The sequence below is a fragment of the Alosa alosa genome, chromosome 10, assembly GCF_017589495.1.
Source record: "Alosa alosa isolate M-15738 ecotype Scorff River chromosome 10, AALO_Geno_1.1, whole genome shotgun sequence".
Taxonomy (NCBI): Eukaryota; Metazoa; Chordata; class Actinopteri; order Clupeiformes; family Clupeidae; genus Alosa; species Alosa alosa.
The window spans coordinates 11772442-11844530 of NC_063198.1; the positions used below are offsets into that span (position 1 = coordinate 11772442).

General features: G+C 39.3%; 3 protein-coding genes, 2 long non-coding RNA genes and 2 pseudogenes across 6 annotated transcripts; 6 read left to right on the forward strand and 1 right to left on the reverse strand.

The window, feature by feature from the left end:
* Positions 1–15745: 15745 nt before the first annotated feature.
* LOC125302125 lies at positions 15746–40229 on the reverse strand. 2 transcript variants are annotated; one of them, XR_007194847.1, is made up of 7 exons: positions 40106–40229; positions 25269–25399; positions 21202–21335; positions 20676–20804; positions 18032–18108; positions 17113–17166; positions 15746–16633 (listed from the first exon to the last, which is right to left on the reverse strand). It is a non-coding gene; the product is annotated as an uncharacterized LOC125302125 (long non-coding RNA). The 2 variants fall into 2 exon arrangements; XR_007194846.1 differs by having other exon boundaries at positions 17113–18108.
* On the forward strand, positions 19365–21963 carry LOC125302119 (red-sensitive opsin-1-like). The gene is made up of 6 exons (XM_048255140.1): positions 19365–19582; positions 19759–20055; positions 20312–20480; positions 20597–20762; positions 20861–21100; positions 21209–21963. Exons 1-6 carry the CDS (start codon positions 19480–19482, stop codon positions 21305–21307), a joined length of 1074 nt encoding a protein of 357 aa, XP_048111097.1. The 5' UTR covers positions 19365–19479; the 3' UTR covers positions 21308–21963.
* LOC125302120 lies at positions 22800–26087 on the forward strand (annotated as a pseudogene).
* On the forward strand, positions 29761–41144 carry LOC125302126. The gene is made up of 3 exons (XR_007194848.1): positions 29761–29793; positions 29926–30037; positions 41092–41144. It is a non-coding gene; the product is annotated as an uncharacterized LOC125302126 (long non-coding RNA).
* Positions 41145–41447: 303 nt separating this feature from the next.
* On the forward strand, positions 41448–44042 carry LOC125302123 (red-sensitive opsin-1-like). Its single transcript, XM_048255142.1, has 6 exons — positions 41448–41661; positions 41844–42140; positions 42392–42560; positions 42677–42842; positions 42941–43180; positions 43289–44042. Exons 1-6 carry the CDS (start codon positions 41562–41564, stop codon positions 43385–43387), a joined length of 1071 nt encoding a protein of 356 aa, XP_048111099.1. The 5' UTR covers positions 41448–41561; the 3' UTR covers positions 43388–44042.
* An 845-nt stretch (positions 44043–44887) lies between these two features.
* On the forward strand, positions 44888–47628 carry LOC125302121 (red-sensitive opsin-1). The gene is made up of 6 exons (XM_048255141.1): positions 44888–45102; positions 45280–45576; positions 46474–46642; positions 46759–46924; positions 47023–47262; positions 47365–47628. Exons 1-6 carry the CDS (start codon positions 45000–45002, stop codon positions 47461–47463), a joined length of 1074 nt encoding a protein of 357 aa, XP_048111098.1. The 5' UTR covers positions 44888–44999; the 3' UTR covers positions 47464–47628.
* A 20270-nt stretch (positions 47629–67898) lies between these two features.
* Positions 67899–72089, forward strand: part of LOC125302124 — a 6811-nt pseudogene continuing 2620 nt past the window's right edge.

Genomic DNA, 72089 nt, shown 5'->3' on the forward strand with positions numbered 1-72089 from the left:
ACAATGCACTGAATTTTTTAAACCCATTTTTTCTTTAATATGTTCCTATTCTTTTATGACATTAAAGGGGAACTTTTTCAACGTAATACACCTGTTTCATTTGGATGGTTAAATGACCTGTTCCGGTGAAAATGGTGACTTTCCCCGCAGCGCCTAGCGTCCCCAGGCGGAAAACCAACCTTGCAACATTGAGACTATTGTCCCGGAAAGAGAAGTGAGAAACAAGAAACTCGTTTGAAATCGTGTTTCTTACCTTGTAACATCCACATAGTTCTGCCAAACTTATGCTAACCGTTCGCTAGCTTGTAAACAAATCCATGTGCTTATTCGTTACTTTTTTCCACAGTTTGAAATAGCATAATGCACAATTTCTCCAGCAGAGGGAAATCCTGCCAAGTCCCTTTAATTTTCCTATTTCTTTCCCAAATCACATGGAGACAAAGCAGTGATCTCCATATTGATGCTCTTTGTCTGTGTCTCACAGAGGACTGCATGCCATGCATATATAAACTTTGCCTAACCAGCTGGCTAGTAAAGTATTCATATTAGGCACTGATAGGTTGAAGCTGGTGTAGAAAATTCGTTACAAAGATGGCAATTATGTAAAATCCTCTTGCTGCATATGATGACCAGTCAGTCTTATGTGTGTATAATTTACTTGATCAGTTTATTTTCTCTAAACAAGATTTATTTATGTAGTTTATGGTGTTCATGTTGCAATAATTATTTGGAGCAATTCAACTATGAACCATAAACTGTGTGTTTAGATTGGATATGTGCAGCAAACAAGTGACTCTCTTACTATTAGTATATATAGGCCTACTTATACTTATTACATTGTAAAAGAGGACCACATGTGGTGCAAAGTGGTACTGCACATCCAGTACAAATTCAGGATTTATAGACAACATTTTTCAAAAATCTTATCTCAATAAAGAAACTCAGCAACAAGCCCAAATTTTGGACAGATGATCCTATTAACTGTCCACGTGGTGAAATTAGAAGATGAAAACAGGTTTTTTGAAAATCAAGCCCGATTAATGATATTGATATGATAATGATAACAACCAAAGTTAATGCATGGACATGACCTTATAATCCATATATAAGTGGAAAAAAATCTGATGAATTTGTGTCACATACTTTTTGAATGAGAAGCCCTCAAAGGTGATTATGTCTTTTCACATAATGAATTTATAACCATTTTCAGAGCTTTGCAGAGGGGAAATTACACAAGATACGTCTGATCCAATTGGATTTTTTAATTCAACAGGACAATGTACTTCTATTCGCATAGTTTCACTAACGTGTGTGAAATACCAAAAGAGCCAATAATGTTGGAATTTGAACAAATACCACAATGCTTAACATGACTTGAAGCTTCAAAGGGCTGTAGTTTTGGAACCATTAGTGATACAGATATACTATTTAAAGGAACCGTATGTAAGAAATGTATTTCAATTAATCATAAAATGGCCCTGATATGCATCACTAGACATTAAGAAATCATGTTCACTTCAAATACTTATATCACTGACAACAGTAGTCCGGCCAGGATATTGAAGTTGCAGCCCTCAACTGATGTTGATGTTGTGTTTTGGCCTGATGCGCCACCCTCTACCTATCTACTAATCACAAAGTCAGTCGTGTTTCGGCATCCAGGTTGGCAACCTCGAGTCAGGGGGGAGGGGATACACCGCTCTACAGTATTTTGAAAGTGATTGCAGTACCAGTTTTGGCCTCAATCTTACATATGGTTCCTTTAAGTGTATAAATATAGTATAGTATAAGTATATATACTCTTTTGATCCCGTGAGGGAAAGTGGTCTCTGCATTTATCCCAATCTGTGAATTAGTGAAACACACTCGGCACACAGACACAGTGAGGTGAAGCACACACTAATACCGGCGCAGTGAGCTGCCTGCAACACCAGCGGCACACGGGGAGCAGTGAGGGGTTTGGTGCCTTGCTCAAGGGCACTTCAGCCGTGCCTACTGGTCGGGGTTCGAACCGGCAACCACGGGTGCCCCTCGGCCACGGCTGCCCCTCATTTAGTTTTTCTCAGTCACTTTGGTGCTTTTCTCACATCACTATTAACATTTGCATAGCAGTTAGTGCATTTCTTAAAACAATTAGTGCAAACTGCAAAACCTAGTGGATAACCTGCAAAAGCACGTCACTTGCTGAAAGTAAAATGGATAGTCCATTCCTCAAAAGCAAGTATTTATGTCAATGAAACTGCCAGTGTCATCAAAATGAGAAGTCTTGACACCATCGTTTATGAACAAGATAGTCAAATGGCTTTGTCATGTTTTCAGTTTACTGTATGCTCTCAGTGTTTTCCCATGCAAAAAAAGGTCAGAACTCGGTGACACTACCTGGAAATACTGAAAACTACAATAAGTACAAATTACTGTAGTTAGGGGAGTAAGTGAGTACAAGACACTGAATGTACGTTTCACAGTTTTACTGTATCTTTGCAATTCTACAGCATTGTGACAGAATTTGATAACTAGTTCACCAATTTTGTATGTAATGACTCAAGCAATGAAATGAAGACTATTAGTTTTGTTGGGAATGACTATTCAGCATCCATAAGTATAGTTCATTTGACTGACATGACAAAACTGGTACATGTTCAAAAGCATTTGCAATTTGTTCAGAGCAAGGAGAAATTGCTACTATGATGTGCACAAATGACTAAATGTTGTAGAGGTTGAACTAATAGTTATGAGAATTTTCATTCTGATCTGAGAAAAGCACAAAAGCGACTGAGAAAAACTGTAAGATTTATGCATTGGTCTACGAACACCTGTGATTTTTTTCTGATTTTTTTGGAGAGGATGACCTGTCAGCCACTGGGTGATTTGACACGGAATGACTCATGGGGTATTCTGTTTTTTATTCCATTATGCACCTAATTTGACAAATCTGGACTGCAGACAGGCCATTTAGCATCTGGACTCATCGTCTATTGAGTAATACTGTTTAAATATGTGCCTGGAAGGCAGTATATGTTGCTCAAAACCTGTATACATAATTCAGAATTTATTGTGCTTTGCCAAATGTGCAAGATACCTATGCTGTAGACACTAATGCTCCTCCACACCATCATAGATGTTGGGTTTTGAACTGAGCACTAAAACAAGTTGGATAGGTTGGATACTTGTATAGGCCCTCTCCTCTTTAATTTTGATTGGTCTAACCTGATGGGAATTATTTTATATGACATTTTCTTGCCCCAGACTAGATGGAGGCTTAGCCACATTTACATCGAAAGTGTATTCTCTCTCTCTTCCTTTGATCTATTCAATGCAGATGTAGGTGTGAAATGCTCCCCATTGGCTGGCACCATTTGCTACCATCTGTCCACAAACTCCTTTGTTCCGTCTTTGGTTAGACAAAGACCTTGGTTAAACTTTAGCTGAATTATATGTTTGTGTAATTAACTGTAAATATATTCATGTTTGGTATCATTTGTATAGTCTCAGTACAAGGAGTACAATGATTTAAGTGTAAGAATGTTTAGAACATCCTGTATAACATTTCTACCTGAGGAGCCTGCCTAATATGTTAATAGCAAGTAGGTGTGTTTAGGTGTGTCTGGGTGTGGCTGACTGGAACGGCGGGAAGAGAAAGCCAATCACAGGACGTTGTACCTATGACCACCACCACTTGAACCACACCTTTGCAAATTGAGCATAAAAGGCCAGCCTCTTCCAGTAGTCTTTAGAATTGTAGTTGACTCTTCCGAGCTGAAAGCTGTTCTCCCTTGACGCGCATTATTGTAAAGTAAAGCCTGAATCTTGGATATCTGGAATCCTGCAGAAGTCTGCTGTGTTTTTGTCAAGTAATTATATCCACTACAATTACTTTCAAACCACAGGACCTTTTTCCATGTTACCTCAGTCCATTTTAAACAAGCTTAGGCCCAGAGAAGACGTGGTATATATTTTCTGTATCATGTCTCAATACAATTTTGGCTGTTTTGGCTGCAGTTGTTGAATTGAGTATCAAACTGTGCATATACTGTGCATATAGACAATGGTTATCAGAGGTTTCCCTGAGCCTATATAATGACAGGTCTGGAAACAGGTCTGGTGTTGATGCAGTGCAATCTGAGGTCCAAAAGACCACGACCATCCAATGTTTTTTTCAGCTCTTTCCCTTGTTTGCAAATATTTCTCTGAATGTTTTGATAATATTATGTCCTGTAGATGATGAACTCCCCAAATACTTCACAATTTCATCTTAAGAAACATTAAAATTACATTGTTTCATCATTTGCCCACCGGTTTACACAGAGTAATGAATACCCCTAAATCTTTACTTCTAAGAGACCCTGCCTCTCTGGGATGCTCTTTTTCATACTCAATCGTGTTGCCAGTTACTCTAATTAACTGGGGCAGCCGTGGCCTACAGGTTAGCGCTTCGGACTTGTAACCGGAGGGTTGCCGGTTCGAATCCAGACCAGTAGGCACGGCTTGAGCAAAGCACCTAGCACCTAACCCCTCACTGCTCCCCGAGCGGCGCAGTTGTTGCAGGCAGCTCAATGTGCCGGGATTAGTGTGTGCTTCATCTCACTGTGTGTTTCACTAATTCACGGATTGGGATAAATGCAGAGACCAAATTTCCCTCACGGGATCAAAAGAGTATATATACTAATTAGTTGTGAAATTTTCCTCCTTTTGTTTTTTTTTATCATTATACAACTTTTCCAGCATTTTGTTACCCCCGTCCCAACTTTTTTTGAAACATGTTGCTGGTATCAAATTAAAAATTAACATATATATTTCCATGAAATAGTAAACTTTGTCATTTTCAACATTTGATATGTTGTCTGTGTCCTTTTTGCAACTAAATATGACCTTAAGAGATTTGCAGATTATTACATTCTGTTATTCACATTTTACACAACGTCCCAACTTTTTCTGTTTTGGGGTTGTAGTACTGGATAAATATGGACATCAATTATGTCATTATGAGGCTTTATGAACATTTAATTAGGTAATATGAATTCAATGGATGCTGGCTTTAGTGTTTAATAATATCTCTGAAATATTTTGGCACAACATACAATGTAGGCCTATATAGGATCAGCTTGCCACATTCAGTTTACGTAAGTGCAATGCTAAACCACAAAGACAACTCATTTTGCATAATTTTAAAACCGTTACAGATTACAGGGAAGAAAGTATGGAAAGTGCTGTTTGTGTGTCAGAGTTCAAGAAAACACTAAGCTTCCTCTTGCCATGTTATTCCACTCCACTTACACCCTAATTGATCCGGAAGTCTCATCCAGAAAACGTACAAGCTTGAGTGCAGCATCCTACCACAATCTGGGCTTGACCTTGCCGCTTTCCGCTTTCTGCTCCACTATCCCTTACACAACCCATGTTTACTACAACTCTCACTTAAATAAGGTCATCGGATTTACCATGTGGAAGCAATTTGTTCACACCCACAGCAGTAAAAATGTACAAACCTGTCAAATGCAATTGCAATTGATAGATGAGAAATTCTAAATGCATAGTTATTCAGATAAACCATGTGATCTGAAACAGATACAGAATACTGGGTACTGAAATAGAATGAACTAATAATAATAATAATAATAATAATAATAACAATAATAATAATAATACATTTTATTTGTAATACATCTCAGAATCTCAGAGTGCTACAGAATAAAAAACAATGCCAATACAGTTTTTTTCAACTACACACTAAATCTTTGCTTGTCACACAATTTTCTAAACATGTCTTTCAAACACCATAACCCCACACCAAATCCATAAAACCATATACTAATTCTCAGTGTTTGACACAGTTTTCAATTTCCAAAAACACATTTTGCAAAACACCACACACAATTCTCTACTTAACAACAGGAAGTAGCTTGATTTATTTTTTCAAACAAAACCTCAAACCTCACTCTCAGTCTTCAATGTACAAACACTCAGTACTTTACTTGAACACCATCCGATCATTGCCTTGGTATAGGCCTATGAATAAATATAGATATATAGTTGTAAAAAACTGTAAAAGAAAGATAATCACATAGATAAGTTAAAAGGCAGCAGCCATCCGGGTTTAAACCAGCAGCTAGTCAGGTTAATTAAAAATCATATACTCTGCTAAAAACAAATGTTTTAAGACCATGTTTAAAACATTCTGTTATTTTAAATAAGGAGAATACATAAAACAATAACAATAACCATTCACTTTTATGTATCATTACTTTTATGAAAAAGTCAGTTTCATTAATGAAATAAATTCCGTGCTTATATGTGTCTCTCTCTCACACACACACAAACAGACAGAGCAGGTCATTAGGTCAGTGATCAGTGAGTGACGCATTCCGAGGCGATCTCACCTCCCGTACCCCTTTTAGCTGCTTCCTGGTGTCCTAGAGATGCTCAGAGCTTTATCCCTGCTCTGCACATGAGCCCTGAGCTGCTAAAGAGATAACCTTAAAGGAACTGGAGGGACCTGAAGATTATGGTAGGAACAGATGCTTGCAGGTGCATCCGGGTGTATTTCGGAAATATAACCATGTGATCTAAAAATGGTCTTTGTGACAAAAGATATGAACATTGAGTACTGACTTACCATTTTTAACAACTGTTTACACACATTTTCAAAACTCTGTGTCTGTGTCAAAACTCTACATACAAAACCCACTATTGCTCACACAAAATGCCAAATGCCTCAAATCTCCATAAAAATGACACACAACTTTCAAAATGGCATAAGCACATCCCTAAAGCAAATATTTGCCTCACATTAAACACTTTTGTCATAATTTGTTATAATTTGGATACATGTACACACTGTTTCTCAAAACCTAAAGCTCTTCTGTCTTTCATGGGTTGTATATTGTATAAGAGTGAAAGTCATCTACACACTTGCTTTGTGTGATTTCTTTTTGTGTACATCGATTGCACATGTCCAGAATTAGTCTAGCATTTCTCTTTTGGTTTACTAAATTAATTAATGCCATGGTTACTCAATTTGATCAAGTAATTCCAATGAAATTGTTTAAATGTAGTTTACATGAATTATTCATATATATATATATATATATATATATATATATATATATATATATATATATATATATATATATATATATATATATTGTGTGTATACAGGTGGACTGTGTACGGAGAGTAGGCATTCAGATGTACTTAGTATTGCAAGATATTGGAAGATAACTGATATTAAAGACTTCAAGATGAAGTCTTAAATTGAAACATGCTGAATATGTTGTGCCACAGTATTCAGAAGCATTCATTGAGGTCAAAAACATGTGCTGTTAACCACTGATACCTTGTGCATGCTCAATGCACAACGCACTCATGGCGGGAACAAAGCATGGTTCATCTTAGAGCATAACATAAGATACAACTCGGCTCCAAATTCTACTGGTCTTTAAGCATAATCCTCTTTAAGAAAACTTATGTGAAAATGTTTGGCAACACTGTTAGCTGCGTGATTATCTTAGTGTTCTTGCAAAGGCTCATGAGAACACAATGAAATGGTGACACCAAGGCATCCCATGTGTTCATATGCCTTACTGGTTCAATACTTAGGTGCTTCACATTAATCTTACATGATTCAGTTGGATAAATTCATTGCTGTGGCAAAATATGTCAATATGTCAAACCTGTACATCTCTTTCTCCTGCTTCCGTTACACTTTTGCGGGGGCCAATCACAAACTGGCTTATCCACCTGGTGCGCTATTGGCAGATTTAAAACGATGACGATAGCAGGAGAGCCTGGAGTTTTCGCGTCGCTCTGCAAACGTCACCCGGTTAGTTGGTCAGATTGGTGAATGACTATCCAATTGCGTACAGAGTCATTTGAACTATGCCTGTTGATCACGCCTCTTGTGCAGTAGAAAATACACAGCGGACTCCCCAGACTAATGTTCAATCTTAAAAGATTGAGCTTGGTCTGGTGAAAGCCAGACTATCAAAACTAGACTGTTTTATGTAATTGTGACATAATATAGTTTGATAAATTGAACAGCCCTGACTTTTCCTTTTTTACAGTGCAGAAATTCACAGTATTATTGTATTGAAGTATTGGGTATTTGAAAAGGTATATATATAGTATATCTATTCAGAGATCTATACGGCAATGATCAGATGGTGTTCAGTATAGGTTGTGTTTGAAATAAAATGAAATCAAGGTTTCCGGTTAGATTTTTGTGTTTGGTAGAAAATTGTGTGTGGTATTTTGCAAAATGTGTTTTACGAAATTGAAAACTGAGGCAAACACTGAGAATAAGTGTATGGTTTTAGATTTCATGTGCGGTTATGGTGTTTGAAAGACATGTTTAGAAAATGTGTGACAAGCAAAGATTTAGTACCCTGGAAATCCAGAATTAGTGTATGGCTTTGCAGATTTGGTGTGCGGTTATGGTGTTTGAAAGACATGTTTAGAAAATTGTGTGACAAGCAAAGATTTTGTACCCTGGAAATCCAGAGTTCTCGTGGGAGCACAATTTGAATTTGCTCAGCGAGTCACTCTGGCTATTGTTACGACCCTCTGCTCCCCCTGCTGTCTGTGTAGAGGCCTATGCATCAACTTGGAGTGGGCGTGGTCTATATAAGCCTGAAGATCAGCCTCACTGTGGCTGGGACTTTTTCCGGCATTCTGACTCTTGCACTCACACACACACCGAGACTTTCATTCACCACATCCAGACACTCAAAATCCACTCATTTGCACACACACTTTTCTCTTTCCCATGTGCTCACACATCCATTCTTTCAAACTCTACTCCGTCATTGCCGGCATTTTCATCTTTGCAACTGCAACCAGTAGCCCTATCATATCCCCTAGATACAGTTTATCTGTTAGTAAATAAACTTAAGTATTGAAATTACATTTGGTGTTGGCCTCCATTTCATGTTTGCTGCAAACACGAGCCTAGGCCGTAACACTATGAGTAATGATGCTCATTACTTATTCCCTTGTAGCGAGGTGCACCAATCACATCTGTGTATCTGATATAGGCAGGCCAGAGGCAAGCAAAACAGATGACGACAGCGCTGCAACGTTGAAGTCCGGAATCCATGGAGGTATGCCGGAATCAGTCAGTAAACATTGACATTGGTCGTAGTGTTATCCAATTGCGTGCAGTGAGATTTTCAAATGCATGCTTGGTGCCGCCCCTCGAGTTGGCCCATTAGTCATGGCCTATTTTTTTTAGATTTCCAGGGTCTGGATTTCCAGGCTAAAGATTTAGTCTAAGATGAAAAAAACTGTAACTTGTTTTAAATTTAAACAACATACCCATTCCTACTTTTATGAAACAGCCAAAGTTTCATTTTATGGAAAAAAAAGTTTATTTCCTGTCATGCACATATGTCTCACACAAACACAGAGAGACTCAGACCATACAGAGCAGGTCATTAGGTCAGTGATCAGTGAGTGACACCAAAGTCCTTTTAGGCAAGTCCCTCCACTCGGCGGCCATTTGACAACGCTTTTTGGGCACTCGTCGGGCATCCATTTCGGCAGAAATGCGCATGCGCAAGGCTTCACGACACCAATCTTGCTCCAGCGGCGAGATCACAACACATGATTGGCACGATGTCTTCACAACACACCATATTATTGGCTCAATGTATTCACATCACACCACATGATTGGCTCAACGTATTCACATGTCAACGTTTTGCCGAGGAAGGGGTGGGATATGTGTAGATAACGGCCATATTGGCGTGACAAACTAGCCCTATGCATTTCTATGGAGTATTTTTTGAGTGCTGTGTCTTCACATTAGAAAGTCTCTGGTGACACATACAGAGGTGACCTCACCTTCCATACCCTTTTAGCGGCTTCCTGGTATCTGAGTGTCACCTCCATGGATCACCATGGTAGTCTGGCTGGAGGGATCTGAAGATTATAGTAGGAAAAGATGCTTGCACGTGCATCTGGGTGTATTTGTGTGTGTGTGTCCCTTAGACTTCATATGACACTATTAAATACACACAATACAATTTTGTTTATGGTTATGGTTATTGTATTTAGCAGATGCTTTTGTCCAAAGTGACTTACAGAATATGAACATTACAATAGCTAAAATTCGCTAGTAAACAGTTTTAAGAAGTCGGTGAGCCTACATTAACTCATTGAATGCCAAGCTGTTTTCGGGAGCTTTGTCCTGGAGTGCCCGCAATCTAGACCATTGTTGACCATTTTTGTACAGCCACAGCATATTCTGTGTTATAGCTATGAACACATTGGGTGCAAACCGTGTATTTCTACACGCCTCTGTTCCTGAGAAATCCCAAGCTAAACAGTGGCTAGTTTTCATCAAAATCTTTTTTTTTTTTCTAGAAATGGAGATATAAAGTCTTTCATGAAATATGAAGTGTTGCCTGTTACTTACTTGTGTAAACTTTCCAGGAAGTGATCAGCGAGACCTGGCGAGACTGCCACCTAGTGATAGAGCCACGAAAATGGCCTGGTTTTGACCTGACGTGCATGCGTCACTGATTCGACCCAAAGCGGCAACCAAGTTATGATAGAATGTCCAGATTGTGCGTTTTCACGAGTTTCACGATCGTAATATATTTCATTTCCATTTATCACAGAGTTCCCAAAATCACATATAAGATGTGTTAGAGTGTCTAGTTTCGTAATTAAAAAAAAAGCTAAAAACGTAATATTACGTTTTTGGCACTCAACGCATGGGAAGGAAAAACTTAATATTACGTTTTTGGCACTCAATGAGTTAAGCAAAATAGTAATAAAAACAATAATATCAATATAATATCAAATATCAATAATGAAAATAAATAAAAAACATAAATACGCAAACCATTTTAACTCTAAGAATGCATTAAGTGTAAGTCTTTAGATCCTTTTTAAAATACTAAAAAAAAACATCGCAGAACCATAGGCGACTCATTCCACCAACAAGGAATCACCGATGAAAAGTCTTGAATTTTACCTCCTAGTGTAAATGGCTGGACACAGCAGACACTCATCATAGGACCGTAGTAGGGATTGGGGATGTACAGTTGGATCATGGAATTCAAATAGCAGGGAGCAGAGTGTCAGAGTGAGGGACAGTGTTGCCAGATTGGGTTGAGTGATTTCCGTCCAATCACATTCAAAAACCCGCCCTCTTCAGGAAAACAAACGCCCCAACAACGATTTTGTCATAGAAAAAACATTTAATTCAAATTTTATATGCCCGTCTAAGGCTTATTTTCCCCCACCCGACAAAGTCAAAAGAACCCGTCCAATCTGGCAACACTGGTGAAGGATTTGAATTTTATTCTGGCTGTTATAGGAAGCCAATAGTGAGTAACTAAGAGGAGTTACTGTACACGTGTCCTCTTTGGCTAATTAGTGGTGTGTTGCAGTGTTGCAGTAATTTCACCCTAGGGTCCTTTGCACCATGACCCCGAGCCAAACACTCTCCCAGAACCTTTTTTCCCTTGGTCGAACCCTGGTCGAGTAGCGCTGTCAGAAACTAATGACGTTCTGCAGTTGTGATGGAACCAACTTTTATCTCGTAAATTACCCCACTAATAATGCCCTGAATGGTACGAAACTTCTGCAGTAGTACAACTATGACCTTTAGTCCAATAACGAGGCATTAGAAAGTTTGTAAGTGCACCAGGAGTTTATTTACGGGCTTTTCCCGGAAGAAATCACGGAAGAAACGTCGACACAGCGGTATAGTAGCAGATAATCAGGTCTTATTTAAATAAACTCCTGGTGCACTTACAAACTTTCTAATGCCTCGTTATTGGACTAAAGGTCATAGTTGTACTACTGCAGAAGTTTCGTACCATTTGTCCACTTTTCATCACATTATTATGACCATTAAATGTAGGCTATAGGCCTACTATTTTGCACGCTTTAAAATCTGATTCATCAGGTAAACACAATAAAGAATGGGAACATAAGTTGGATTATGAAATTGTTCTTCCTAAAGATTCTAAATTGTAATTCCTCTGTTTGTCCTGTTGGTGACCTCAGTGAGAAGTAGCCTACTGTTAAGACGCTCTTAGCCGGTAACATTCCTCAAATTATTTCAGTAACATTTATTTTAACATAGTTTAAGTTATCAGTGAAATATAAACTATTAACTAAATTATGAAATTGTCAGTAGGCTAATATGTTGTGACGGGTAGACTAACCGGGTAGGCCTATCCCTCGAATCATCCACCCTCCTTATCCCGTTGTGCCACTTGTGCCGCTTCTTGACATGGGTTTAACGACTTCTAAAAATTATGTAATACACTTTTATATTAATGATGATGGTAACTACAATTAGAATTGATTGGCAAGCAGCTGCAGTTACTTCTGTTTAATGCGGTATTGATTGCCATTGGTTAATGTTTTCCATAATAAGCAACCTATCTACAATGAACAGAGAAGGCTAGATACAGTATGGTGGGGAAACAACGTAAAAAAAAGGGCACCAAGCTTCTCGTCAAAAGAACTTAAAGTTTTGCTGGACGAGGTGAGCTTGCACAAGGTGACACTGTTTTCCAGCTTTCGGAATAACTTTCGGAATAACTTATTTCGGAATAACAAAAAAGAGCTATGGAGCGACATGGACTCACGGCTCCGCGGCAGGCGCCGTTTTTGATTCAATAGCTTACAAGGACACGTTGGATCGCTGCCATAGGCCTAGTTGGTCGCTTACTGGACACCACCATGCTTACCCATTTATAGATCTTAGCCATTTAGAGGCAAATTCTTTGCCAGCTTTTAATTATCAAAAGTGATTGCCAATTTGAACGCTTTAATGACATTATGAAATAACCTAGGCTAATTAGGGCCTATACCGCCATATTAGTTCTGATACCAAATAAAGTAAACTTCATAAATAGGCCTGCATCCATTGCTAACATATTTTATTATTAGTCTTAAAATGTCCATAACATAAAATCATCGTTGAGCCACAATATTGTCAACATATAATTTGACTTGTACTGCGCTGCGCTGATTTCTAAAGGCTGCTGCACAGTGGCGGCGACTAGCGTCGAGAGCTCAAACAACGCTAAGAGAGAGCTTACGAATGGTCCATGGGCCGGTTCCCCGATAACGCTCACTCTTAGCGCGCTAAGAAGACTCAAAAGATATATCTTACCAAAGTTGATTATGTTCCTAAGTGTGTTCCCCGAAGTGTCCTTTAGGACGCTTCTTAACACGCTGCCTCTTACGTTCAACGTTACAAAGGCGCTGTCCCAAGTGAAGGTGCTGAATTAGTTGGCATCGATTGCTCAGGAATCGATTTTCCACTTCACGCGAATTAGGTGCATGACGACGTTAAGAAATACAACACGTTCTATGCAAATGAAACATTCCTCAAATTATTCTAGTAACTTTTATTTTAACATAGGCTAGTTGTTTGGAAGTTTCAGCTCTGCTGCATTTGCAGAGTAATTGCCACGCCCCTTTTCCTTTGACACTCATTTCCCCATTCAGTTCACTGCAGGTCCAACCAATTAGCCCAATCAGCCACAGACTTTATCAGGCAACACCTGTGCCCATAACCCTTCCTTTTGTTCAAGCCACATGGAGGAATCCTTGTTCGTTGCTGCTGCGATTCCTGCTCCTATCCAGACAGTCATACACACACAACCATAACCATTCTGGATGTAGCATCAATAAAAAAGGAATTGTGGAATTACAAGAGACTGGACTGAACTGTTCTCACAGACACCTCCACTGGTATCAAGCCAGCCACCTACACCTCCCTCTCAAAACTCCTTTTAAATAGTTTAAGTTATCAGTAAAATAGATTATTAAATAAATTATCAAATTGTCAGTAATATGTTCACACGATATGTTGTGACTAGTAGGCCTACAGTAGACTAACCGGGTAGGCCTATCCCTCGCTAATCATCCACCCTCCTTATCCCATTGTGCCACTTGTGCCGCTTCTTGACATGGGTTTAACGATTTCAAAAAGTTATGTAATACACTTTTATATTAATGGTAAGGTACCTTACAATTACAATTGATTGGCAAGTATTTGCAGTTACTTCTGTTTGATGCGGTATTGATTGGTTAATGTTTTCAATAAAAAGCAACCTATCTACAATGAACAGAGAGAGTAGATACAGTATGGTGGGGAAGCAACGTAAAAAAATGGCACCAAGCTTCTCGTGAACTTGAAGTTTTGCTGGACAAGGTGAGCTTGCACAAGGTGACTTTGCTTTCCAGCTTTTGGAATAACTTGTGCAACAGCAACAAAAAAGAGCTATGGAGCGACATGGACTAAACGGCGCCGCGGCTGGCGCCGTCTTTGATTAAATACAAGGACACGTTGGATCGCTGCCATAGTTTGGTCGCTTACTGGACAACACCATGCTTACCCATTTATAGATCTTAGGCAAATTCTTTGCCAGCTTTTAATTATCAAAAGTGATTGCCAATTTTAACGATTTAATGGCATTACGAAATAGCCTACTAATTACTATAGTTATGATACCAAATCAAGTAAACTTCATAAATAGGCCTGTATCCATTGCCAACAGATTTTATTATTAGTCTTAAAATGTCCAAAAAATGAAATCATCATGTCAACATACTGTAGGCCTACCATAGTTTGTACTGCGCTGCGCTGATTTCTAAAGACTGCTGCACAGTGGCCGGCGACTAGTCTTGCGCTCAAACAACGCTAAGAAAGAGCTTACGAATGGTCCAGACCAACCTTACGAACGTGTGACTTACAGATTTGCAACGATGTGACTCAAACAGTTCAAGTGACATGCCACTCTGTCTGCCACTCGTTGTCTAGCTGTGTGGCATTCTGAAATGTCCTTAAATTCGGGATCATAGCCTGTCGCTCGTTTCAACCTGGGACCTTGAAGTCGGAATTGTTGTTTGTTTATAGTCCAAAGTAATTTGTGCTATTCAAAGTGTCAGTTTATTGTACATAATTTTTACGTAATTTTAAATAGCCACTGCATAGGCCTACCCATGTCTGTTGGCGTGTTACAAAATCCAATCCATGCAAGCAAACTGCATAAAGGGAGTCTTTATTGTTGATGTCACACATGATAATCATCCAAAACATCTTGCATCTTGACCCGTGCTGTGCTCCCTGATTCAGTGATACCAAAACTCCACTTACCCTCTCTGTCTCTGGACCTGCACTGTGCTATGTGAGCCGGGGAGTGGCTACAGTAGAGCAGAGAAAGCCAATGTGTGCTTATGTTACTGATATCTTATACATTTCTTATCCAAACAACGTCAAACTTGGCACTGCACTTACCTCTGCCCGTAGTAAGACACCTGCCACGTTTTAAGAGATATGTGAGATATTCGAGATATGTGAATAACACAAGACGAACAGACGTTCCAGCAATTTAAAGATAAAGTTGTCCCCACAAATCTATATTAGAATTCAACTTTATTGTCATTGTGCAGAGTACAAAGACTATAAAATGCAGTTTGCGTCTAAGTGCAATGTTATGCAAGGTGGTGCATAAGCAGTATGCTATATAGTGCAGTGTAGACAGTAGTACAGTTAAGAAGGTGGTATGGTTTACAGTAATATAAATTAAATATAAATATGTGCAGTGTAGCAGTAACCTTATAAGAGCATAATAGATATGGCTATAGTATGAACAACATGTACAGATATGTGCAGTATAGTAGCGTAATATTACATGATTAGGTAGGCTATGATTATTCAGATAGCGGATCATTTTATTTCAACATTTTGAAACAGATGAATAAAGTAGATATGTGAAAACATGAGCCTTTATTTTTGCAAAGTAATATCGGGTAGCAGTTTTCAAAACAGATTTGAATAACCCTTGAATTTTACATCAATCATTTTACATCAATATAATGTACTCATAACAACACTATAACATGGAACAGCAACGGGGAACATATAAACAGGGTACATTCTTCAAAGGAAATTCTTTGATGAAAATAAATATCCACTCTCTGACAACAGCGCCAACTGAACTTCTGTGGTGGCAATGATGTGTTTGTAAACCTGTTTTAGGTTTATGCCACAAGTTGAATCACCATTCTAAAACCATGTACTGGCAGACCCTTAAACTGTAACTCAAAACTGACAATAGTAAAAAAAAAGAATACAATAGTAGTAAAAAAGAATTCTTCAAATAGCTGCCCTTACAATTAATAGCTAACGAGACATACACATAACTGTCCAATGTCCAATGTACAATAATTAATTAATAGCTAATGAGAGACAAACACATAACTGTCCAATGTACAATAATTAATATCCACAATAGTAAGGTTATATTTAATAAGCATAAGCATGGCAAGTATTTGCCAGAATATAATACTAAATACTACTAAATAAACTTTAGTCACTTTAAGAATAGGTAAAGATTTGGCTTTAGGGATAAAGTTGCAGCCATTTTATGAATTAAAATAATTCAACAGAGATTACCATGGCATATAAATTGATCAAGGATGATCCTATCCCACTGTAAACACAACAGTAACATTGTTTGTGGTTACTTAAATCATTTGTAGACACTTGTAGCCTAGTTTCGGCGGTGCAATCTAATAACACTGCATGCTCTCAAAATGTACAAAATGATAGAAGGTTTGACATTACCAACAAGTAGCTCGACAAGGTTACTGGCATTGCCTAAAGAAAGCAGATTATTCGATTAATTAAATTAGACCTAAATATTGGAGGTTTGGTGTGTAAATTAAAGTCCAAAGGAGGCTAAAATGGATATACTGGCAAAAATGTTCCTCTAAACGAACAACAATAAAATGTATATTGTTGCATTAGAATGCAAATAGAGAACAATAAAATGCATACTGTTGTATTAGATATTAAGAATGCTCTCAGTCTAACTACTCATGCAATTGCTACAGGAAAAGTGACCTGCAAATCTCAGTATGACTGCGAGTATAACACTCTGTAATACACTCATGGTACATGACAGCCAGAAGAATTTGGCAACATGCGGTATGCTACTGGATTTGCTGCTCAAATACATTTAAAAATTAAATGACTAAATCACTATTTTGAAATAAAAATGCCCCACATGCATTGATGTTTATCTAATAGTGCATTCCCAAATTACACAAACACTCAAATTCAAAAGTATTACTTACCAATCCAGTGCAGCATATTTCTGAAGTGCAATTATTTTCCAGTACCTAAAACAACTGCATGAATAAAATAAATATTTAGTATCTTATAACAGTATCTTCATCATAACTGGATTCGTTAGTTAAACTCTAAGGGATTAAAACCATAAAACTGTGAGAAGAAAACAAGGTACTGATCACATACAAAAGCTGTCCTTGTTGTCTTCACACAAATGGCATGGTCTGAATTCCTTATGCATGGAGTCTTTTGAATGCATCAATTTAATGTTTATTTTTCAGTGTCAGAACATACCAGGTGTCCGGTGCCCCTTGGAGGGCAGTCTAAATAGCTGAGAGCCGGGTGCAAATCCGAGTTCTGCTAGTAGTGAACTTTTGCCAATCATGAATAGTTCAGAACTAGCGGAATTCCAGACATACTCCCGCAGAAAGGTCGGATGAGAGGGCGAGTTGGGAGTTCATTTGGAAACCCTCATCAACATCCGTTGATGTTCATCAATGGATGAACCATCAACATCTGTTTACATCAACATGGGGGGGAAAAGCCTGATTCATAGACACATGCATAGAAATGTAATATTTCCTTTGATAATAATGTCAGCGACTATATTACACATTTTTTGATACTTTTTACATTATTTTTTTTATGCTAAATTAATTATGACAGTCAGACACCCAGACACCCATTCATTTTCATACACAATAAAGTATGTCTAACACCCTTTACATAGAACAAGTTTTAACTCCTAACAAAACAAGACATACAGCACAGCATTTGAGTAGCTAAAGATCTTGGAGATTGTTAGTCTTAAACTTGTTATACTAAGCACATAACCACACAACACTCCAACAATAATACTGCACATTCCAAAGTTTCTTTCATAGTTAGTCAATCATAAATTCAATAATGGTAAAATGTACAGACTGTTATCAATGATGGCCAGGATTCCATCTTCAGGATGGTGTGGAGCCGTCGTCTCTTGGCAGTCGTGTCCTTTTGCTCTGCACAGTAGAAATGGAGGGGAGGATAAGAAGTTGGGGAAAAAACACAGTGGCAGTCTACACTGAAAGACTATTGTTGACCCCATCAAGGTTTTTGGATAAACCCTGCTTTTGAGGCCAACCGCATCATTGTCAATTTCAATTAGACTCTCATGGGTTAGGCATTTCGGGACCCCGGTTGTCCAAATAAGCTGCTTTGGTAAATTAACTTCTCTTACAATTAACTTTAAGCTTTAACTTTAAACAATTAACTTTAAGTGTGTGTGCCTATGTAACCCAAATATCAGAAGAGCACAACCAAGATCATGACATTACAAAAGTAGGCCAAAGACACTGATATACGGTATATGCATACAATGTTCAGGCATTGCTTTTGATAATACCTTGCAACATTGTCTGAAGACATCCTGCAGACTTGATATGTTCAGCGGAGGTGAATTTCTACATGATTATTTAAATAATCACCAACTGCTTCCTCTCCCAGACAGTCATCATACATTAATGTTTTCCAATGTGTATAAATGAATCGTCCTTTCAATATTTCAATGTAATAGCCTTTTGAGGCCTGCAAAGCGTACCAAGACCAGTGATCAAAATAAGTACACAGGATGTAAGAGTGTATTACCGTGCTCAATATTATCAAAAAAGGTGCGCAAAACATCATAGCTGCTAGTGATCTGAACAGGTCACCAGTAAAGGGCTCTGCTCCAACACAGAGATGGGTCATATCAAAGGGTCACAGCTCTTAAAAGAAAATGTTCTCTGAGAGGTTGTTTTGCAACATTTGTGACATGAGAGGTTTTGTGAGTTTCTATGCATTTACAACATTTAGAGGTATGATCATAAATTATTGTAAGTTGGCAAAAAAAAAAAAAAAAAACATTGGACAGGCTACAACAGATTGAGAAACTAGACGTAAGGCCTGTTATACGCACATTGTTATTCCCACAAAACAAAAGAAGTGATCCCATAATGGATTTGTGTGTCTGTAAAGGGATAGTGGAATTTCCAAGCACTGCATGCCAACTCTTAAAGTAGCTGTAGAAGCTAACGTATGTTAGCACTGAAAGTCCCCTGCAACCTGGTAAATCCAATTTATGGATCCATAATGGGGGCAATGGGAATGCGTTAAATGGCTTGAGAGAATAAAGAGATTAAACAGGTTCAAGAAATGTATTGTCTGGCTTAGCCGGAAAAAGCCACTTTGTGGTCTAAGTGACCATTGTATATAAAGGTAGAGACCCACACATCAGACAGGCCGCTCCAGCAACACAGTCTACAGAGAGAGGGCTGCTGGACTAATATAAACATATTAATTGTATTAAAAGCCAGAGACACGCACGGAATAACAACCCTTATCAACCCAACAACATGGCGCAGCAGTGGGAGGATGCAGTCTTTTCTGCGAGGAGAAGGGGAGATGACACTACAAGGGAATCAATGTTCACCTACACAAATGCAAATAATACTAGAGGTAAGTGCCACACAATTTATACCTTAAGGGATGTCTTTATGGCCTTTTTGCAACTTCGGCACAAGGGAATACTTTTGTAACACTTTGTGCCCGACAGTGGAAAAAAGGCAACAATGTAGAGTTCTGTGTTCTGATGTAGTGGTGTTCAGAGTGTTTACTATCTTCTGTTTCCATAGATCCATTTGAGGGACCCAACTACCAAATTGCCCCACGATGGGTCTACAACATCGCTACACTTTGGATGTTCTTTGTGGTTGTTGCGTCTGTTTTCACCAACGGCCTGGTGCTGGTGGCTACAGCAAAGTTCAAGAAGCTCCGTCACCCTCTCAACTGGATTTTGGTCAATCTGGCTATTGCTGATCTTGGGGAAACAGTCATAGCCAGCACCATCAGTGTGATTAACCAGATATTCGGCTACTTTGTCCTGGGACACACCTGTTGTATTATTGAAGGCTACACTGTGGCTACCTGCGGTAAAGGACAATATGTTTCACTCGCTGTCTATTTATGAATCCATAATTTCAATTTAAATCTTTTCACATTACAGTAGTCTCAATCTCATTGTTGAGTAGTCTTGAAATCTCATTGTTAAATACTGATTGGCTATATAGTATAATACACAGTTTGCTTTAATATAAATAACTGTTATAGAAATGATTTAGAGTATGCTGCATTTAGTTTCTTTTCTGTTTACTCTTTCATTTACTGTACCACTGGCTCCTCCAACAGGTATTGCTGCTCTGTGGTCCCTGACTGTCATCTCTTGGGAGAGATGGGTGGTTGTGTGCAAACCCTTTGGAAATGTCAAGTTTGATGGCAAATGGGCCGCTGGAGGAATTATCTTCACGTGGGTATGGGCAGCATTCTGGTGCGCACCTCCCGCCTTTGGCTGGAGCAGGTAGGTTTGCATTTCTGCTCTCCACACCTGGACCATACTTTAAGCATCATGTATCTCACTACCCTGAATTTTTGTGTATGAATATGCTCATGCTCTTTGTTTTTCTTTTTTGTTAGGTATTGGCCTCATGGCCTGAAGACGTCATGTGGACCTGATGTGTTCAGTGGACCCGAGGTCCCTGGGATCCAGTCTTACATGGTTGTCCTGATGGTCACCTGCTGCTTCCTTCCCCTGGGTATCATCATCCTCTGCTACATTGCTGTCTGGCTCGCCATCCGCGCTGTACGTTTGGTTGTTCTCTGTCCGAAACTGATATGGTTCAACCTTTTAAAGAAAGAGTGACTTTTATGTGAAATGGGATCTTTTTCTCTCGCTAACAGGTAGCAGCACAGCAGAAGGATTCTGAGTCAACACAGAAGGCTGAGAAGGAAGTGTCCAGGATGGTGGTTGTCATGATCGTTGCCTACTGCGTCTGCTGGGGACCATATACAGCCTTTGCCTGCTTCGGTGCAGCTAACCCAGGATATCCATTCCATCCTTTGCTTGCAGCCATGCCTGCCTACATGGCCAAGAGCGCCACCATCTACAACCCCATTATCTATGTCTTCATGAACCGACAGGTGAGTTGTGTTTAACCACAAGATGCTGATTCTATATTTCAAAGTTTTACTTTGTCTTGCCCAAATCCAAAATCTAAACTAAACAAATTTCTAACTTTTACCTTTCAGTTCCGTTCATGCATCATGCAGCTCTTTGGCAAGGCGGGTGATGATGGATCTGAAGTCTCCACATCCAAAACAGAAGTCTCGTCTGTGGCACCTGCATAAATTCCCCAACACATGCCATCGCTTGGAACTTGGAAAAGAGAAACAAATGGGACTTTTTGTACAGAATGTATTGTATATCTAACATATTTTTGTTTATTTTAATGAAATGCTTTCAGTTAAGAAGAATGGATAATCTTTAGTGTGTGTAAATGCACCATCCTCTCAAAACTACAGTCGATTCAATGGGACACCCTTTTTGAGACGTCAGTCATCTGCATAGTCTACCAAGGCCAGCAGTGAAGAGGAAAAACACACAGAGCATAAGTGTGTATTACTGTCATCAAATATCTGTAGAAAAAGTGCATAACACATTATAACTGTATATGTGACATGAACACGCAACCAGTAATGGGAGTTCCTGCTCCTTCACAGAGATGCGGGCTAAGATGGCCTCACAGCTCTAAAAAGAAAATGTTTGTCTAATATTCATTGAAAATCTTACTTTCAGCCTACTTACAACCTTTGCATTCTGAAAGGTTTTGTGAGTTGCTGTGCATTTGTAACTACTAGTGGAATGATCATACATCATTTGTAAATAGCTATCATGCAAGAAATAAAAATGCACAAAAAAAAACTGTTCCCTAGATGAGAATTTCTACAGTGAATGATTCTGTACTTTTCTTTTGATGGAAGTAAAGTCATGCAGCAAATTAAAACAACCTTGTCTTGTTTTCTGTCATCACATATTTCTAAACAGGGAATCCTCAACCCCTTATCAGAATCATATCTTACCATTGTTTCAGATTGTACACAACTGATTGTAAATAGGCCTCTAATGCCTTTTATACAAACATGGTTACATTTAACGAAGTCATAGTCCAAACTACTGAAATGTTACAAATATTAAAGTGGCTAAACGGCACTGTAAGAGCCAGAAACGGTGTATTTACTTTTACATATATTCTTTTGGCGGACGCATTTGTCCAAAGTGACTTACAGCAATGGAATAACATTTAGGCTATTAACATTTAAGCTTTTTTAGATTTAAGCTACAGAGCTACAGTATATACTGTACCATTTTAATATTTGTATCGCTGTCCACATAATTTTAACTTTTGTGAGCCTAAAGTCAAGAAGCCAGTAGAATCCTCCAACTGTTCAGGCTAATACTTCAAACTAATGAAGTCTGGAGAAATCTTATAGGGGCATCTTGGACTTTTATGATCACAAGAGCCATCATTTTTTGTATCTCTCTGCAAATTAAAGTTTGAGGACATGCCAGGAAAAGTAGCACAAGCAGCAGTAGGTCAGTACTGAAAATCCTCTCTCAGACTAAATCAAATAGATCGGATGTCATGAAATCCAAGCAATGTTACTCAAGATTATCTGGATGCAAAGGAGAAGCTTTTGGAAAAGCTTAGAGACTTAGAGATTAGATAGGTCTGACATTGGGCCAAGTTACTCCAATGACCTCGAAGCTACTTAATGATAGTGACGTCATACAAAATATAAAATCAGCATGTTGCACATCAGACATCTGCAGGCACCTCCAGCCACACGGTCCACTGAGAGCAGTTGACAGTAGAGGTCTGCTGGACTATTAAAAGCCAAACAAATCAATTTAAGTCACCAGAGACACGCACGGAATAACAACCCTTATCAACCCAACAACATGGCGCAGCAGTGGGAGGATGCAGTCTTTGCTGCGAGGAGAAGGGGAGATGAATCTACAAGGGAATCAATGTTCACCTACACAAATTCAAATAATACTAGAGGTAAGTGCCACACAATTTATACCTTAAGGGATGTCTTTATGGCCTTTTTGCAACTTCGGCACAAGGGAATACTTTTGTAACACTTTGTGCCTGACAGTGGAAAAAAAGGCAACAATGTAGAGTTCTGTGTTCTGATGTAGTGGTGTTCAGAGTGTTTACTATCTTCTTTTTCCATAGATCCATTTGAGGGACCCAACTACCAAATTGCCCCACGATGGATCTACAACATCGCTACACTTTGGATGTTCTTTGTGGTCATTGCCTCTGTTTTCACCAACGGCCTGGTGCTGGTGGCTACAGCAAAGTTCAAGAAGTCTACACCCTCTCAACTGGATTTTGGTCAATCTGGCTATTGCTGATCTTGGGGAAACAGTCATAGCCAGCACCATCAGTGTGATTAACCAGATATCCGGCTACTTTATCCTGGGACACACCTGTTGTATTCTTGAAGGCTACACTGTGGCTACCTGCGGTAAGGGACTATATGTTTCACTCGCTGTCTATTTACGCTGTCTTGAAATCTCATTGTTAAATGCTGATTGGGTATATAGTATAATTAACAGTTTGCTTTAATATAAATAACTGTTATAGCAATGATTTAGAGTATTGCAGAATTCTGGGGTATTCTCACTGTATTCTGATGTGTTCATTTGTTACTTCTGTGTGTAGTATACAACAGGGAGAGGTCCATACCATTGTATACAGTATAACTTTGTTTAATATCAAAAGCCTGACCAGATGTTGACACTAAGGGAGGCTTAGGCCTGTGTCTTTTTACCATCAAGAAGATCATACTGCCCTGGTGCTCAGGAACATCAGTGATAACATGGGCCAAAGGAGATAGCGTGTTGTTCTGTTCGGGCTAGTATTTCCATCTGGTCAGGGCCGGTTTTGTACACTGATTGGCACCTGCCACGTTGGCATGATTTACGTTTGTATGTTTTATTATAACAGGCTTTGTCTTAGGCTTGGACTCTGATACGGATCGAGGAAGCGACTCGGGGAGCACCTTTTGTCAGGACGCTCAAGCAGCCCGATGCTAATAACAACCACGACTGTTAGACTCTGTGCAGTTTTACTGTTCGACACTTAGCCTGTGTTCTGTTATTCATTGTTTTACCATCTACAATAAATCATCATCTAATTGCCGATCCTGATCCACCCGTCAAGCTTTATTGGCCATCTTCAATACAGACATTAGAACTAAAACACAACGCAACAACCAGGGAATCCAACAGTATGCTGCATTTAGTTTCTTTTCTGTTTACTCTTTTATTTACTGTACCACTGGCTCCTCCAACAGGTATTGCTGCTCTGTGGTCCCTGACTATCATCTCTTGGGAGAGATGGGTGGTTGTGTGCAAACCCTTTGGAAATGTCAAGTTTGATGCCAAATGGGCCAGTGGAGGAATTATCTTCTCATGGGTGTGGGCAGCATTCTGGTGTGCACCTCCCATCTTTGGGTGGAGCAGGTAGGCTTGCATTTCTGTTCTCCACACCTGGACCATTCTTTGAACATCATGTATCTCACTACCCTGAATGTTTATGTATGAATATGCTCATTCTCTTTGTTTTTCTTTTTTGTTAGGTATTGGCCTCATGGCCTGAAGACCTCATGTGGACCTGATGTGTTCAGTGGACCCGAGGTCCCTGGGATCCAGTCCTACATGGTTGTCCTGATGGTCACCTGCTGCTTCCTTCCCCTGGGTATCATCATCCTCTGCTACATTGCTGTCTGGCTCGCCATCCGCGCTGTACGTTTGGTTGTTCTCTGTCCGAAACTGAGATGGTTTAACCATTTAAACAAAGAGTGACTTTTATGTGAAATGGGATCTTTTTCTCTCGCTAACAGGTAGCAGCACAGCAGAAGGACTCTGAGTCAACACAGAAGGCTGAGAGGGAAGTGTCCAGGATGGTGGTTGTCATGATCGTTGCCTACTGCGTCTGCTGGGGACCATATACAGCCTTTGCCTGCTTCGGTGCAGCTAACCCAGGATATCCATTCCATCCTTTGCTTGCAGCCATGCCTGCCTACATGGCAAAGAGCGCCACCATCTATAACCCCATTATCTATGTCTTCATGAACCGACAGGTGAGTTGTGATTAACCACAAGATGCTGATTCTATATTTCAAAGTTTTACTTTGTCTTGCCCAAAAGTTGTATTTAACCACAAAATGCTTATTTTCTAAGTTTTACTTTGTCTAGCCCAAATCCAAAATCTAAACTAAACAAATTTCTAACTACCTTTCAGTTCCGTGTATGCATCATGGAGCTCTTTGGCAAAGCAGCTGATGATGGATCTGAAGTCTCCACATCCAAAACAGAAGTCTCGTCTGTGGCACCTGCATAATTTCCCCACATGCCATCGCTTGGAACTTGGAAAAGAGAAACAAATGGGACTTTTTGTACAGTATATATTATATATCTAACATATCTTTGTTATTTCAATGAAATGCTTTCCATTAAGAAGAATGGATGATGTTTAGTGTGTGTAAATGCACCACCCTCTCAAAACTACAGTCGATTCAATGGGACACCCTTTTTGAGACGTCAGTCATCTGCATAGTCTACCATGGCCTCTAATGCCTTCTTGAATTTCCTCTGGGGATCAATAAAGTATCTATCTATCTATCTAAGGCCAGCAGTGAAGAGGAAAAACACACAGAGCATAATTGTCTACTACGGTCATCAAATATCTGCAGAAAAAGGGCATAACACATTATAACTGTATACGTGACATGAACACGCAACCAGTAATGGGAGTTCCTGCTCCTTCACAGAGATCCGGGCTAAGACGGCCTCACAGCTCTAAAAAGAAAATGTTTGTCTAACATTCACTGAACATCTTACTTACAGCCTACTTACAACCTTTGCATTCTGAAAGGTGTTGTGAGTTGCAGTGCATTTGTAACTTCTAGTGGAATGATCATACATCATTTGTAAATAGCTATCTTGCAAGAAATAAAAATGCACAAAAAAAACTGTTCCCTAGATGAGAATTTCTACAGTGAATGATTCTGTACTTTTCTTTTGATGGAAGTAAAGTCATGCAGCAAATTAAAACAACCTTGTCTTGTTTTCTGTCATCACATATTTCTAAACAGGGAATCCTCAACCCCTTATCAGAATCATATCTTACCATTGTTTCAGATTGTACACAACTGATTGTAAATAGGCTTCTAATGCCTGTTATACATCAGAATATGTATAACTGAATAGCATACAACATAGCCTTTGGGGGGTAACTTTGCTATGACAAAGTACATTGCCTTTATAAGCCATTAACTTGGCTAACAAAGTGTTCCTACCCGAACAGCTATTTTACAAGCGATAAGACCTGCTCAGAGTGTGGCAGAAATGCTGTTCGCCCTATGAAGAGTCTATGTGCCATCAAAATTATTTTGGAAACATTAGTGTAGGGTAAGCAACTCTTTAGGGGGGCTTTAAAAAGTCCTGGATCCACTGTACTAGGATGCACACATATGAAGCTGGTAGTTCAAGGTGTTAATATATTCCACTCAGGATGGCATTGACAGCATCTTTCACACCCTGTTTCTCTCTTTAAGCAAACTGTAATATGTCCATATGTGCCTGAGTTTGTGTGTCGAAACGAGACACTCAAATCACTTAATAGCGACAGAGTTAAGTGCCACTGGTCTAAAATTGTTTAGATGCATGCTGGTCGAAAGATTCATATGCCTCTCTGTATTTTATAGTCATTGACGTTGTATGTATGTGTACGGCCAGGATCTTTTACAGTTAAGATAGCCAAATGGCCTCCTCCATTTCAAACAAAGAACATTCCTCACCACACAGGGGAGAAACTGGTTTGGTTGTCACTTCTAACATCTCTGTAAATATATGCTGTGAATATGACACATGTTTGATCTTGAATTAATATTTTTAACGGGGGCAGCAGTCTGATGGTTTCATTATAATTGAAAATATCTGTGCATAGTTGTAGACTAGGAACTACATTGTATTGTATTGTAGCCAACTGACTAATGATCTGCAGGCCAGTTGAAAGGGATAAAGCAGGGTTAAGATAAGTCTCTCTTTTTCTTCTGGTCTACCACTGGCGGGAGGTCACTCTTTCCTTTCTCTGACCTCCCGGGCTCTCTCTCTCTCCTTTCTTTGGGGTTTGTTTTATTTTCTTTATTAATGTATTGTTTTATCTGATGTATTTAACATCTAACTTGTTTTATAAATTGTTACATTTATGTTTAAGTTTGTTATTTGGTTAAGCTTACTTTGTTCAACTGGCATCCAACTTGTTATACTCTATATGCCTATCTGAATTTTACCTTACATTGAATTGAATGATATTGTTTTACAATTTAGTTTATGGTTTTTGGTGTTTCCTAAACAGCTATTTGTCAGGATCCCCACCAGGGGCCTATTGCACAAAAACAGAATTAAGACATCCGGGATAAGTTACTGAGCTGCGCTCAATGAATCCCAAACACGATCGTACAGGCTTAATTGGTTGCACAACGAGCAAGCCAGGATGAGCAGACACGGATTCATCAAGCCAGGTGAAACCTATCCTGGATAAGTCTTGCAGCTACACGGCTCCCTCAAATAGACCCCGCCACCGATCACAGATTCACTGATTCACCATGGCAACTAGAGCGGCTTCATTGCTTCTTCTACGGTGTGAAGTAGGTAGATAGCCTTCTCACAACAGCAACAAACAGCAACACCTCTGTTAAGGAGAATATTGCAACTAGTTCCGCGACCACCACGTGTGAAATGGTTAGGCACTCCCGTGACGTCACATTGTCGCATATACAGGTCGGGAATGGCGAGTATGTAAAAGTTGTTTAATGATCACAAACGTTTAAATAATGACAGTGGGTCTAGGTATATGTGATAACAATGTGTAGTGGGCAGTGGAAAAATTATTGGTTTCCGTTTGTGGTGACTGCTGACTGAGATAAGGGATGAGATTAAATAGATCCTGGAACTTAGCCTGGTCTGGAGCAGGCTAGCTCCACAGAATAAATCGCCATGGTAACTTATACCATAACATATCCTGCTGCCCCCTATCCCGCGTTTGTGCAACTGGATCACGGATAAATCGAGCCAGGATAACCAAGATATCCCGGGTTAATCCCTTATCCTAGTTTTGTGCAACGGGCCCGCGCACTTATCCGGGATAGGGATATCCAGGGGCCTATTGCACAAAAGCAGAATTAAGACATCCGGGATAAGTTACTGAGCTGCGCTCAATGAATCCAAATCAAGAGCGTACAGGCTTAATTGGTTGCACAACGAGCAAGCCAGGATGAGCAGACACGGATTCATCAAGCCAGGTGAAACCTATCCTGGATAAGTGCGCGCTCACGGCTCCCTCAAATAGACCCCTCAAATTAGAATAAATCGCCATGGTAACTTATACCATAACATATCCTGCTGCCCCTTATCCCGCTTTTGTGCAACAGGATCACAGATAAATTGAGCCAGGATAACCAAGATATCCCGGCTTAATCCCTTATCCTAGTTTTGTGCAATAGGCCCCTTATCTCACACAAGATTCCACACAACCTCTTGTACAGGCCATGGTTATCTCCAAGCTTGACTATTGTAATTCACTGTTAGCTGGTCTACCTGCTTGTGTAGTAAGATCGTTACAACTGATTCAGAATGCTGCAGCACGCCTGGTCTTCAATCAACCAAAGAGGACACATGTAACTCCTCTTCTATTTCCTCTCCACTGTCTCCCTATATTGTCCAGAATTAAATGTAAATCTCTCACTTTGGCCTATAGGACACTGACTGGATCTGCTCCCTACTATCTTAATTCAATGATCAAGTTGTATATCCCCCAACCGCCCACTTCTGATGACCGTCTGTTGTGTTGACCCATAAGCACTAGGTCAAATTCAAAACTCTTTTTTCAAGTGGTTCCATGTTGGTGGAATGAGTTGCCCAGAGCTCTTCGTTACTGTGATAGTTTTGGGTCTTTCAAGATGGGTCTAAAGGCATATCTGTTCAACATGAACTTAAGCGTTTCTTATGCGTTATGGTTTGTATAGTATAGTAGTTGTTTATTTTCATTAGACTATTGATTGAATTGACATTGTTGTTTATTATTACAATTCTCCTTAATGTAGTCTTACCTAACTTTTTAAATTGTTTACTGTTAAATTTAACTATTGTATTGTTGTTGTTGCTTTGGACAAAAGCATTTTCCAAATACCGTAACCATAACCATAAATAAATTGTTTAATTCACCACAATTTATATATATCTCCTTTATGCCATGCCTCTACTCTGCTACTACTTGGTAATTATTCAAGGTAAAGTTCTTAATTTATGAAGTCAGATTAATCATAGTTTCTCGTAATATTCACCACTGCTTCACGTTTTGTCCTGTTCAATACACAATAAACGTAACATTTTACATATGACAAAGGCGGAAGTTAATTAGGGCCAATCTGGATTTTTACAAAGAGAGACTGTATACTGGTTTATAAGGCTTACAAGGTGAATGTATTTCCATGAAAAATCCCACTAAAGGATTTGTACTCACAAAGAAGATTAACCTTAGTTTACAGGACTGACGTTATTGTATCTTGGCTTGTGTTTAATAGGGTGTGAGGTTGGGTTACATTAGCGCCACAATAACCTTTAGAATTTAGCTTCTGCCTTTGTCCAGCTGGCTGATGCACAAACAACATTACTGCCTTTAAAAGGCCATGGAAAACCACCAACCTCCCTCACAACAGAAACAGTAGTTTGGAGGACACAGGACAACCATAGACAGGTGAGTCTGAGTGAAATTCTGGTAGTTTGGACTTGAAGGTTATTTAGAGCAGCGAATATCAACTTTATAAAAATATTGGCAGAAACAACTAAAACAATCAGTGGGTGACTCTTAGTGACTCTCTCTCAATAGTTTGCAAAGGCACATCCTCAACATGGCAGAAGAGTGGAGTAATCCTTTTTTCACAGCAAAAGGACAACTAGGGAGTCTGCCTCTGCATACACCATCAGCAACAACACTAGAGGTTTGGAACTATTTCATTAACATCAGTTATTTAACCCTCTTGTTGTGTTTGTTTCATGATTACTACTTTTGTGTTCCCGGTCAAAAGTGACCGTTGCATTATTGCATCATAACTTGTTCTAAATCCATAGTAACACATATATTATCATCTAATGTTGTGATAGACTATAGATAGAACTTCAAAGTTCTATTGGACATTACCAGTTTTATTTGTAATAATAATAATAATAATAATAATAATAATAATAATAGCTTAAATTATATAGCGCCTTTCAGGATACCCAAGGTCGCTTAATAAACAAAGGGATTGGTAGTGAATGGGATGGGTAGGGAATGGGGGTCAGAGAACAAGTGTGTTTTTAGGTGTTGTTTGAACACGCCTAGGGAGGGGGCAGTGCGTAAATGGAGGGGTAGCTTGTTTCATAGACCGGGGGCTGCAGCACAGAAGGCTCTGTCCCTAAAGGTCCTGAGTCTGGTGCGGGGAATGGCAAGCTGATCGCAGGGACCGTGGTTGACTGGGGTGGAGGAGATCAGTAAGATACTGGGGTGCAAGTGCGTAGAGGGATTTGGAGGTGAGGAAGAGGATTTTATAAGTGATTTGAGACTTGACTGGCAGCCAGTGAAGCTGTATGAGGATGGGGGTGATATGCTGCCAGGGTTTTGTGCATGTTAAGACCCTGGCAGCTGAGTTCTGGACATATTGTAGCCTTGCTGGGCAGACCAGACAGGACACCATTGCAAATACTCCAGACGGGAGGGGGATGAAGGAGTCGATGAGAGTTTCAGTGAGTCCGAGAGTGAGAGTCGATGATCTTATGGAAAGTACGCCATGCCAATCTCTAGGTACTGTATAGTGAAGGGTATGTGATGATGTGGGGCTATTTTAATTCCAAAGGCCAAGGGAACTTTATCAGAATGCATAGCATCCTGGATCCATGAAATAACTGGCCTTTAAAAATCTGCCTGCCTCAGTGGCAATTTAACATAGGGGTGTGTATATTTATGCCTTCTGTATTTTATGGAAGAACATTATTTTTACGATACATTCACCAAGAAAAATTGGTGTCCTAAGGATATAACTAACTCGCTCATTTTCATATATAACATGATATTTGCCTTGAACAGATTATGTAAACAAAATAGCTATTAGCAGGGGTTATTCATTTTCCATTTGTATGTAGTGCTTTCACATAGGCAACTCCTATAATTTGTCTGATTAAAAAGTTTTACAGTAAAACAATATATATTCTTTTTGTCGTAGGTCTTTTTATGAAATACATTCAAGTATGATTTATTTTGTTACAGGCAAGCATCTGTTGAAAAGAAAACGGCATCAGTGAAAGACAGGCTGGCATGACATAGGGGAAAATAGCCTAATCCAGAGTAATCTAGAAACAGCTCCCCTTAAGAGCATCTCAAGAGCAGACTCTCACTTATACAGACAGTCAGTCACAACATACACAAATACAATAACACAGACAGTAAGTCACATACAATACAACCCCCAGATTCCTAGCCGCCCGCAAACTCTCACCTATGCGAACAGCCAGGCATCTACACAGACAGTACAGTAAAACATAGACAATAGAGTGTGTGTGTGTGCATGTGTGCGAGCGTGCGTTTCTTAGTGGTCACATCCCTGATTTACTTTCAGCCAATGTTTTACCTTACTGCTAAATGTTGTCAGTTCTGTTTGTGTTTTTAGTTCTATCGGTAAGTCATTCCAAAAGCAGGTTCCTATTACTGAAAAACATGACTGGCCGAAAGAAGTTTTGCGCCCCTCTACTGTGCAGTTACCACCCACTGCTCCTCTTGTGGCCGCGCTCCTTGCCTTTGTTTTCATGACAAATGGACAAAGTACAGAGGGCGCCAGATTATTTGCGCATTTAAAAATTATTTTAAGAAAAGAAAACTTGATGAAATTATCAAAACTTAATAACTTATATTTTTGTAGAATTAAACAGTGATGTGATGTTATTGGTTTCTGGTCCATTATTTTCAGTGCCTGTTTTATATAATGGTGTGACTGGTTTGACGGTTGTCTGGGAGGCTTGGCCCCATACGGTAATACAGTATGATAAGTGAGAGAGTATCATTGCATGAAATAACAATAAAGCTGCCTTGACGGGATGTGATGTCTTATCATTCTGAAGCAGTTCAGGTTTGTCCGGACAGTCTTGCAGAGTTTCTTAACATGTTTTTTGAAATTAAGTTGTGAGTCTAAAATAATACCTAAAAATGTAAATTCATCCACTTCCTCTATAGCCTGTTGGCCTATTTTAATGGTACATTTGGCTTTACCTATAGAGAAGCACATTGAAACAGTCTTTTTAATGTTAAGCGTCAGGTGATTGATTATCTTTGAGCCATTGAGATACTCCCTCCATTTCCTTGGTCAGGACCTCTGCTGCTGTAACTGGTGTTCTAGCTGGTGCATATAAGACTGTATTGTCAGCATACATTTGACAGTTTGCTGACTGACAGCATGTTGGTAGGTCGTTGATATACAGACTAAACAGCAGAGGCCCCAGGATTGATCCCTGTGGAACACCCATTGTTGACTGAAGTGGCATTGAGAGTCCTGTGTTTATTTTAACATGTTGCTCTCGATTGTCCAGGTATGAGGCAAACCAACCGATGGCATGTTCAGAGAAGTTGAAGTTGGTGAGCTTGTTCAAGAGTATGCTGTGGTTCACTGTGTCAAAGGCCTTTTTGAGGTCTATAAACACAGCTCCCACAACATTACCCTTGTCCAACTTATGTTCTTGGTTAGGTAGCAGTTGGTCATTTCTGTTGAATACCCTTGTCTGAAACCAAATTGTTTGGGGTTAATGAGACTGTTATTTTCAAGATGCCTAACTAGTTGTTCTGTTATGATTTTTTCTAAAATTTTTGAGAGGGCAGGTAATATTGAGATTGGCCTGCTTGGTCCTTTGCACCAGCCTTAAAGAGCTCCTCTTAAGAGGAGCTGTCCACGTTAATAGGTCTGAAATATCCTCTAATTTGATTGTGATGTCAGGTGACTGCACATCACAGCTAACTACACAAGCCAGCTAAACATAAAAACAGTGCAACAATACATAATTACTATTATTTAGGCATATGTCTGTGTGTTGTATAGCCTATTTGGCTTACATGCAGATGTCAAAGTGTTTCTATTTTCGTATTGAAGTGAATTAATGTGTAGGCTAGGCCAGATCCGAATCCTTTAAACGGTAGCTGTGACGTGCAGCCACCTGACATCATCAAATTAGAGGATAATATTTCAGAACAACGTGCACAGCTCCTCGTAAAAAAATATGCTCAATGTCATGCTTATAGAAATATGATTAAAGAGATTGTAAAGAGATTGTAAAGAGATTAGGAAACGGGACATTTTCAACCTGGGTATTCTATTACATTTTTAAAAAATTAAGCAGAGTAAGGAACGTGTGGCTTAGGCCTACCTACACGACCTGTGCTGCGTCAAAATCTGCCATAGTCTAAGCCTTATTTAGTCACATCTTCTTCAAATTTCTAGTTCAATGACACCCCGAAACACTCAGACAGCACAAACAGCATTGACCACACATTGTGGGACACCCATAAGTGGCAAAGAGCAGGCTTGTCAGACCTATTGGGTAGCCTCATAATAGGCTATGTTCATACATCAGGCAACAAACAAATAGCTGTGAAAACAGGGGAACGATGTAGGCTAATCTTAAATAATTCAGTAACTTTTAAAATAATAAATAAATCATAAATAATTGCTTGCGGAATGGTCAGTGTGCGGGATTCTTTCTACGCTCCTGATCTACGACCTTTGGTCAACATATTTCTATCTTTGTATTTATATCAATGTATGTCTGAAGTTCATAAGGCAGCAGTCACATGACATCACCTTTAGAACGGTTATCGTAGGCCTACAGCTCCTCCTTAAAACATATTAAGAAGTGCATGCGCGTTCACGCTACACTAGGCTATAAAATAATCTGTTTTTTCCATTTTAAATTCTCAATCCTACAATGAAAAACTAGGCTAATGTCCTAATGTCGGCTAGATCCTAGGCTATTGGATATGGGCATCAAATTTAGTAGCCTATAGGCTACATGTTCAGGTAATTTCAACATCGACAGCCCATTCCAATTACCCAGCTTAGTTTGTCTATTAACCTTACAGCTCATTTTTACCTTTGTATGTCTAAATCCATGAATCATTTCAAATTCTATCAATGATTCAATGAAGTCTGTCTGCATTTCAATGCACACAATGAATGATTATGCGGTGTCATTTTCAAGTTAGGCTAGCCTACTAGTTTGAAGTAGCCATTTGCAATGTGTGAAGATTAAATAGAGTTAGTATTCGGGTATAGCCTAGTCCTACTTTTACAACTATTGAATGTTTAACTTAGGTAGGCCTATTTGTGTGTGTGTTTCTGAAATTACAGGTGCAGCACACTACACAACCCTACTAATCTAGCCTACAAAGGTGATCATATTTATGTGCTCTCTGCTATTATTTTGTGTTCTCTCAATCACTTTTACACAGCGTTAACGGAGGATAATTAACTCCCGGTGCAGCGCCAGAGATTTTTAATTGCAGTAGCTTAACCGGCGGGACAGTTACCCCCCTCCCCCCAACATTCTAAAGCAATTGTATGCACCATATTGCTATGTAGCATAGTAATGTTATACACCATTTCAAAGCTTTGACTCTTGGGAATCCAAAAATGACAACATTTTTCATGTACAATCTGTATAGTGCTTTACATTCTCAGATTAATCTTATTATGTCTCAAGTAAATTTGATCCAAAATGCCCCCCTCCCCCCCTTCCGCTTTTGGTGCTACCCTGACTTCTGGCTGCAGTGTAGCTGCAGCACAATAAGTAGATGCAACATATTGGGTACTGAAATATTCACAAAAATCCATAGAAATTGAATCTTCATGTTGTGTTATCCAATATTAGTTGTACAGATGTATAGTCTATCTTATACACACTCATTGAACCAACAAAGTAAATTCAAAAATAGACATGTTTGTGATCATTCCATATTTAGTGTAGTCATTCCATATCAGAACCCCTGAAGTATAATCCAAATACAAGCATGACACCTCAAAGTGTTACCTTTCATTTGAGCCCAGGATTATGCTTCTACACTAAGGGGTTCATGTGCAGTAAGCATTTGATTGTCAGTATGCATTTTGGATAACAAAAAGTCCTATGGGGAGTATCCATAGGCATTTTACAAAATGCATGGGCATGGACATACCTTGGCAAATAATAGTCTAAAGCACTCATATTTTTATTCTATATTGATCTACTTTTGCACACTGGTGCTAGGGCTCAGTTGTGTTTCTAAGGGATATCAAGAGACCTAGAGGGCTGAAATGTGGTCAGTTCAGAGATGCTTGTAATCCGGCAGAAAGAAAAAACTATATTCTAGCCTCTGTAACTCTTTGTGAGTACATCACACATTTATTGTGACTGTTTCCTACGAAAACTAGAGGTTCTCAGCTTTCTATAGAGGTCCAACATTTGATAGTAGGCCCCAGAAGAGGTGGGAACAATGCCCTTGTAAATAGGCACAGTGCAATTTCAGGCAAAAACTTGAAATTCTTTTTGAGAGTTAAGAAGTTAACAGTGCTATATGACGATGCAGTAACTTGTCAATTTTCAAAAAATAATTCGTCGAATTCAACATGTAGTTTAAACGGTGGCAATCATTCTCGATATATCTATCCATCCATCTTTTTGTTTCGCTCCCTCACCGCAAACACTTGCTAGTGTGCACGCTCACTAATTATAGCTTCACAAAACAAATGAAAAATGAAAATGTCTAGTGTAGGCTAACCTAAATTAATAAGAAGACTGGGCTGATTTTTGGCTGCACAACAGCAGACCTATTCTATAATTACAAACTAAATTGGCCTATTCTAAAAGCATGTGGAGTGTGGTACCTATGTATAGGTGGAAGTAGGACTATTTTTTTTTTCTTATCAAAGAGTGAGCGCAACAGCAGGGATGGTACCAGACAATTAGGTTAGGAATCAGCTGACATAGGCCTAAATTCTATCCGTTCGCTTAGGCTGTTTTATGAAATAGAAGTGTAGCATAGGGGTATATACAGAAATTCTTAAGTTGAATTTAATACCTTTTTTAAGACCTTCACAATATTTTTTAATACCAACACGACTTCAAGCTGCAACCTTTCGAAATTCAGTGTTGGGGGTAACTAATTATAAAGAAACGGATTACTGTCATTTTGCTACTTAACTTTCTGAGTAAGAAATTGTAGCAATGCTTACAATTCAAATCAGGTATCTATTAATATTCGGGTATAGCCTAGTCCTACTTTTAAAACTATTGAATGTTTAACTTAGGTAGGCCTATTTGTGTGTGTGTTTCTGAAATTACAGGTGCAGCACACTACACAACCCTACTAATCTAGCCTACAAAGGTGATCATGTGCTCTCTGCTAATATTTTGTGTTCTCTCAATCACTTTTACTCATCTTTACACAGCGTTAACGGAGGATAATTAACTCCCGGTGCAGCGCCGGAGATTTTTAATTGCAGTAGCTTAACAGTGCTAGCCTATATCACAATGCAGTAACTTGTCAATTTTCAAAAAATAGTTCGTCGAATTCAACATGTAGTTTAAACGGTGGCAATTATTCTCGATCTATCTATCCATCCATCTTTTTTTAAGTCGCTCCCTCACCGCAAACACTTGCTAGTGCACGCTCACTAATTATAGCTTCACAAAACAAATAAGAGCGCCCTTAAATTTATGGGACAACTTAATGCAGTCAATGTAGCCTTGTCTAAAACACAGGCTAGGCCTCAATGAACTGCCTTTTACACTTGAAAACTACTGGGCAACAAAATAAGCAACTCTTTATGTAATCTTCTCTCTCTCCCTAACACTCACAAACACACACAGGCGTACTTACGCACACAAATGCCTATAGCCTACTTCACTTTTCTTATATCTCTTACAGTCAACTTAAGCAAAGCACAGTGCCGATATTAGATTATCCTCGCTCTTTTTGGCTGACCATGAAAATGTCTAGTGTAGGCTAACCTAAATTAATAAGAAGACTGGGCTGATTTTTTTGTCGCTGCACAACAGTAGGCCTATTCTATAATTACAAACTAAATTGATTTAGTCTACGGGCTATTCTAAAAGCATGGAGTATGGTATAGGTGGAAGTAGGACAATTTTTTTTTTCTTATCAAAGAGTGAGCGCAACAGCAGGGATGGTACCAGACAATTAGGTTAGGAATCAGCTGTCATAGGCCTAAATGCTGTCCGTTCGCTTAGGCTGTTTTATGAAATAGAAGTGTAGCATAGGGGTATATACAGAAATTCTTAAGTTGAATTTAATACCTTTTTTAATACCTTCACAATATTTTTTAATACCAACACGACTTCAAGCTGCAACTAGCGGCAACCTTTCGAAATTCAGTGTTGGGGGTAACTAATTATAAAGTAACGGATTACTGTCATTTTGCTACTTAACTTTCTGAGTAAGAAAGTGTAGCAATGCTTACAATTCAAATCAAGTATCTATTATTAGTTACTGGATACTTTGTTCCTTTTTTGCTTCAATAAAAACACTGGCCTATACACAATTATTTGTTATTTAATTCTAACCCAAGATAAAAAAGTTATTTCATTGTTATGTGTGAGAAGACCACACACCACTTCTCTAGCACTACACTCTTTCTTTCACTATCATTCTATCTCAATCAAGACAAAATAACAAATAAAAATCAGAAAAGGTTTACTGGACTTTCTTCCAAATAGGCCCACGACCATACGCAGTACACACACATACACAAACCCTTGCTGTCTCATACTTTGCCAGTCAAGGTATCACATTAGAAAATAGGTGGTCACATTTTACAAAAATACTAATTATTGATTGTGTGTTGCTGGAGAATGTAGGTTCCATGTGATAAAATACTTTTGGGCCTGCATGCTCCCGTGACGAAACATTTGAAAAATAACCCCTTAAATGATGACTTCTGGGGAATTTTGTGGAAACTAATTGATACGTTGACTTAAAAAATATTATATTATATTATATTATATTGATAGCATATTACAATACAGCCTATAAAAAAAAACTACACAGGTTGTTATATTCAACTAATTTTAAGCAAGTCTATTGGGACTTTGATCTCATCACATACTACATCAAGGGAGTCACACCTGTTAAACTAACCTTAACATGACATTTACTGAGGGTAGAAAATGTTAAATCTTATAGCCTAAAGCCAACACTGTCAGGCCTATGTTTAACCTCTATTCTGTAGTCAAGGCAGGGGTAGCTCATTGCAAATAACCCCTTATAACATGTGCATGTTTACATGTTATATTCTTGTTTTTTTCCCTTTCATTTAGTATTTGTTTGAATGAAAAGGCCTTCTGCCTTTATGGGGACTTTTAGAAATTTTGACAGGGACCAGACATACATTGTATGGACGGGACTCAATCCGCAATATTAGTTGGACATTGTAGGCTACCGTAGCCGCCCAGCCGCGGGACTTTCCCCCTTGAACTTTCAAATTGGACCGTTAGGGCTGAGCTACACCAGGCGCGTAACTGAAGCGTTCCGTTCGGTTGCGTCTGCTGTAACAATTAGCTTCCATTACAATCAATGGAAGTAGCTACACCAGTGGGGCGTACGTTCGAAAAAAATAGACCATTCATCTAAAATGGATTTTACGCGTCGCGAACGGAACGCTTCAGTTACGCGCCTGGTGTAGCTCATACCTAACTGTGTAAAAAAACAAACAACAAATTATTCGCTTTAATCGTTGAATAAAACAGCAAGCATCAATACCCGTCTAGCCATTTGCTTCTGCTTACCGAATTTGAACGCACGTTAAGGTTTAGCTCTATACTTGCTCTTCAGGTTAGTTGGACACTGACTGGATCTACTCCCTGTTATTTTAATCCAATTATCAAGATTCTTGATTCAAGATACATCCCCAACCGCCCATTGCGGTCTTCTGATGAGCGTCTGTTGTGTCGACCAGTCATAAACGCTAGGTCAGATTCGAGACTTTTCCTCAGTGGTTCCATGTTGGTGGAATGAGTTGCCCTCCGTTCCTGTGATAGTTTTGGATCTTTCAAGAGGGGTCTAAAGGCATACCTGTTCAACATGTAGTTCTTTAAGCGCTTTTCGTATGCGTTATGGTTTAGTTGGGCTGTTAATTAATTTCCCATTGTTGTTATGATATTCTCCTTAAATGTAGTTTACCATGCTATTGTTACTATTGATTGAATGGACATTATTGTTTATTATTGCTATTTTCCTTAATTTTCATTGTTTGTTTCATTAGGCTATTGATTGAATTGACATTGTTGTTTATTATTCCTATTCTCCTTAATGTGGTCTGACCAACATCTTAAATTGTTCCCTGTTAAATTTAAGTATTAGGCTATATTGTTTAGCCTATTTGTATGTCGGTTTGAACAAAAGCTTCAGCCAAATCACACAACCATAACCATACCTTTATCACATAGTAGGTTGCACAAACTTGTAGCCTTCTCTAAGAATGATGCGTAGCCTACGTTGTTTTTCATGGCGATAGTATCTATGGATGCCATCTATTTTCTTAAGGGCTCTTCGCCCTTGAACTATTAACTTTGCTACTAGATACTACAGAATGCACGCGTACAGATATTCGAATTTGGCAACACATGTTATTTTAGATGACATTGTGTAAACAATCCAACGTGAATAAGAAAAACTAGGCTAAGTTTATATCCTACTTTGCAGACGTGACAGGCAGTGTACGCAAAATATATAAAAGTCTGTGCATATCACAGGAAGCATTCTACATCAACATGCGTTTACATCAATCGTTAACTTCTAACAAAATGAGATGTCAGTGGTGAAACGAGGCATGCAGCATAGGCTTAATCGTTGATTAGCTAAAGATCTTGGAATCGGTCAGTCTTAATCTTTTACATTAAGATCACCACACAGCACCCTAACAATAATACTGCATATGACAAAGTTAATTCCAAAGTTTATCAATCGTAAAATCAACAAATATACAGATTGTTCTCACCGATGGCCATGCTATCTTCAGAACGCTGGAGCAATCGTGTGTTATCTTATTGCACTTCAAAATCAAACTGGGGACAGGAAAAACAGTATTAGCACAGTACCATAGGCTACCATGAAAGATTACGATTGACCCCATGAAGGTTTTACATAAATCCTTCTTTCCCTAAAATGAACTATCAATCCACCGGGATTAACATGAGGCCAACCGCATCCTTGTCGATTTCAATTAGACTCTTGCGCTAGGCATTTCGGAACCCAGGTTGCCCAAATAAGCTGCTTTGGGCAATTCCCTTCTGATAAATATGTCTTCCTGTAGGTAGCCTACAACATCAGAACATAACACCAAAGATCATGTCATTGGGAAAACTATAGGCTTACAAGTTACTGTCAGCCCACAGCCTATGCAATTTATGATTCATTACATTAATGTAATAACACATTGACACATGAAACCCTGTGTTTTGAGCACCTGATGTGTTCAGCAGAAGGGAATTTCTACAGTCGTAATAATACCAACTGCTTCCTCTCCCAGACAATTATCACCTTAAAACCACAGTAATTTCAATGTCATAGCCTTTTGAGGCCTCAGACACCTGCAAAGCCTAGACCAGACCAAAATAAGCACAAAGGATGTGCACAAAGTAGGCGTCATCAATATTATCAGAAAATACGCACAAATCATAGCAACAGGTGATATGAACAGATCACCAGTGAAGGGCCTGACATCTTCAGCATGGTGGTGTAGGCCAAAGGGTCACAGCTCTTAAAAGAAAATGCTAGCCTCACATTAACCGAGATTTTACTGCAACCTTTGTGAGTTGAGAGGTTTTGTGAGTTTTCTATGAATTCATATAGAATTGTATGATCATGAATCATTTTAAATGACCAAAAAAAAAAAAACATCTGCAACATAGATGCTAATTTCCACAGTGTTAAAATGGTTCTGTTTTGAATGTTCTAATCTTGTCATGTTTTCACATTGGACAGGTTACCGCTGATTGGGGAACTAGGCATAAGGCCTGTTATACAGACATGGTAAGATTTAACAAAGCAATAGTCAAAACTGAAGTGTTTAAAATATTGGATTGCACACTGTTAAAGTCAGTGACCCCATAAGTGGCTGTAGAGGCTAACATAGGTTAGCACTGAAAATCCTCTGCGACCTACTGTAGGTAAATCCAATGTTTGGTTCCATATCGGATGCGATGGGAACGCCTTAAGAGGCCAAACAGGGATTAAACAGGGTCAAAAAAGTATTTACTGACCACCCAGTAACCTTGTAAGTCAGGTCAAACCCATTTGCAGTAATAAAGGCCCACATGTATATATAAAAGCAGCAAAACACACATCAGACATCTGTAGGCCACTCCAGGAACAGTCTACAGAGAGAGGGCTGCTGGACTAATAGAAACTTATTAATTGAAGCAGGGAAAAACAAACCAGATCAACCAGACGGCATGGCAGAGCAGTGGGGCGAAGCAGTCTTTGCTGCGAGGAGAAGAGATGACACTACAAGGGAATCAATGTTCACCTACACAAATGCAAATAATACTAGAGGTAAGTGGCACACTATTTATACCTTAAGGGATGTCTTTATGGATAGGTCTTTTTGCAACTTATGCACAATGGAATACTTTTGTAACACTTTTTGACCGGCAGTGGAAAAAAAGGCAACAATGTAGAGTTCTGTGTTCTGATGTAGTGGTGTTCAGAGTGTTTACTATCTTCTGTTTCCATAGATCCATTTGAGGGACCCAACTACCAAATTGCCCCACGATGGATCTACAACATCGCTACACTTTGGATGTTCTTTGTGGTCGTTGCCTCTGTTTTCACCAACGGCCTGGTGCTGGTGGCTACAGCAAAGTTCAAGAAGCTCCGTCACCCTCTCAACTGGATTTTGGTCAATCTGGCTATTGCTGATCTTGGGGAAACAGTCATAGCCAGCACCATCAGTGTGATTAACCAGATAAACGGCTACTTTATCCTGGGACACACCTGTTGTGTTCTTGAAGGCTACACTGTGGCTACCTGCGGTAAAGGACAATATGTTTCACTCGCTGTCTATTTATGAATCCATAATTTCAATTTAAATCTTTTCACATTACAGTAGTCTCAATCTCGTGGTTGAGTAGTCTTGAAATCTCATTGTTAAATGCTGATTGGGTATATAGTATACAGTTAGCTTTAATAGAAATAACTGTTATAGAAATGATTTAGAGTATGTTGCATTTAGTTTCTTTTCTGTTTACTCTTTCATTTACTGTACTACTGGCTCCTCCAACAGGTATTGCTGCTCTGTGGTCCCTGACTGTCATCTCTTGGGAGAGATGGGTGGTTGTGTGCAAACCCTTTGGAAATGTCAAGTTTGATAGCAAATGGGCCGCTGGAGGAATTATCTTCACGTGGGTATGGGCAGCAGTCTGGTGTGCTCCTCCCATCTTTGGCTGGAGCAGGTAGGTTTGCATTTCTGCTCTCCACATCTGGACCATTCTTTGAACATCATGTATCTCACTACCCTGAATTTTTATGTATGAATATGCTCATGCTCTTTGTTTTTCTTTTTTGTTAGGTATTGGCCTCATGGCCTGAAGACCTCATGTGGACCTGATGTGTTCAGTGGACCCGAGGTCCCTGGGATCCAGTCCTACATGGTTGTCCTGATGGTCACCTGCTGCTTCCTTCCCCTGGGTATCATCGTCCTCTGCTACATTGCTGTCTGGCTCGCCATCCGCGCTGTACGTTTGGTTGTTCTCTGTCCGAAACTGATAAGGTTTAACCATTTAAACAAAGAGTGACTTTTATGTGAAATGGGATCTTTTCCTCTCGCTAACAGGTAGCAGCACAGCAGAAGGATTCTGAGTCAACACAGAAGGCTGAGAAGGAAGTGTCCAGGATGGTGGTTGTCATGATCGTTGCCTACTGCGTCTGCTGGGGACCATATACAGCCTTTGCCTGCTTCGGTGCAGCTAACCCAGGATATCCATTCCATCCTTTGCTTGCAGCCATGCCTGCCTACATGGCCAAGAGCGCCACCATTTACAACCCCATTATCTATGTCTTCATGAACCGACAGGTGAGTTGTGTTTAACCACAAGATGCTGATTCTATATTTCAAAGTTTTACTTTGTCTAGCCCAAATCCAAAATCTAAACTAAACAAATTTCTAACTTCTACCTTTCAGTTCCGTTCATGCATCATGCAGCTCTTTGGCAAGGCGGGTGATGATGGATCTGAAGTCTCCACATCCAAAACAGAAGTCTCTTCTGTGGCACCTGCATAATTTCCCCAAAACATGCCATCGCTTGGAACTTGGAAAAGAGAAACAAATGGGACTTTTTGTACAGAATGTATTGTATATCTAACATATTTTTGTTTATTTTAATGAAATGCTTTCAGTTAAGAAGAATGGATAATCTTTAGTGTGTGCAAATGCACCACCCTCTCAAAACTACAGTCGATTCAATGGGACACCCTTTTTGAAACGTCAGTAATCTGCATAGTCTACCAAGGCCAGCAGTGAAGAGGAAAAACACACAGAGCATAAGTGTGTATTACTGTCATCAAATATCTGCAGAGAAAGTGCATAACACATTATAACTGTATATGTGACATGAACACGCAACCAGTAATGGGAGTTCCGGCTCTTTCACAGAGAGGTGGGCTAAGATGGCCTCACAGCTCTAAAAAGAAAATGTTTGTCTAATATTCATTGAACATCTTACTTACAGCCTACTTACAACCTTTGCATTCTGAAAGGTTTTGTGAGTTGCAGTGCATTTGTAACTACTAGTGGAATGATCATACATCATTTGTAAATAGCTATCTTGCAAGAAATAAAAATGCACAAAAAAAACTGTTCCCTAGATGAGAATTTCTACAGTGAATGATTCTGTACTTTTCTTTTGATGGAAGTAAAGTCATGCAGCAAATTAAAACAACCTTGTCTTGTTTACTTTCATCAAATATGTATAAAGAGGGAATCCTCAACCCCTTATCAGAATCATATCTTACCATTGTTTCAGATTGTACACAACTGATTGTAAATAGGCCTCTAATGCCTTTTATACAAACATGGTTACATTTAACGAAGTCATAGTCCAAACTCCTGAAATGTTACAAATATTAAAGTGGCTAAACAGCACTGTAAGAGCCAGAAACAGTGTATTTACTTTTACATATATTCATTTGGCGGATGCATTTGTCCAAAGTGACTTACAGCAATGGAATAACATTTAGGCTATTAACATTTAAGCTTTTTTAGATGTAAGCTACAGAGCTACAGTATATACTGTACTATTTTAATATTTTTATCGCTGCCCACATAATTTTAACTTTTGTGAGCCTAAAGTCAAGAGGCCAGTAGAATCTTCCAACTGTTCAGGCTAATACTTCAAACTAATGAAGTCTGGAGAAATGTTGTAGGAGCATGTAGGACTTTCATGATCACAAGAGCCATCATTTTTTGTATCTCTCTGCAAATTAAAGTTTGAGGACATGCCAGCAAAATTAGCACAAGCAGCAGTAGGTTAGTACTGAAAATCCTCTCTCAGACTAAATCAAATAAATCGGATGTCATGAAATCCAAGCAATGTTACTCAAGATTATCTGGATGCAAAGGAGAAGCTTTCGGAAAAGCTTAGAGACTTAGAGATTAGATAGGTCTGACATTGGGCCAAGTTACTCCAATGACCTCGAAGCTACTTAATGATAGTGACGTCATACAAAATATAAAAATCAGCATGTTGCACATCAGACATCTGCAGGCACCTCCAACCACACGGTCCACTGAGAGCAGTTGACAGTAGAGGTCTGCTGGACTATTAAAAGCCAAACAAATAAATCTAAGTCACCAGAGACACGCACGGAATAACAACCCTTATCAACCCAACAACATGGCGCAGCAGTGGGAGGACGCAGTCTTTGCTGCTAGGAGAAGGGGAGATGAATCTACAAGGGAATCAATGTTCACCTACACAAATGCAAATAATACTAAAGGTAAGTGCCACACAATTTATACCTTAAGGGATGTCTTTATGGCCTTTTTGCAACTTCGGCACAAGGGAATACTTTTGTAACACTTTGTGCCTGACAGTGGAAAAAAAGGCAACAAGGTAGAGTTCTGTGTTCTGATGTAGTGGTGTTCAGAGTGTTTACTATCTTCTTTTTTCATAGATCCATTTGAGGGACCCAACTACCAAATTGCCCCACGATGGATCTACAACATCGCTACACTTTGGATGTTCTTTGTGGTCATTGCCTCTGTTTTCACCAACGGCCTGGTGCTGGTGGCTACAGCAAAGTTCAAGAAGCTCCGTCACCCTCTCAACTGGATTTTGGTCAATCTGGCTATTGCTGATCTTGGGGAAACAGTCATAGCCAGCACCATCAGTGTGATTAACCAGATAAACGGCTACTTTATCCTGGGACACACCTGTTGTGTTCTTGAAGGCTACACTGTGGCTACCTGCGGTAAGGGACTATATGTTTCACTCGCTGTCTATTTATGAATCCATAAATTAATTTTAAATGACATCTTTTCACATTACAGTAGTCTCGAAATCTAATTATTGAGTAGTATTGAAATCTCAATGTTAAATGCTGATTGGGTACATAGTATAATAAACAGTTTGCTTTAATAGAAATAACTGTTATAGCAATGATTTAGAGTATTGTAGAATTCTGGGGTATTCTCACTGTATTCTGATGTGTTCATATGTTACTTCTGTGTGTAGTATACAACAGGGAGAGGTCCATACCATTGTATACAGTATAACTTTGTTTAATATCAAAAGCCTGACCAGATGTTGACACTAAGGGAGGCTTAGGCCTGTGTCTTTTTACCATCAAGAAGATCATACTGCCCTGGTGCTCAGGAACATCAGTGATAACATGGGCCAAAGGAGATAGCGTGTTGTTCTGTTCGGGCTAGTATTTCCATCTGGTCAGGGCCAGTTTTGTACACTGGTTGGCACCTGCCACGTTGGCATGATTTACGTTTGTATGTTTTATTATAACAGGCTTTGTCTTAGGCTTGGACTCTGATACGGATCGAGGAAGCGACTCGGGGAGCACCTTCTGTCAGGATGCTCAAGCAGCCCGATGCTAATAACATCCAAGACTGTTAGACTCTGTGCAGTTTTACTGTTCGACACTTAGCCTGTGTTCTGTTATTCATTGTTTTACCATCTACAATAAATCATCATCTAATTGCCGATCCTGATCCAGCCGTCAAGCTTTATAGACCATCTTCAATACAGACATTAGAACTAAAACACAACGCAACAACCAGGGAATCAAACAGTATGCTGCATTTAGTTTCTTTTCTGTTTACTCTTTTATTTACTGTACCACTGGCTCCTCCAACAGGTATTGCTGCTCTGTGGTCCCTGACTATCATTTCTTGGGAGAGATGGGTGGTTGTGTGCAAACCCTTTGGAAATGTCAAGTTTGATGCCAAATGGGCCACAGGAGGAATTGTCTTCTCATGGGTGTGGGCAGCAGTCTGGTGTGCACCTCCTGTCTTTGGCTGGAGCAGGTAGGTTTGCATTTTTGTTCTCCACACCTGGACCATTCTTTGAACATCTTGTATCTCACTACCCTGAATTTTTATGTATGAATATGCTCATGCTCTTTGTTTTTCTTTTTTGTTAGGTATTGGCCTCATGGCCTGAAGACCTCATGTGGACCTGATGTGTTCAGTGGACCCGAGGTCCCTGGGATCCAGTCCTACATGGTTGTCCTGATGGTCACCTGCTGCTTCCTTCCCCTGGGTATCATCGTCCTCTGCTACATTGCTGTCTGGCTCGCCATCCGCGCTGTACGTTTGGTTGTTCTCTGTCCGAAACTGATAAGGTTTAACCATTTAAACAAAGAGTGACTTTTATGTGAAATGGGATCTTTTCCTCTCGCTAACAGGTAGCCCAGCAGCAGAAGGATTCTGAGTCAACACAGAAGGCTGAGAAGGAAGTGTCCAGGATGGTGGTTGTCATGATCGTTGCCTACTGCGTCTGCTGGGGACCATATACAGCCTTTGCCTGCTTCGGTGCAGCTAACCCAGGATATCCATTCCATCCTTTGCTTGCAGCCATGCCTGCCTACATGGCCAAGAGCGCCACCATCTATAACCCTATTATCTATGTCTTCATGAACCGACAGGTGAGTTGTATTTAACCACAAAATGCTGATTTTCTAAGTTTTACTTTGTCTAGCCCAAATCTAAAATCTAAACTAAACAAATTTCTAAATTCCATCTTTCAGTTCCGTTCATGCATCATGCAGCTCTTTGGCAAGGCGGGTGATGATGGATCCGAAGTATCCACATCCAAAACAGAAGTCTCGTCTGTGGCACCTGCATAATTTCCCCAACACATGCCATCACTTGGAACTTGGAAAAGAGAAACAAATGGGACTTTTTGTACAGTATATATTGTATATCTAACATATCTTTGTTTATTTTAATGAAATGCTTTCCATTAAGAAGAAGTGTGTGTAAATGCACCACCCTCTCAAAACTACAGTTGATTCAATGAGACATCAGTCATCTGCATAGTCTACCAAGGCCAGCAGTGAAGAGGAAAAACACACAGAGCATAAGTGTGTATTACTGTCATCAAATATCTGCAGAGAAAGTGCATAACACACTATAACTGTATACGTGTCATGAACACATAACCAGTAATGGGAGTTCCTGCTCCTTCACAGAGATGCGGGCTAAGATGGCCTCACAGCTCTAAAAAGAATATGTTTGTCTAACATTCACTGAACATCTTATTTACAGCCTACTTACAACCTTTGCATTCTGAAAGGTTTTGTGAGTTGCAGTGCATTTGTAACTTCTAGTGGAATGATCATACATCATTTGTAAATAGCTATCTTGCAAGAAATAAAAAGGCACAAAAAAAAACTGTTCCCTAGATGAGAATTTCTACAGTGAATGATTCTGTACTTTTCTTTTGATGGAAGTAAAGTCATGCAGCAAATTAAAACAACCTTGTCTTGTTTTATTTCATCAAATATTTATAAAGAGGGAATCCTCAACCCCTTATCAGAATCATATCATACCATTGTTTCAGATTGTACACAACTGATTGTAAATAGGCCTCTAATGCCTGTTATACATCAGAGTATGTATAACTGAATAGCATACAGCATAGCCTTTGGGGGATAACTTTGCTATGACAAAGTAAAATGCTTTTATAAGCCATTAACTTGGCTAACAAAGTGGTCCTACCCAGGGATGGATTACTGCACGGGCCTACCGGGCCCAGACCCAGGGGCCCGAGGGGTCAGGGGGCCCTGAAGCCCAAGCCTTTGCATGGAATCATTGCCTCAATATCAACAAATCAGGATGTAGGCTATGAATCTGATTGAATTTAGTATTAGCCATCCCCAAAATGCACCAGAATACAAGAAATCACATCAAATAAGTTAAAACATTTCTGGGAGAGGACCCCCTGCCCCTCCCCCCCCCCACACACACATATGCGTCAATTAGTGGGGGGCCCTTAATACAGTTCATCCGTCCATGTTCCTACCCGAATAGCTATTTTATAAGCGATAAGACCTGCTCAGAGTGTGGCAAAAATGCTGTTCGCCCTATGAAGAGTCTATGTGCCATCAAAATTATTATGACCGCCGCTAGCAAAGTGGTCATATAGGGATTGTCAAAGTTTTTTGTTTCCCCGTCATCTACTTCCTGAATTTTTGGTCAACGATACCGGGACACCGAACCACCGGGCACATGAAATTTGGTGGGTATGTAGCCCCACTAGACTTTTACGGAAAAATTTTGTTTTAGGCCCCGGGGGCCACTCCCCCCCCGTGCTGGGCCCCCGAACCGCAAAAAAAGCAGTTTTTCCTAAATAACTACCTGAACCGTGGCACTGAGGATGAAGAATCTTTTATGGTATGTTGGTCTCAAGGGCCCACATTAACCTGGCCCATAATCACTCATTTTTGATTTGCACCCCCCCGTTAAAAAATGAAAATGCAATATTATTCTGCTTTATTCGCTCCTATCTTCAGTTAAGATGTTCAGAACTGCACCAAATTTTATGTGTATGATTTACCTGGCATTCTCTGGGAGTATGCCAAGTTTCGTAGAATTTCATCCATTTTTAAAAAAATTAGGTTATGTGTACATTTAGTGACTGTACACTCATTGGCCTGTAGATGGCGGTGCACACACATGCACACACACACAGGCACCCACATACTATCGGTATTAGAACAGCCTATACATAATTACAAATTCAGTAGGATTAAAAGAAAGCCAAAATAAATATTCATCATCATCATGGCTGCATTTCCAGTATTGGCGATAAGTAGTCGTTTGACTAGATGGTGCATCGTTGCAGTGAGACGTAATTTTGTTGGAAGTTAAAAGTGGGTTGGAAAAACAATGGACGCTTCCTACAAGGACTGTAGTTTACCGCAGAGAACGTCTAATAAGGATAGGACGATGTTCACATAAAATGTAATTCCCATTTCTTCTTGAAGCCGAAATAAATCTGAGGATGTTTATCGGACATGCTTGGTTTTTACTGCAGGTACGTTAATCTTATAATATCAATAAGGACCTAGGTAATGTTACCGTTAGCGTTTGTTGAGTGATTGAGGCCAATTTGATTGATTGCATTTGTAGAAAACTATAAATGCGGTTATACCAAGCAAATTGATAGCAGCACTGTAATTGTATCTTTCGACTGTCTTTTTTTGCACGTGCTACAAAAATCATTCTGTGCAATGGAAAATTTACCAACGTTACACCGGTCTGATACAGTTTTGCCTATACATGCGTGAGACTGAGACGCCTGTTTATTTTGTTTTGTGCCTTCAGGGTGTGAGAGGGGAATCTATGTGCTTTGATTCCAGCTTGGTAGTTGTAGTCTGTGAAATTAAAAAGCATGTGTGTGTGAAGTATCCAAACAATGACACCTTCATTTCATTATGGCTGCTTTAGCAACACACCTTGCTACTGTGTAGTGGGTCCCATTCAGAAGTGGCTACTTCATTCGCGCTTTCCTTGACTCATGGAGCTGCGTGAATTGTATTACAACTTTTCGCCACGATATGGCAGTTTAAGTCCGCTTGATACTGTAAGGCGTAGGCTAAGCCATTGGTTTCCAAAGGAGATTTCATTTGTGTCGCCAGCATAGCCTATTGACAATTTATGTTGTAAATAGGCCTACCTTATAAGCCTACCTGTAGCTTAGGGAAGCTAACAGCTTTCTATTAGGATCTAGTTTGCTAGTTACAGTTTTGTCATAGCTCTCTGATGCATTTTTGCATTTAGAATAGCCAGAGCGTGGATATCTTAATCGGAAAATTAAACAATATCGGGTGCCTATGGGCTAGGCTGGGTGAACCCAGCCTGATCTGCCCGCTATTTATTTTTTGATTTCTTAAAAGATTGAGCTTGGTCTGGTGAAAGCCAGACTAGCCATGGACCTCAGTTAAACAATGCAAGGGAACATGAATCAGCCTATATTTGCACTAACAATAACGGACAACAGCTCTTCAACTTTGGCCCGTTAAAATGTGTATGAACAGTCTAGCGACGCATTTCATCAAGGCCCATTTGGACATGTCAGTTATTTGCACCACTGGTTAGATGTAAAACAGCATTTCGTTTCAGACTACTGTTACTTAATTTGTGCATTAACAATAACGTTTCAGACTACTGTTACTTAATTTGTGCATTGACAATAAAGTATTACATGAACTAAAGATGACTAAAATCTTATGTAGAAGAAGAAACATTCACAAAAAAATCCATCCATCCAAAAATGACCTTTGTTTTTGATAGCTGTTGAAAACGGCATGGAACTGACAGAGATGTTTTTGTTTATAAATAAATAAATAAATAACATTATGCTGATACCTGTTGCTTTTCCCAAATACAATGTAGCCTACAGGTCTAAGTGACCTTTCATCAATCCAGTTGCAATGGATGAACTGTGATGAACTGCCCTACTTGTGATTGTTTAGAGATTTTAAAGGTTTTATAACAATCTTCTTTGGCTATTCTACAATCTATTCACCTTTTCAGCACCAGTAGGCTACTTTCTGTGCAGCCGCACACACACACTCAGGCATGCCAAACAAGCATACACAAAAGTTTCAAGAGTGAGGGATGGAGTAAAAGATGGAGACAAACTGAAGTGTGATTTATTTTCGCGGAACGGATGTACAGGACTGAGCGGCGGTCATATTTTGTACCGCTATGCGGTACATCTAGTTTTGGAAACATTACTAGTGTAAGGCAGGGATTCCCAAACTGTGGTACGTGAGCTGCCACTAGAGGGTACGCGAGATGAAAAGGGCAATGTCGGAAAGGTGTTTAATAATCGAATTAATTAATAAATAATACATAATTTTGAATCGGGTGATAATGATATGGAAACGTGAAATTAAAGGAAATCATTTGTAAACTCTATAGCAGGCTATGTTTCATTGAAAAAATAAGCTACCCACAATGCATGTGATTTCCTGCTGGTAGCCAGAATATCTGGCGCGTTAGTTTCGCAGGCCTATAGGCTATTTAGAAGGCTACGCAAACATGGAAAACTGACTAAAAATAGGGACACTGTCCCAAATAGAGTAATTAAAGTGATCGAAGAAGAGAAGCGAGAGAAACAGCAGGAGACAGGTAACGATGGGATGGGGGGCAGAATGATGGAGGTGGACCGCAGGGGGATAAAAGAAAGGACGAGACAGAAAAGACTGCGCGAAAAAAATGTTGTTCTCCACACTGTTTTTTTAGTGTGAGAGCTCATAGACCAGTTGCACATTTTGATTTTGTTGTTTGTTACCATGTAGGGCGGCTAATTAAACATGATGCATGGAATGTGTCAATAGAATGTGTTACTTTTCGGATGGTGGGCGTAAGCGAGCCGAGTCAGGATGTAGAAGATGGTCCGCGGGGAAAAAAGGTTTGGGAACCGCTGGTGTAAGGTAAGCAACTCTTTAGGGGGGCTTTACAAAGTCCTGGATCCACTGTACTAGGATGCACACATATGAAGCTGATAGTTCAAGGTGTTTATATATTCCACTCAGGATGGCATCTTCCACTCCCTGTTTCTGTCTTTAAGCAAACTGTAATATGTCCATATGTGCCTGAGTTTGTGGGTCGAAACGAGACACTCAAATCACTTAATAGCAACAGAGTTATGTGCCAATGGTCTAAAATTGTTTAGATACATGCTCTAATGTTTGATGACCATTTTGGCCCATTTAAGATTTACTCAGGGGCGGTTCTAGGGGCGGGGCCACAGGGGCCCGGGCCCCATCTGAAATCTCATTGGCCCCTGACTGGCCCCTGTACAGTCAATCATCAATAAGTGTCAAACTTGTTGAGAACGACGATCAGAGATGCAATTACATTCCCAAACAACTGGTGGCAGTAATGCACCTATGAAGCTTGAAAGCTAAAGCACACAGTGAACTGTAAAACTGGCTAACCAGAAATGTCTCTGCTAATGTGAAGAAACGATACATTTGGCTCACGGAAGTATCAGCTAACGTGAAGAACCAATACATTTGGCTAACGAAAGTATCAGCTGGAATTCTAACGTGAAGAACCGATGGCAGCGTTTCATCCTCCACAGAAGTTTCTTGGTGAGTCACAAATCTCTATGTTGGTTATCATCATTATGTGAAAGGGACGTTTATTTGTTGCTGTCACAATATGTTAAGTTTGTCAATTAAATTACGAAGCAGCAGCAAGCTTGCAGTGAACTGTTAACTGACTTAGTCAGTGAACTGTTAACATTAACTTAACGTTAGGTTACTTGAGTTGAGGTTTGATTGTTTGTTAGCATGCTGATAGATTTTATGTATGGAAAGGTAATGTATGAAGTGTTTGAAATGGTGTTATATGAAATGCAGAGAAATGGACATCCTGTTTGTTTGGGGTCCAAAATTAATAATATTGCATGTGCTAGTGCGTGCGCCTTACCAAATTACCTTTTTTTTTGCTTCAGGAAAACGTTTGGCAGCATGAACATGAGAATACATGCCTAATAGCTAACGCTACGTTTTTGTAGTTAATGTGAGCTATCATTGCAAAGTTATTAACCACTATTCTGAGTTTATTTGATTCATGAGCTTCGCATGAATTCTGTCTCAAAGTGTTAGGACAAGGAGAGTTTCATTGAGATAAATTGGTTACATTTTCTACTCTATTCACTCAAGCTTTATATGATTTTAAAAAATAATAACTGGTTTTACAGTTGCCAGACGACATGCTGAATACAAGCATGGATTTTGTGAAACCTACACCTACAGACTGGGATGGCGCAGGAGCTGACTTCAACCCACAGTCTTCAGAACCACCAGTCACCAAGCATAGCTGCTCCTAATGGTATGATGCTATTTCCTATTGCCACTACAGTGAGCATATTTTGTCATTCATTTTAGAAACGCCAGGTTGACAGTGGGTTATGAAAGTTAATAACAATTAAGTTACTCAAACTTGTTTCATTTTCTTCTCTCCAGACATTTCCCATTCTAGAGCAGATGGTTCTGTGCAACCTCTCCTAAACTGGTATTCCGCAAGATGCAGCACGGAAATAGGAAGAGGCCACTCAATGACTTCTAATACAAAGACTTCAAATGGTAGGAATATTCCATCTTTAGTGTTTTGCTACCCCTTCCGTAATTTCCGCTTTCAAATGACCCATCGTCAGTCTTCAAATCAGAATCAGGCTTTTCTAACTGGAAGCAAGACGGTGGCTTCAAAGACCATTCCAAATAAGTTGCGGAAAAAATTGTGTAAATATGATGTAGTTGTTGCTCACATGCTGTGTGTGTGTGTGTGTGTGTGTGTGTGTGTGTGTGTTTTTGTTTGTTTTAATGTACGCAAACTGGCAGTGAAAGTGGTTTCTCTTATCAACAAAAGGGGAAACAGTTTTATTGAACGAAAAATGTGTGTATGATGATGTATGATTTCTGTTTAAAATATCAATGTATTTCCAAGTGTCTATTATATTTTAGTTTTATATTGTGTTTTCAATGCACATTATAAATAAATGGGAAAATTGTTAAGAATTGTATTGGCTTTTTTGTTTTTTAGCATTTAGCATTCAAGTATTTGAACAAGGTAAGACTGGTGAAAGGTATGCACCTTACTGCTGTGGTGTAGTCTAGTTAGCTGTAGTGGGTATACTGTGATCAACCCCAAATATTAATACCTATCCTTGTCTGTTTTAAGTGGGTATACTGAGATGGTGATGCTTTTTAAGTGGGTATACCAGAGACTTTCTAATGAGGAGACACAGCACTCAAAAAAATCCTCCATAGAAATGCATGGGGCTAGTTTGTAGCTTGTTGTTGCAAGGCTTCCTCGGCAAAACGTCAACATGTGAATACATTGAGCCAATCATGTGGTGTGATGTGAATACATTGAGCCAATCATATGGTGTGTTGTGAAGACATCATGCCAATCATGTGTTGTGAACTCGCCGCTGGAGCAAGATTGGTGTCGTGAAGCCTTGCGCACGCACATTTCTGCCGAATAGGATGCCCGATGAGTGCCCAAAAAGCGTTGCAATATGGCAGTCGAGTGGAGGGACTTGCCTAAAAGGACTTTGGGTATACTGCGTATAGTCCTGCATATCACGTAGACAACGTGCCTCTGCCTTACTGAACAAGGGATTTTCTGTGTATGGATGTTGACCAGTTCTTGGCCCCTCAGTGTATGATGTGGCCCCTTTATGGCTCCTGTCTCAGAAAAATCCTAGAACCGTCACTGGATTTACTTATGTTTGAATGTGAGATGCCATAATGTAGATTGATATTAGACTGTGCCCTTGGCTGTGGTGTTCTTAAATACAATTATTATTATTACATTGACCACCTCGTTAGGTGGGACTCGGAGAAGGAATGTGGATTTGATGCTCAGTAGCTCAGTGGCATGGATGCAAGAGTGACCCCTAGTGGCCAAGATAGGCATTGTTAGGTTTTGTGACTGTCTGAATTTTACCTTACATTTAATTGAATAATAATATTTTACCATTAAGTTTACGGTTTTTGGTGCTTCCAACAAAAACAGCTATTCCCCAACAGATTAACATCCAGCTTGACTCATCTTCACTGACCTAAACTAGATCGGCACGTAACTTGGGCGTTGTAACTGATGACCGACTTAATTTCTCTGAGCATGTAGCCTCAAGTGCTCTTCCTTCCTGTGATAGTTTTGGGTCTTTCAAGAGGGGTCTAAAGGCATATCTGTTCAACATGCACTTAGTTTATTAAGCGTTTTTTATGTGTTATGGTTTGTATATTATTTGTAGACACAAATAAGATTAATCTTAGTTTACAGGACTGACTTTATTGAACCTCGACCTTGTGTTGCCTTGATTAGGGTGTGAGATGGGGTTGCAATAGCACCATATTAACGTTTATAAATTAGGTTTTGCCTTTGTCTATCTGGAAGCCTAGGCTATATGTTATTTAAGCCTACACATTTCCTCACTTTCTTATTCAACCTCTTTCTTATCTTCAAACATGTTCTTAAGTGACACCCCAAAACATTATTGCACTCACAGCTCTCACAAGTAGCAAAGAACTGGCATGACAGATGTACAGTGTGTGCAAAAGTTTAGGCACCCATGCTAAAGTTTAATAAAAAGAGGAATAAAACAATCATCTTTTGTAAATTGGTTTTAATGCCTTAATTAAAAAATGAGGAAAAATCTAACCTTTAAGGACATACATTTTCTTTATGAATGAATCATTTATTGTAAATAAATAAAGGTTATTCGTTAAAATACAGGGGGCAGGTAAGGAACCCCCTATGTTAAAATCCCATAGGCAGATTTTTATTTTTTAAGGCCAGTTAGTTCATGGATCCAGGATACTATGCATCCTAATAAAGTTCCCTTGGCCTTTGGAATTAAAATAGAGAAGGGCCGTTGTCACCATAGACATTGAGGGGGACGTGTCCCCCCCAATGTTCAAATATGACTAAAATGCCCCCAATATACCGACATAGAAAAATAAAGAAAGAAAAAAACGCTATAGGCCTACTAGGCCTACAGGAAACCAACACGCACCATCATCTGAAATGTAATCAAACGTAAATAATGCACAAATTAGTGACCTAGTGATGGTTCCAAAGTAGCCTACACCCCTGAGTGGTTTGTCCTGGTGTCGGTTTTCCGTTTTTCGTTAGTGGCGTGCGCTATTAAAAGCTTCCATTTACTGCACCCTACTGCGGTGAGGTAGGGCTGTCAACAATTTCGCAAAAGCTATACCAGTACAATTTTCACAAAACTTGTTGGAAAGGTGTCGCACAGGCTAAGGAAATACATTTTCATTACATTTTTTCGTTCCAATACATTTTTGGAGTCTTGAAACAGGGAACTTTGAAACATTTTCCATTGTAGCCTATTCTTGCAATGATAGCGAAAGTGAAACGTTTTATTTTAAATGATGAATTTGTGCAAGCCTGTGTCATTCATTTCTTTCACATGTCTTTCAACATAAATAATGCATTCTAGTAGTAATGCCAGAAATTGCCGTTTATAGGGCTCTTAGAAATGGTTGTTGCATCTTGCAAATTATTTAGATGTGCACTCATCCATGCAGGCAAAACGTAGGAATCAAATGTGGCGCAGGCACACAAGTTGTAAAAAACGTTTACAATGTACTGGCGGTGATGGCCTACAGTTAATGTGAATCGCGGACAATAACCAATTTCATTATTGTTAAATATCATGATGGGAGAGTATTATTAAAAATGTTACAAGTATGCAAATTCATATGTTTACGGGCATTTAGGTTTTACTGTGTTGTTTTGTTGTAAAGACATGCAAGGCATTCTGGGCCATGTAATGAACAGTGGTCGGCAGCACTCCATACGTATTAATATGAATAGGTGTTTCTGTAAACCTAGGGACAATAAACAGCTATCTCTGTTACAAAAACGAGCTGGTAATCGCTCATTGAAGAGGGAACTATGATAAAAAGATTGTTTTCCCAGGCCCCAGCAGTGGCGCAACTGGCTGGGGCACCTGCTCCATATGCCGGCGACCCGGGTTCAATTCCCGCCCCCCGAGACTCTCTCCCACTTACTTCCTGTCACTCTTCACTATCCTATCGCATTAAAGGCATAAAAGCCCAAAAAATATACTTAAAAAAAAAGAAGAAAGATTGTTTTCCTAAAAGCATGGAGTTGACGAAAGAATAAGCAGGAAATGTCACGTTAATGTTAAATAGCCTACATCTGAACGCTAGGTGGCAATGTTGTATTACATTTAACTAAATACGTGTGATTCACAAGTAAGGAAGGTGCAAATATTATGTAATTTATCATGGGAAATTATTGGAAATGTTATTTCTTGTTTATTCTAATTGCAAACCATACACATCCATTCGTAATCACATGTACACTTTTAATACCTTGAAAAGACCCTCATTTCGTTTATTTGATGTTTCCTAGCAACGCAGCCTTCAGAGCAAAGATTCTAGAACAGAGCTTCAGAGAGACACGTTTTGAGTTTGTGGCCAAGTACCTAAAATATCGGTTTCCATGTGTATGTGCTGGATGGTGTGCTTCCTTTATGAAAGTAAGTGTTTTATAGAGTTACAGACATAATGAGTCATGTTGTAGTGGTCAACATAAATGTGCCCCTTCTGTTATTAGAATGCTAAGCGGAGAAGCATGCTAAGCAGAGATTTAGTATCATTAATTTCTTGTGTGGCTAGCTATAGGGAGGAGGAGATGTATGTTGCTAATTGGGATTTATGTTGTTTAGCGTAATGCCATGGTCATTTAATATGAGATGCTTGCACTTGTAACTTCGTCACTTGTAACTTTAGGACTGCTGCTACTGGAAGAAAATGGAATCCATGCATTTCCACAGAATTATTTTTGGAATCTGATCCCTTATCATACCTGTTCATTCTTACTTTCGTCGCCGAATTTATCGCGGATTAAATTCAAGATGGCTGCAAACGCTAAACTTTGTGAAGATACTGTCTGCATAAATCGTCTTGTAAGTAAAGTACCAGTGCTTTTTCAAAGTTCTCAATGTCTCGTTTTAAATGTAAGGGTCTACCACCCTAAAGTCTACCAATGAAGTGTGGAGATACATTGAGCCTCGTAAATGGTGTAAAACAGTGATTTATTTGCATGGCTAGCCCGATGCCGAAGCACCACCATTGAAAAAGCTGTTGGTAGCATCGGCTAACTAGCGCCAGATTTTGGAGTGCAGGGGACAAGCCGAGATGGGCTATGAGACATACGTTCACACTCGGTATCATGTTTCAACACACTTTAGGTCAATATCACACCGGAATTCTCCTTTAATGGGACTCACTGTATGGAAGTAGGCTAAGTAAAATAGAGATTTTTCAAATAAGATAAGGTTAGGATATGCCCGCTTGACAACGGCAGAGATAACTGGCCTTTGGCCATAGCAACCATCCATTTAGAACGACTGGCCTTCATAGCAACCAAGGATCTTAGCTGTGATTCATGTAGCTACAGTATGCATGCAATGTGATGCAAAGTATAGAAAGGTGATGAAATCCGGCATCTTTTGTGTTTGTTATTTTTTAAATGTATTTGTCATGTCTTGATATCACGGGCACGTTGGCAACTACGCCGCTCCACCCAGCATATTTTATCTTTTTGTTATGTGTCTTGTTTGTGGAGCGCTTTGGGTTGCACTCTGTGCATGTTAAATGCGCTTTAAAAATAAAACGGACTTGACTTGACTTGAAATATACAGAGACAGGTCAAGAAATATCGTGCAATGTTGACAGTAGTATACAGTTGATTTACAGAAGGTGGTTTAGAGTAATATGAATTAAATATAAATATGTGCAGTGTATTAGCAGTTATCTCATACAATAAGTAGAATAATGTATGTAGATGTAGCAGTAACATTATAATAGTAGAAATAATAATATAGATATATGCAGTGTATTAACAGAATATAATAAAACAGAATAAATATGGATATTCAATATGACAAATATATAACAGATATGTACATACAGCTATGTGCAGTGTGGAAACAGTGTCATTGTAGTGCAGAAACAACATTATAAGAGTAGTAAGAATAAGTCTATGTGCAGGATGAATAGTATAAAGATCAGTAGAATAACTATGTATAAATGTAATTACAGTAGGCCTATGTACATTTGTAAATAAATAGAAAACTATGGGTGAGAGGGATAAATTAAAAATCTTTCCAGTAGGCTTTAATGTCAAGCAAAAAGTACAACCAAAGCTGAGCTTGATCAACTAGAACGTCTAAAGAACCAGAACTTGAGTGTAGTTTTTTGCTGGGTCCCAGGCCATGTTGGTCTGAGGGGAAATGAGAAAGCGGACAGTGCAGTTAAGCAAGCCCTCAATGAAGAAGAAGTCACAGAATGTCAAATCCCTGCCCCAGACCTTAAACCTATACTGAACTCTTACATCTCAGATAAGTGGCAATCTGAATGGGATTAATGTACCAACAACAAGCAAGGAATGTGAATTTTGGCACATTTTCATGATCCACTGGGTCGTTATGGGCCACACAAAATAATGGTGTTGCTAAAATTACTCCTATTGTGGCTATTAGAGACATGCGTCATGAGTATCCAGCTACATTCAATGAGTTAAGTAAAATACATTTACACACACAAAAAAACATCACTAATGTTGTGGACATTCCTTTATTCTGAGATACATCAATAGGCTCTCAAAACAATCCCAAACAGACGTAAGGTCTTTATAGAGCAAATCCATATAGATTATTTGTCAAATAAACCAGTAAAACAGAATTACGGGATGGAATATATAACATTCACACTCATAGATCATATTTTTTAAATAAATCAGTGAAAAAGTATCCTGACAAACAAGCAACATTTTAATGCCTTAGTCATATTTCATAATTTCAAATTTTTCTCTAGGTTACCTGATAGCCCAGTTTGAGAGGTGCAAGATGCGTGGTGGTGCAAGACCTGGTTGGTGACCGGACCAGGGCAAGCACACTTTCGCAGTTCCCGCCGGAAATGCAGTCTAGTTTCTCCTTGTCCTGTGTCTCCCTCTACAGGAGATGTAGTGTATATCCACTGTTGACCTGAGTCTCCACCATATAGGCCTACAGAAAGCTAGATGCTGCATTGGGCTCCACTCCACTCCGTAGCCTAAATAACGCCGCCATCATGGTGGGGGCAACAATCACTAGAGACCAACGGAGAACAATAAGTATGTATACTCTTTTGATCCCGTGAGGGAAATTTGGTCTCTGCATTTATCCCAATCTGTGAATTAGTGAAACAGACACAGCACACAGTGAGGTGAAGCACACACTAATCCCGGCGCAGTGAGCTGCCTGCATCAACAGCGGCGCTCGGGGAGCATGTGAGGGGTTAAGTGCCTTGCTCAAGGGCACTTCAGCCGTGCCTACTGGTCGGGTTTGAACCGGCAACCCTCCGGTTACAGGTCCGAAGTGCTAACTAGTAGGCGACGGCTGCCCCCAAACAGGTCACTGGAAATCAGACAGGTGTCTCTGATTATCGGCAAGTGTTGCCCATAGACATAGAACTATTTTTGAATGTGATAAGCCTAATGATAAAAATATCGGTGTAGTTTTGAGTAAGACCAGAATATGTAGAACTGAATATACAGCATAGCCTTTGGGGGGTAACTTTGTTTGTTATGACAAAGTAAATTGCTTTTTTAAGCCATTAACTAGGCAAAAAAGTGTTCCTACCCGAACAGCTATTTTACAAGCGATAAGACCTGCTCAGAGTGTGGCAGAAATTCTGTTCGCCCTATTAAGAGTCCATCAAAATTATTTTGGAAAGATCTTTCTTTTGGAAACTCTTTCAAAACTGTTTCAAAATAAAAGCCCTCACTACAATAATTTACTACTAAATAACTTAACTACTTAACTATCCAACTATTTAACCGCTTAGCCATTTCAACTGTCAGTTGTCATCACCTATAACTCCCGCCAACTGTTTCCTCTGCCCACAACTGTTTCAAAATAAAAGTTTGGCGGTCATATAGGTTTAGTCAGATTTTTTTTTTTTTCTTTTTCGCATGTCCAAATTTCCGTCAAGGATTCCCGGGACACTGAAAGACCGGGGTAGACGAAACTTGGTGGGCATGTAGCCCCATATGGATAGCATGGAACCATCGTTTTTTGTTTTGATCTGTAGCCCCCCCGGTGGACTGCACCCTCCTGAAAGGAGGGTAGGGCAGACACAGTTTTCTGTGAATATCTCGAGAACCGTAAGGTTTAGGAGGACCATTTTTTTTTGTATGTTGAGCTCAAGGGGCCATGTCAACCCATTCCATAACCACTCATTTCATGTATAGCGCCACCTAGTTAAACACAAAAAAAAATGAGGTGTTGTAATCACAGGTATTTGTGACCTAACATAGTCAAAACTGCACGAAATTGGAAGTGTAGGATCATTATGACACCCTCTGAATGCACGCCAAGTTTCGTGGAATTCCGTTCATGGGGGGCCACACAATAAATTAATTTATGTTACTATACACCAACTGGCCTGTAGGTGGCCGGAGACAGTTTTCTGTGAATATCTCGAGAACCGTAGGGCCTAGGAGGTCCACCTTTTTTTTGTATGTTGGTCTTAAGGGGCATGTCAACCCATCCCATTACCACTTATTTCATGTATAGCCCACCTAGTTAAAAAATTAAAAAGCAAAAAATTAGGTGTTTTCATCACAATATCTCTGGCTGACATGGTCAAAACTGCACGAAATTGAAAGTGGAGGATCATTATGACACCTTCCGAATGCATGCCAAGTTTTGTGAACTTTCGTTCATGGGGGGCCTTACAATAAAATTATTTATGTGTACATTTAGTGACCGTACACCAACAAGGATTCCCGGGACACTGAAAGACCGGGGTACATGAAACTTGGTGGGCATGTAACCCCACATGGATAGCATGGAACCATTGAAAGGAGGGTAGGGCAGACACAGTTTTCTGTGAATATTTTGAGAACCGTAGGGCCTAGGATGACCAATTTTTTCTGTATTAAAACATGTTAACCCATCCCATGTGCACACATGTGCATAAGCAGATATACACGCACACACATACATTCACAGTAATCATACGTATGACACATATTCAAGAATTTCTCAGAATTATGAACAGGCAAGATGGGGGTGGGGTTGTATAAAAGGAATTTTACATGTGAAATCTATAAACTAATCATGTTTTGGTACTTGTTGTGTAGCAGATACCAGTGAGAATTGAGTGTGGATAATGCAATTTAGTGAGACCGTTCAATCATATAGGCCTTTCAGCGTGATTTATTTTTGTGGAAAAAATGTGCTGGACTGGGCGGCGGTCATATTTTGTACCGCTCTGCGGTACATCTAGTTATTATTATTATTATTATTATTATATTGGCCACCTCTTTAGGTGGGACTCGGAGTAGGAAAGTTGATATGATGCTCAGTATGGCTTCATAGCGTCATAGAGGGAACTGTAAGAATCTAGATAATAATTTCCTAAATGCTAATCTTATCTTAATCTTATGTGATATTTAGCTTTTGTGTCACTCAGACAGACTTCAAATCCGGCTTTCGGGAATTTCACAGCCTCTCCTGTCTGTGGTTATCCTGTGGTCCGGCCAACCACCGTTTTCCTTGTAGGTCAGGGGTGGTGGCTGGTCGAAAGATTCATATGCCTCTCTGTATTTTATAGTCATTGGCGTTGTATGTACTGTATGTGTATGGCCAGGATATTTTACAGTCAAGACAGCCAAATGGCCACCTCCATCTCAAACAAAGAACATTCCTCACCACACAGGGGAGAAACTGGTTTGATTGTCACTTCTAACATCTCTGTAAATATATGCTGTGAATATGACACATGTTTGGTCTTGAATTATTATTTGTAATGGGGGCAGCAGTCTGATGGTTTCATTATAATTGAAAATATCTGTGCATAGTTACAGACTAGGAACTGCATTGTATTGTATTGTAACCAACTGACTAATGATCTGCAGGCCAGTTGAGAGGGATAAAGCAGGGTTATAAGTCTCTCTTATTCTTCTGGTCTACCACTGGCGGGAGGTCACAGGGATTAGTGTGTGCTTCACCTCACTGTGTGTACACTTTGTGCTGTGTGTGTTTCACTAATTCACGGATTGGGTTAAATGCAGAGACCAAATTTCCCTCACAGGATCAAAAGAGTATATATACTTATACTTAAGCGTTTGTTATGTTTTATGGTTTGTATAGTATAGTAGTTGTTTATTTTCATTAGACTATTGATTGAATTGACATTGTTGTTCATTATTATGATTCTCCTTAATGTAGTCTTACCTAACTTTTTAAATTGTTTACTGTTAAATTTAACTATTGTATTGTTGTTGCTTTGGACAAAAGCGTTTTCCAAATACCACACCACAATTTATATATCTCTCCTATATGCCATGCCTCTACTCTGCTACTACTTGGTAATAAGGTAAAGTTCTTAATTTATGAAGTCAGATTAATCATAGTTTCTCGTAATATTCACCACTGCTTCACCGTTTTGTCCTGTTCAATACACAATAAACGTAACATTTTACATATGACAAAGGCGGAAGTTAATTAGGGCCAATTTGGACTTTTACAAAGAGTGACTGTATACTGGGTTACAAGGCTTACAAGGTGAATGTATTTCCATGAAAAATCCCACTAAAGGATTTGTAGACACAAAGAAGATTAACCTTAGTTGACAGGACTGATGTTATTGTACATTGGCTTTGTGTCGATTAGGGTGTGAGGTTGGGTTACATTAGCGCCACAATTAACCTTTAGAATTTAGCTTCTGCCTTTGTCCAGCTGGCTGATGCACAAACAACATTACTGCCTTTAAAAGGCCATGGAAAACCACCAACCTCCCTCACAACAGAAACAGTAGTTGGGAGGACACAGGACAACCATAGACAGGTGAGTCTGAGTGAAATTCTGGTAGTTTGGACTTGAAGACATCTTTAGAGCAGCGAATATCAACTTTATAAAAATATTGGCAGAAACAACTAAAACAATCAGTGGGTGACTCTTAGTGACTCTATCTCAATAGTTTGCAAAGGCACATCCTCAACATGGCAGAAGAGTGGAGTAATCCTTTTTTCACAGCAAAAGGACAACTAGGGAGTCTGCCTCTGCATACACCATCAGCAACAACACTAGAGGTTTGGAACTATTTCATTAACATCAGTTATTTAACCCTCTTGTTGTGTTTGTTTCATGATTACTACTTTTGTGTTCCCGGTCAAAAGTGACCGTTGCATTATTGCATTATAACTTGTTCTAAATCCAAACACATATATTATCATCTAATGTTGTGATAGACTATAGATAGAACTTCAAAGTTCTATTGGACATTACCAGTTTTATTTGTATTGTTATTATTATTATTATTATTAATAATAATAATAATAATAATAATAGCTTAAATTAAATAGCGCCTTTCAGGATACCCAAGGTCGCTTAATAAACAAAGGGATGGGTAGTGAATGGGATGGGTAGGGAATGGGGGTCAGAGAACAAGTGTGTTTTTAGGTGTTGTTTGAACACGCCTAGGGAGGGGGCAGTGCGTAAATGGAGGGGTAGCTTGTTTCATAGACCGGGGGCTGCAGCACAGAAGGCTCTGTCCCTAAAGGTCCTGAGTCTGGTGCGGGGAATGGCAAGCTGATCGCAGGGACCGTGGTTGACTGGGGTGGAGGAGATCAGTAAGATACTGGGGTGCAAGTGCGTAGAGGGATTTGGAGGTGAGGAAGAGGATTTTATAAGTGATTTGAGACTTGACTGGCAGCCAGTGAAGCTGTATGAGGATGGGGGTGATATGCTGCCAGGGTTTTGTGCATGTTAAGACCCTGGCAGCTGAGTTCTGGACATATTGTAGCCTTGCTGGGCAGACCAGACAGGACACCATTGCAAATACTCCAGACGGGAGGGGATGAAGGAGTCGATGAGAGTTTCAGTGAGTCCGAGAGTGAGAGTCGATGATCTTATGGAAAGTACGCCATGCCAATCTCTAGGTACTGTATAGTGAAGGGTATGTGATGATGTGGGGCTATTTTAATTCCAAAGGCCAAGGGAACTTTATCAGAATGCATAGCATCCTGGATCCATGAAATAACTGGCCTTTAAAAATCTGCCTGCCTCAGTGGCAATTTAACATAGGGGTGTGTATATTTATGCCTTCTGTATTTTATGGAAGAACATTATTTTTACGATACATTCACCAAGAAAAATTGGTGTCCTAAGGATATAACTAACTCGCTCATTTTCATATATAACATGATATTTGCCTTGAACAGATTATGTAAACAAAATAGCTATTAGCAGGGGTTATTCATTTTCCATTTGTATGTAGTGCTTTCACATAGGCAACTCCTATAATTTGTCTGATTAAAACGTTTTACAGTAAAACAATATATATTCTTTTTGTCGTAGGTCTTTTTATGAAATACATTCAAGTATGATGTATTTTGTTACAGGCAAGCATCTGTTAAAAAGAAAAGGGCATCAGTGAAAGACAGGCTGGCATGACATAGGGGAAAATAGCCTAATCCAGAGTAGGCTAATCTAGAAACAGCTCACCTTAAGAGCATCTCAAGAGCGGTGCACGCGCGTTCACGCTACGAGTATGTTCGGGAAACAGTCGCAAAAACCAAACGAACGATCTTAACCCTTTATTGCATGAATTATTATTATACCCATACTGTTGAAAAATGTTTTAAAGTATTTTTCTTACTTAAAATGGTTTAAATAAAGGAAATTTTGAAAAAAAGTAAAAAAAAAAAACATTTATAGGGGTAATTGGTCATTTGTTACCATATGGCAACAACGCGCAATCGTGGAAAATGCTGTAAAATCCAATTTTTCTTTAAAAACTTATTTTTATTTCATTACCAATCTTTTAGAAATGAACTAAATTAAGCTTGCATTAGTTATGCTCTAATACATCTAATTATAAACCTAACATAATACCAATTCAACTGTATTTTGGGCAATAAAGTGATAATATCATGATAATATTGTCATAGTGTAGTCCGCTTTGGAAAATAAATAGCCTTCCTGTAGGGACATAAAGTAATTATTTTGATCAAAACCAATGTTTATATTAAACAATGTCATCATTTAGATGACTTTAATTCATTTAGATGACATCCATTTCCCAATTGTATTGGGTTATATTGCAGTCAGAGGACATATTCAACTGTACTGAGACCATATAGTCACAGAGCCCTGCCCCTCAGAAAGTGTGCCATTCCATGCCATTCACACAGAGAGACATAGGTATCCTTCACATATCCCCCTGACAGCCTTTCCCTACCCTGTAAAGCCATGCCTCATCCATATTTGGGGTCACACACACAAGGGTCAACCTAACATAGGGGTCTCTGGTGTGGGTCATACTACAGGCTCACACTGGGCAAGCCTTGGATGGCTCCACAGCAAGCCAGCCCACTTCTTACACCATTTATAGTGAGATGAGAGAAGGGTCACCCCATTTGCCCTTGAACTTTGGGCCTCTGGAGTGTTAAAGCTGTAGCCAAAGAGACAGGGTGGGTGACTGACTGCAGCCTTTATCTGCTACACATATCAATGTTTTTCTCCTCATTGCTGGATTATAGCTAATCCTGACAGTTCTTTGGTGGAAGAGCCAACAATGTGCTTTTATCTTTCCCAAAATCCCAAACAAAAATTGTGAAAACACCATGTCTAATTGACTGTGTAGTGAACAATAACACAAAATACATCTTTACCGCTCCAATCACTATACTGTCTGAATCTCATTCCATAGATAATTTGCAAATTGGTAAACATGTACAATATCCTAAAAGACTCCAAAATGTCTGAAATTACAAATCAAAGTGTAAATAATGTTTTACTTCAAAATATTGTCAAAAGTTGTATATATTCCCAGAGTATCCTAGTGCAATGCAATCCTATTGTAATCCTATTGTAAGCTGTGCCACCAAAGAAGAAAAGGAACATTTAAAGCTTTTTCATTATGCAGAGTTACTTATGCATACATTGCATATGCATGTGCATATGCATATGCAGAGTTCCTGGTCAAACTGGTGACCAGGCTTTCAAATGCGGATTTTACTGTGGGAAATAGCATTAACTGTTAGGATATTACCCAGGATATTGTCACAGCTAAACCTAGCTTCTGTAATCGTTCAACCAAGGTTAGGAGTCATGTTAAATAAGGGTGTGCCGTGCAGTCGCATAAAGCACAGAATAAAAGTCACCATGTCACTGACTGTTAATTGGGCTACCAATCTTGCAGTCGCAATAAACAATGGATCCGAGACATTTTCCTGTTCCTTCTGTTTATGTAGGCTAATGTATTTGTGAATGTAGCCTGCACAATGCAAAGTCATAAAACATAAAATATGGTACATTTCCATCATCGCGAGACACTTATCTCATCTATGAACTCATCCCAGAAAGATTTTCTTTGACTTTGACTTGATTATTTGAACATTAATTTTATCCAATGACATAGCAAACATGATGAATTGAATCTACATATCCTTGCACTATGCAAAACTATTTTCCACTAGCCTAAAACCGTGAGACTGAATTGCGTTACGATCCTCTTAAAGTGACAGGCACTCAATTAGACTTACAGACCACAAATGTGATGATATTAAAGAAAAGTTATCATTTAAATATCAATATATTCAAATTACTAAATATGTTTAGCTATTAGTAATAACAAAAAAAAGTTCATATGAATTCCAAAATATGAAAACCAATGACAACCATCACTTTCTGTGTGTGTGTGGAGGGTCAATCAAATTCTATGATTGCCACTGATGTAAATTATTACACAATATTCAATATTACTGATGGCGTCAAGGTGGTGGGGGCCCCGAAACCAAATATTTTTTAAAAAAATCGCAAAAGGACGACAAAAGTATCAAAAAGACGGCCAAAAGTATCGAAATCGAGATTTTTCACTTGTTGGTATTGAAACAATAATGTTGATATCGTAACAACAGGAGTTGGGGATGTTTCCCCACAAAGCTGAGACCAAACCTACGCCCTTGAGGATTAGGCTATATTATTTTGTAGCCTATTTGTATGCCGGTTTGAACAAAAGCGTCTGCCAAATCCCACAACCAACCATAGCCTACTTTGCACAAACTTGTAGCCTACTCTAAGAATGATGCGTAGCCTACGTTGTTTTTCATGGCGATAGTATCTATGCCATCTATTTTCTTAAGGGCTCTCCGCCCTTGAACTATTCACTTTGCTACTAGATACTACTACAGAATGCACGCGTACAGATATTCGAATTTGGCAACACATGTTATTTTAGATGTGTAAACAATCCAAAGTGAATAAGAAAAACTAGGCTAAGTTTATATCCTACTTTGCAGACGTGACAGGCAGTGTACGCAAAATACATAAAAGTATGTGCATATCACAGGAAACACTCTACATCAACATGCATTTAGGCCTACATCAATCGTTAACTTCTAACAAAATGATATGTCAGTGGTGAAACAAGGCATGCAGCATAATCGTTGATTAGCTAAATATCTTGGAATCGGTCAGTCTTAATCTTTTACATTAAAAATACCACACAGCCCCCTAACAATAATACTGCATATGACAACGTTAATTCCAAAGTTTATCAATCGTAAAATCAACACTGGTAAAATATTTTGTTCTCACCGATGGCCATGCTATCTTCAGAACGCTGTGGAGCAATCGTGTGTTATCTTATTGCACTTCAAAATCAAACTGGGGACAGGAAAAACAGTATCAACACAGTACCATAGGCTACCATGAAACATTACGATTGACCCCATGCAGGTTTTACATAAATCCTTCTTTCCCTAAAATGAACTATCAATCCACCGGGATTAACATGAGGCCAACCGCATCCTTGTCGATTTCAATTAAACTTTGCGCTAGGCATTTCGGAACCCAGGTTGCCCAAATAAGCTGCTTTGGTCAATTCCCTTCTGATAAACATGTCTTCCTGTAGGTAGCCTACAACATCAGAACATAACACCAAAGATCATGTCATTGGGAAAACTATAGGCCAAAGTTACTGTCGGCCCACAGCCTATGCAATTTATGATCATTACATTAATGTAATAACACATTGACACATGAAACCCTGTGTTTTGAGCACCTGATGTGTTCAGCAGAAGGGAATTTCTACAGTCGTAATAATACCAACTGCTTCCTCTCCCAGACAATTATCACCTTAAAACCACAGTAATTTCAATGTCATAGCCTTTTGAGGCCTCAGACACCTGCAAAGCCTAGACCAGACCAAAATAAGCACAAAGGATGTGCACAAAGTAGGCGTCATCAATATTATCAGAAAATACGCACAAATCATAGCAACAGGTGATATGAACAGATCACCAGTGAAGGGCCTGACATCTTCAGCATGGTGGTGTAGGCCAAAGGGTCACAGCTCTTAAAAGAAAATGCTAGCCTCACATTAACAGAGATTTTACTGCAACCTTTGTGAGTTGAGAGGTTTTGTGAGTTTTCTATGATTTTACAACATTTAGAGGTATGATCATGAATAATTTTAAATTTTAAAACCAACAAAAAAAACATCTGCAACATAGATGGCACTTTCCACAGTGTTAAAATGGTTCTGTTTTGAATGTTCTAATCTTGTCATGTTTTCACATTGGACAGGTTACCGCTGATTGGGGAACTAGGCATAAGGCCTGTTATACAGACATGGTAAGATTTTACAAAGCAGTAGTCAAAACTGAAGTGTTTAACATATTGGATTGCACACTGTTTAAGTCAGTGACCCCATAAATTGACCCCATTAGTGGCTGTAGAAGCTAATGTAGGTTAGCACTGAAAATCCTCTGCGACCTACAGTAGGTAAATCCAATGTTTGGTTCCATATCGGATGCAATGGGAACGCCTTAAGAGGCCTGAGTGACTAAAGAGATTAAACAGGGTCAAAAAAAAGTATTTGCTGACCACCCAGTAACCTTGTCAGGTCAAGTCAGGTCAAACTAGGGATGCAACGATTACCGGTATAATGGTAAACCACGATAAAAATGTTGACAATAACAATTACCGTTTTCATTTCAAATATCATGATCATCACAGATAATTACCACGGTGTGGAAACCGTGTGTTTAATCCTTCCCAGCTTCATCCGAGCCTGCTTTTGACATACAGTAGTCCTGGTACAATTAAACAAAACTGGTACCCTACTGATTCTGTTGATTCTACTTGATGGATTTAATTGTGGCACAAAGCCAATTATACATGACCAAGGAAAAAGTGAACGGGACAACACACAATGTCACGGTAACGTTATGCTATGAATTAAGAATGCTCAGCTCAGCCAGGTTTGTTTGTGCAGTCAGGATGTAGGCCTATGAATGTGAATGAAAATATGCCCTTCTCTAGTAGCAATAGGCCACCTTAAAATGCACCAGAATAAAAGAATCACATCTACTCAGTAACAATTTTTTACCCTCCCTCAGCACCCCCTCTATGAGCACCGCCAGATGAAAATGAGTTCCAGCTTCCCTGGTTAAATGTTTCACTTTTGATAAGGTTTTGCCTATATTTTGTAATAGTAAATGCTGTCACACTTTTTGAAACTATTTCAGCCTATTAGTCCTTTCTGAACATATTGAACACACTTTTAAAAATATTGCGATAATACCGAAAACCGTGATAATTTTGGTCACTATAACCGTGAGGTTAAATTTTCATATCGTTACATCCCTAGGTCAAACCCATTTGCAGTAATAAAGGCCCACACGTACCGTAAAACTTCAAATAATAGCCGAGTCCCAAAGAGACGCCGGTCTCTTTTAAACGCCTGGCGTGGCTACAGGTTTGGGTTAAAGGCCGTTCTCCAGTAGAGGCCTGGTCTGTTTTTTAGTTTCGGGTTGTATTTAATCTTCTAAAACCCGTCAGATAGTCTGTTTAATACACACCAAAGATTCGCAATGACACGAAACCGCTACAGAAAGGAGGTTACACAGTATGAAATAGATGTTGCACGTCATTGCAAGCCGTCGCAAAGCATTCACCATGTCTGGTCACAGTTGCAAGGTTTTAGAATGTTGCATCAAGTTGCTGGTTAATAGAATGTTACAGCTCATCTCGTCGCAAATCTTGGGTGTGATTTGGGCTTAAGTATGGCACAGAGTGCGCACGTTATGAGATGGCATTAAAAGACTGCGGTGGGGAAAAGCTATTTTTTAGCTTTTTTTCAATATGAACTATGCCTATATGTCCGACTTCACTCTTAGACCTACTCATACACGGCGCTGAAATGGCGTTAGCTGTCTAAATTCGAATCATATGCTGGGGGAGAAATCGTCGGACATCCATGATTATTTTGTTATTCAGCACCCCTGGTCAACAATATGTTCCCGCGCGCCTGGAAGTAGGCTATGATTTGAAATGTAGACCGTTGTCGAATTTGGCAAATACAAAACGGGAGAAACGATATGGTTCATGCTCTCTCATCCTGTTTCATTCGTGCTGAAAATGAGGGAGAATGAAACATTACGCACGTTCCACTTTTGCATAAATAATTCCTGAACGGTTTTGGTCAGGGCTGATAATGCAACTGTATTTGACAAAGGACCGATATAGGCTATTTGCTAGTGACAAAATATGAGCTTTCAGTGTGATACGATCTCTTTGTAAATTAGCCTACGTTTAACTAAAACGTGTTTCAACTGTTCTGGCTATCCCCGCTTTTTGGATCTTACTGTATCTCAATGAACAACATCTCAACACTAAATGAATGATGATCCGTAATTGTCATCAGATAGCCTAGTCATACTGTATAGGTAGACATTCAGTGTGTTTGAAATAATTAATTAGATTATATTTTCCATCTTTGCAGAGGAAAAGTTTTGTGTAAAGGGAATTAAAGGCCTGTCTCATATAGATGCCTGTCTCTAATACTAGCCGGTGCAGTTTGGCAATTTGGGAAAATAAAACCCGGGCTAT

Excerpts from the sequence above, each read along its gene's own strand:
- LOC125302123 (XM_048255142.1), top strand. The coding sequence starts at position 41,562 with ATGGCAGAGCAGTGGGGCGAAGCAGTCTTTGCTGCGAGGAGAAGAGAT. Across the intron at positions 42,561-42,676 it reads CCCATCTTTGGCTGGAGCAG|GTATTGGCCTCATGGCCTGA; the intron begins GTAGGTTTGCAT and ends CTTTTTTGTTAG. Across the intron at positions 42,843-42,940 it reads TCTGGCTCGCCATCCGCGCT|GTAGCAGCACAGCAGAAGGA; the intron begins GTACGTTTGGTT and ends TCTCGCTAACAG.
- LOC125302119 (XM_048255140.1), top strand. The coding sequence starts at position 19,480 with ATGGCGCAGCAGTGGGAGGATGCAGTCTTTTCTGCGAGGAGAAGGGGA. Across the intron at positions 20,481-20,596 it reads CCCGCCTTTGGCTGGAGCAG|GTATTGGCCTCATGGCCTGA; the intron begins GTAGGTTTGCAT and ends CTTTTTTGTTAG. Across the intron at positions 20,763-20,860 it reads TCTGGCTCGCCATCCGCGCT|GTAGCAGCACAGCAGAAGGA; the intron begins GTACGTTTGGTT and ends TCTCGCTAACAG.
- LOC125302121 (XM_048255141.1), top strand. The coding sequence starts at position 45,000 with ATGGCGCAGCAGTGGGAGGACGCAGTCTTTGCTGCTAGGAGAAGGGGA. Across the intron at positions 46,643-46,758 it reads CCTGTCTTTGGCTGGAGCAG|GTATTGGCCTCATGGCCTGA; the intron begins GTAGGTTTGCAT and ends CTTTTTTGTTAG. Across the intron at positions 46,925-47,022 it reads TCTGGCTCGCCATCCGCGCT|GTAGCCCAGCAGCAGAAGGA; the intron begins GTACGTTTGGTT and ends TCTCGCTAACAG.